Source organism: Mchenga conophoros, linkage group LG20 (assembly GCF_057382185.1).
Source record: "Mchenga conophoros isolate Kocher_MC1m ecotype Shallow Benthic linkage group LG20, M_conophoros_male_GT1.1, whole genome shotgun sequence".
Classification (NCBI taxonomy): domain Eukaryota; kingdom Metazoa; phylum Chordata; class Actinopteri; order Cichliformes; family Cichlidae; genus Mchenga; species Mchenga conophoros.
This window is the reverse complement of record NC_140545.1, coordinates 29,087,712-29,159,800: the sequence shown is the minus strand read 5'-3', so window position 1 is coordinate 29,159,800 and position 72,089 is coordinate 29,087,712. Positions and strand designations below refer to the sequence as shown.

Sequence of the window (72,089 nt, the reverse complement as noted above, 5' to 3'; positions counted from 1 at the left end):
TGGGTTGCAGGACAACAACGTAACGTCAAAAGACAAAGACACTGGTCTGAGGATTAAGTGAGGACACGACAAATTTAGTGGTTAAAAGGGTCGACTTGGGACATGTTTTTGTTGATTGTTTAAGACAAATGACTACTGAATGATAGGAAATTCCTTTTTAGGTTTCTAAACAGGATCTTAAGAATTTTAACACGTACCTGTGTTGTCCTGTCAACTTGAGGGGTTATGAGTTGATTATATGGTGAAAAAAAAAAAAAAAAAAACAAAAACAAAAAAGGGGGGAGACGAGATCTCGTTGTTTCTCCCCTCTCGGGATAACACAGCCAACACAGCACAGCCAACACAACATCATTTTCCTGTTCGCCTGTTTTGTTTTGTTTTTGTTTTTTCTGAGAGCCGAAGCTGACCTGGACTCCTACCCTCCCCTCTACCATCGTTGCCCTCTCCGCGACCATCTTTGACCCTTTGACCCCTGAAGGCCACAGCAGCTGGACTCACAACAACAACTTGAGGATGTCAACAGTGCTGCAAAAGAGTGATCTCATGCAGCAGAGACGGAGAGCACTAAACCTAAAGCCCGTTTCACTACACGGGGGAAATTCCCAGGCTGCGTCAGCTGACAGAGCTGTGACGAGACGCGCATTAAGCCCGGAGGAAAAGGGACGGTGAGCAGAAGGATGCTGACCTCTGAGAAGAGCCGAACAGCAGAGCTGCAGAAGGCCGTGGACCATACAGAAGCAAAAGGGTCAAGGTACAAGGAGAAGATGCAGGCAGCTGCAACAACGGATGAAAACAGACCCAAAGAGGAGGGGAGGACCCTAGGCCATGCGTCAGGCCGCTGGTTTACCTAAACTACAGAACAGGAAGGTGATGAACACAAACATATACCAACACACGAACACACACTTCTGCATGCGCCTACTTAGAATGAAGGGAAACACACACATGAACACTTATGCACTTGTTGAGGGAGTAAAAACTGATACATACCCATGCACTAAAATCAAAATGTTGATTTAATTTACTAAGAAGTGACACACAATGCTCCAGCTGCTGCAATGAAGAATGCTTTACTGACAAAGGCTCAATGCTGCACACAACAAAGTCAAATACAGAATTTGCTATAATAATAAGCCCAGAGGGCATTTGTGTGGTCTGGGGAGCAGAGTCCGGAGCGGTTTGGTTATGAAAATGATGCCCGTGCGAGATATCTGGGGCTTAAGGCCTCGACTTAATTGTTTACTCTACACTAAAAAGAAAAGAAAACACTCTGAGCAGTGGTGCAGAGTGAAAACGAGGAATTAACAGTGTGAGTTTTATTTCAGAGCGCCACGTCATTGTGATGGAGATTTAATAAAGGAGGAACACACGGACAAAGAAGAAGAGAAGGGGGGGCAGCCCTTGAACGCGATTGCCTGAGGCATTAAAGTTCTGTACTAAATTCTGGTTTCCAGTGTGAGAAAAGTCACGCAGTGCCAGTAGTAGAGCTAGGTTGAGTGATGATTCTAAATTACTGTAAGTAAATCATCGTACACCGTTCAAGTTTCATGATAACGGGGATCTAGACTTTGTTGAACCCTAGGCAATTTGAACAGGTAAAAGTCGAGTGACCAAGTAGCAGTTGAATAAAAGTCATTGAATAAGTGTTGAAATAAACTGGCAGAATTAAGAGAATTAAAACATTTCAAGAGCTCAACTTACTTAATGGTTCAATTTTGTTTCACGAACGCAAAACATATAGGTTTATGAATATGAAAAGGTTGAGGTGGTGTTGATTTGACTCTGTGTAGGTTTAGGTTGGTATTTTTATTGATGGGAAGAATATTCAGTGACAAGTCCTAAGACCCGGGCGTCTGCATTTTGTTTTTGTTATTTTTCATTTTATTTTGTTTTATATTTACTGATTTTTGTTTGTGAATCTTTTCTTTAAGCAGATCTGCACATCGGAAATTACAAGCATTACACGTCGGCGAGAAAATTGTTGTAAGTGAGTTTCTCCGCATTGAAATGGGTTCTGGAGGAAACACTTGTGGGGACAATTAGAAACGAGAGTCCCTGTTTAAAAAAGGATTCAGCGAGGTAATCCAAACTCAAGTTCTTGTTTCTTTTTGAGATGACGTCATTTTGCTGAGTGTGGAAACTAGATGCGACGACAGGTTTCACTATCAGCAAAGAACGGATGAATGGATGAAAGACTGGGAATAAAAACAAACGGACTGACTGGTAAAAGATGACAAGACTTGACCATGACTCAAGGTTAACCACCTCCACCTAGATAGGATAAAAGGGTGGATGAATTTATGTGGGTTTCTTTTACAGGAGTAGAAGGATGACAAAATATTCGAGGATGAGTGAACCTGTAAATGCCATTTTTGTGTCTTGTGTTGCTTACAGAGGTAACTGCGCAGCGTTACCATTTACATTTTCTTCCCTACAGGGTTACAGTTTTAATGTTTTTCTATTACAGGATTTCTGGGCGGATGTGTGAAGAAACGGTGTTTATGGGTTAGGAGTTGGGGATGCTATTACACTGTATTCTGGTGAGAGTGTTGGGGGAGACACACCCTGTCTTGAAAACTGTGATTCTTTTACAGGAAATGTTTTATAGCACCTATGGAATGAGGATGCCTGACTACGGTCAATGTGCTGCTAATGTTTGCTTTGCTTTGGTGAGAGGGGTGCAGTAGAAAACAGACAAGTGACATGAAAACAAGTAATAATAACAAATAACAAATTTGGGGACAGTTTGACCTAGAGCCCACTAACTGGCCATTAGGGGCTCTCTCTCTCTCTCTCTCTCTCTCTCTCTCTCTCTCTCTCTCGCTCTCTCTCTCTCTCTCTCTCTCTCTCTCTCTCTCTCTCTCTCTCTCTTGGAATAACATTGCCCAAAGGGTGAATAAAGCAAATTGTGGCAATAATAGTGATTTAATGATTGGAGAAACCTGAACATGATACTTGTCTGTTGAGCTGAATCGTTTATTACTCTTATGATTTTCCGGTGGGACTATGAAGATTTTTTGGTACAGATTGCAGGTTGTTGCTCTTTAACTCCTAGAACACGCCCTTGGCGAGGTGGGGGGAACTGGACCACCTTTCTCTGCCCCATCATCCTCTATTAGACGACATCCAAGCTAAGTAAACATGTCTTGGCCCTTTCCCCCTGAAATGACAGGCAGGCAAAGATGTTGCGTCTTTGTTTGCTTCCTGGCCCTGGGTCTCATTCCCATTGGCATAATCCTGATCTGTGAAGGGCCCCCGACACTTCTGACACCTTCAAGTTCAAAAGCTTCGCCCCCTTCTGACAGTCCCAATCTGACAAATGTAGCCCCTAGGGTCTTGCCCACCACTTCCTCTCCAGTTTTGCCCACGCCCGATCCATTTAGAAAGAAACGAGACACGGTTACCTCCTCGCCAACGGATGATGAAAACTCTGATCGTGAGGGTGACGAACATTATCGTCTTTCTCTTGTTTAAATGCTTCTAGAATGGTTGTTTCTCTGTGGTGTTTTGTATTAGGCTTGTTATTGATTGTTTCCCTCACCCACTTCCTCTTGAAGGATATATCTGGTTGAACTGTGTCTGGTCGGGTTGTGAGGGTTAAGCGATGTTCTCAGGGTCTCCGGACTTAAGCCTGAGCGAATGTGTACTCCCACCACTGGATATGAATTGTTTTATTCCACACCCCTTCCTCACGTTTTACCATATTCACTTCTGAATGTCCTTAGCAGTTACCGTTCTGAGTTTATTTTACGGTTGATTTATTCTTTCACATTTTCACGTTTATATCTCTCATTATTATAGTATACTTTGTACTCTCCACATTTTTATCATTACTTATGTTTTTTGGTTACTGGGTTACAGGAACTGTTAATTTTGTGTCACTACCCTGGTTGCACTAACTCGTTGTATCCGTGTGTGCAGGACAGCTGTTACTGCTTTCATCGGGAACCGAGACTGCTTGCAGCCGACCCCTGGGCAGGGTGGTGCCTGGACTCTTTTCTCCTCATCTGCAATGACAGATAAAGACAAATGATAAGACCCGAGGAGTTTTTCGAGCCAGGCTTCGACACGTCTCTGTGTTCCTTTGAATGTTACTTATTTTTGTTTGTTGACCCATTTAAGATGGGTCAAAAGGGGGATTTGAAGAAAATATAATCTGAATCAAACATTATTCAGCTTTAAATATTGTTCAGCTTTAAAGTTACTGTGCAACTGTGTAATAAAAATGTGCTCACGACTTTGGCCTTGAGAGCGATAAGAAGCGATCGCCTCATCCTGCAGGCGAAAGATATCTGCAAGCGAAGAGACTAGAACACCCAAGGCCGCTTTCCTTTTATGGAGTTGTTTTTCTGCTAATGCAGCACTTTCCTCACAACCCCCTCCTGTAAGTTTTAGAGAATATATACCCATCCTCACAGCAAATATTGGGAATCTCTTGATGTGAGCTGTTTTTGAGAGGTTGTCTCTGTCTCAATAAAAGTTCACTGATTCCCCCATCTGCTGCAGGTGTCCGGTTGTCTTCATTCTCCGCCAGCCTGGTTAAGTCAATTCCTCCTTAACATCTAAAAGAACCTATTTCATGAAGGAAGACGGGTTCACTTTGTGTTTAATATTATTCTATTGCTGTTGTTGTTTTTTTTATATCCTTCAACTACACGCCTTACACTCTTGTGAGCTCTGGTTACTAACAGCAGGTGTGAATGTTTGGAGTCCAAAACGCAGATAAAGATTAGAATAACAAGGTAATGTAAAATCAGTTTAATGCAGTTGACAGTAGCAGCTCAGATGGAAATCAGCCAATTGTGAGGAGAGCAGAGGACCAAAACTGTCAGAGTTGTGGGACAAGTGAAGAGAACACTGTTGGCATTATTGTTAGCATAAAAGATGGAAATTTAAATAAATGTTAAATTTTAAAATAGATCATTGCCTCCTGTGCCTAAATAAATATATGTACTGAATACCAGTAAAAAAAAAAAAAGGATACCCCAAAGACCATCACTTTTCAAAAATAATAATAATAATAAGTAATACAAATAATATGAAAGTTACTTACATGTCAAAGATGGTGCTTGTGATCTTGAAGAATCTAAACGTGATAAGGAAATGAAAGAAAGTGCATGAGAAAATACAAACATTTTTGTTTTTTCCCAGGATAATTCAATATAAAAGATTCTCTTACTAATGCACAAAATGAACAGTGTAATTAAAAGTTTGAAAGGCACTGCATGTGTTTATATGATAAACTGACTAATTCAAGCAGCAAACACTAGCAGTGCAAAAATGTATCTAACTAGCTGACAGACTTTAAAGTCACAGGAAGATATATCAAAATGGTGACTTATGCCAGAACAAATGACTTGACAGACATAAATCCTAAATTCCTTTAAGTAAAAAAGGAATTACTTTTTCATAAGTGGTCCCTAGTGGTTTTCAAATTATTACATGGCTTGTTAATTTTTTATTAAATTATTAAGAAGCCAGATGAGTTCAAAACATTTACAAATTACTATAAAGCACTATCCAAACTTCAAATCAAGTGGCAAAATCTCCAAATTAAAAGTACTCGCAAACTATAAAAATTTGATTATACTTAAAAATATGCAAAAACTAATTTAGTGGAATTTTTACCTGCTCAAGAATACATTAAACATGCAATATTTAATTGAAAAGAACAAAATTTGTGTACTTTTAGAAAGGATTATTAAATATTTGGGGATACTAGCCATAAAGAGGGTGTCGTACATTTACGGGCATCTAATTTCCTGGATTTAATGGTTTAAAGGTTTAATAGGTCTTTGAAGTTGATAATAAAATTGAGTCCATTATTAGCAAAAAGAATTTAAAAAAAAAAGAGCAAAAAAAATGCTTAATATATAATAATTGTTTTAAACTTAAGCTTTGTAATTGTAGCAGATTTCATTATGTCTGTAATTTTTTTATTTAGCCCCACAGTAGTTAAAGCCATAAATGGGAGTTAGATTTATTACTAGTATTTTACACAGCATTCAGCTATAGTAACATGTTCTGCATTTTCCTACTTCACCATCTGATCTGAACAGCTGCACTCTCTTAATTAATTAATGACCTAACATTTCTCAGTAACCAATAAACTAGATGGAACAGCACAGTATCTAAGAGAGAGATCAGACAGTGTTTGAGCTAAAGAATCTGTGTGTTTCTTTTGGGGGCTTTTTACACACTGATCCACCACCGTTTTCCTATAGTACAATGCATATCTGGTAACATTACCGTAAACGTGACCAGCAGGTTCACGTTCAGATCAGAAAACCGTTTCAGCTGCAGGCATCTACTCCTGTAATTTAAACAATCACCTTGCTACACTGCACATGAATATTACGTAACATGGTATGACTAGCTCATGTTCAGACATTTAAGATACTGTTCAGCCATTTTGTTTACTGGGTAGTGCATAATGGCCGAGTTAGCGGAGCAGGAATCCACTAAAGCCAAAAAAATAATATACATTTTTTAAATTAATTACAAAAACCTTATAGGAAAACTTAAGAAACAGTTGCAGAAGCACAGAAAAAAAACTGCCGTGTACGTTATAGTGTGTAAATTCAAAAACTGTATAGGGCTTTGGAGCGTGATGTCACGGGGGGTGGGCGTGGAAAGGATTTTGGCCCGATCCGCCATTTTGGGGGTCTAGCGCAAGTGAAAAGGGAGCGAAGTCACACACAACAGCCATGGTTCGTATTTGCTGTGTGGTCGGCTGCAATGTTCGATCACACGACCGGCAAGAGAATAAGGTTGAAAATGGTTTATCTTTTCATTCTTTCCCAACCTGGAAGCAACATGAGGCAGCTCGTGTATTGATGTTACCAAACGAAGGCGTCTAGCCTGGATAGCAGCTGTGAGACGAGCTGACGTGCAGTTCTCTTCCATCTCCAAATATCTGTTGGTGCTCCAGACATTTTCATTCCGGTAAGTTCTAAATATGTTCACATCACACTTTATAGCTGAATAATATCATCGTTGGTGGTCTCGGAAGTTATAGAAATTGCGATCAAACATAGAATGGAGTGACTTGATTGGTTGATGTAAAGACAATAAATGAAATGAGACAGGAAGGACACAAATTGGCATTAATAATTTACCCGATTATCAATGTGTTAACTTGCATGTACTTTACAATTATGGGCATATAATATGATAACGATATTTTAGCAGTTAAATGATAAATGTGTAACATTAATTATGGTGGGGGGTGAAAAATGGCTATTTCACTCGATGCACTCCAGCTGACTTACTTTGACGACGTACTCAGAGTTTGGTGGCTTGAAAATAGCCAAATCTTGCACCCAGCCATTTGTAAATTGGATGTGCGCCTCCAGTGACTTGTAATTACGAAACTGGTTCGCTGTGTAAGCGCTTACTCCACAAACAAGATACGTGAAGATATCGGGGTAGGACAGTGACGGTAAGTCGTCTGGGTCTTTACTCCACTGCCGTATTTCAAATGGGTCCAGATTTGCGATGCACTCTATTTTTTTTCAAGTACAGCTGCTTTTCTTTAAATGACTGTCCTTGCCCATGTCTAACCCATGTGAAAAACCCAAGTGGGTCCTACGTGTGTTTCCCATTTTGAAACAAGTGAAGTGTTTCCCATGTTTGACCCAGCCAGGACCTACTATATGTTTCCACTTGGTTTTGCCCATATGGCTTTCATGTGAGAAACCCAAGTGGGTCCCATATATACTAAACAATCTTGAGCCCACGTAAAATATATGCCCATATTAACTTAACATAACCCACCTGGGGCCCACATAGACATGTTTTCAGGGTTTGACTTGCATTTGCTCATGTGCGACCCATATAGTTTGACCAGGTGGGCCCCACGTGTGTCATCAGTGCTAAAAAAATGTATTGATTACCTAACTTTGCCCCACCTGGGGCCCACATAGACATGTTTTCAGGGTCTGACTTGCATTTGCCCATGTGCGACCCATTTAGTTTGACCAGGTGGGCCCCACCTGTGTCATCAATACTAAAACTAATATTGATTACCTAACTTTGCCCCACCTGGGGCACACAACAAAAGCCTATCCTTAAATGACTGTGTTTGCCCATGTCTATCCCAGGTGGAAAACCCAAGTGGGTCCTACATGTGTTTCCCATTTTGGACCAAGTTAAGTGTTTCCCATGTTTGACCCAGCTAGGACCTACTAAAAGTGCTCACTTGGGATGGCCCATATGGGTTTAATGTGAAGAACCCAAGTAGGCCCCATACAAAAAGCCCAGTTTGAGCCCATGCCCACATGGTACCCATCCAGCCCGAGCAAAAACCAGGTGGGGCCCATATATACATGTTGGCTGGGGACTGGCTTTCAGCTTTAGCTGTTTCAGCTGTTTTATTGAGTGTTATGTTTTTATTGTGTATTTCTGTGCATGTTTGTTGATATAGTGATCATAAATGTACATTTTCTTTATAGCCTGTACAGCAGGTATTTTAAATGAGCTTAAAAAAATAACCCTAGTCTTGACTATTTAACCCCAGGGAAAGGTGAGCTCTGGGCCAGAGTGCCATGTGAGTGGTTACAGCTAGTGAGCTGAGAGTTTGTGGTGTTTGCCGCTAGTGAGCTGTGTTATTGTGGTTTGCAGCTAGTGAGCTGCTCTTTCTTTTTGGCTTATGTTTTACTTTATTGACCAACGCCTGAGTTTTGTTTTTTTTCTTAAATGGTGATAGCGGCTCTTTTAGTTGAGCTACTTTAATAAAACTGTTTAATTTAACCCGTTTGCCTCCTTAACTCTTTTTCCTGACCCAGACACTTTTTGTTACTTCCCCCTCACCACCTAGACCCCTCAGGGGAACATAACAGTGATATAAAAACTAATATTTTTAAAAGCATGAATCAAAACCCAAGAAATGGTGATCAGCCTATCATATGACCCATTACGAGCCCCACACACACACACGCGCACGCTCAGGGAAATAGTTGTGCACACTCACAGCAAGGATCCTCACTGTGAGCAAAGACACAAAGTTCACCAAACTAAAATGCAATGTGACCACCATGAAAACAGTGTGTGTAAGGAAGAGGACTCCCTTACTGCATTTATTTATATTGTATTGTCTGTATAGCACTTTAGAGCACACCTTTCACTTTATTAAAAGCACCTTATCAAGCAATTTATGAGCATTGCACTTTAAGCATGGATTTGCACACTTCTTCCTCCTAGCGTTTTTCCCGCTCGGTTGCAGGGTCCGCTTTTCTGCAAAGTCGTCTCCACTTGGGTCGGTCAAGGGCGTCGGTCAGATCGGCTTCGATCTTCTTCACGTCGTCCTTGATTCGGTCCATCCATCTCCGCTTTGGTCTGCCTCTAGGTCGACGTCCTTGGGGGCTGAGCCGCAGTGCTGTTCTCACCACTGAGTTCTCATCGCTCCGTACCACATGTCCGTACCACGGACATGTGGTAAGCATGGATTTGCACACAAGAAGTTTAAATATTTGTTGACTATTTATTGGGAATTTTAGGGTCAGTTGGTGGCCTTGTTTCAGATCCTGCACAGCTGTTTCTCGTCAAGGAATGTGGTGGTTGTCTGTCAGGAGAGAAGAATGGTGATTGAGATTGTGATTAAGGTTTACCAATAAGGAAAACTAATGCAAATGTGTGTGTGAAATCTAGGGATAAAAGTGGTGCAAATAAGTGTTTGTAAGTTAATGATTACTCACCTTTCTTGCCTGTGTCTTCTTCAAGGTGTTTGGGCAAATGTTTCCCCTGGGGTCCAGACACCATTTAAAGGTTCCGGGAGAGACCATTGGTAAAGAGAGTGTGGTGAATCTTTTTGTGCTTGGGTTTCTGGGTTTTTATAATATTGGGGTTGGGGTAACATTAAAGTGTGAAATATTTATTAATATGTAAATGTGAAAATGTATTTATGTATTTATTTATTCTTATTGATATATTGTGTACTGTGGTGGAAGGTTGGGATTTAAGAATTTACCTGAGAGTGGAATAATGGTTAAGTCTGTGACAGCTGAACATATTTAAGGCTGCCAGTTGTCATTAGAGGGTGGATTTTTTTTTTGTGCTGTGAAGAAGCTCGACAAGTTAATTGTTTTAAGGAGAGCCATATAGCAAATAAATACTTTGTTCCACTACACTTGCCTTGGTCTGTCTCACTGTGTTTCCAGCCGCTAAGGGCTGCCCTGTTACAGTGTGTAAAATCCTTTTTTAAATGAAACTTCACTTCAACTTCAGAGAAGGCTGTTAACAACTTGTTAAATGTGTATTCTGCTGACATCTAACTATATTTTACTGCACAATCTCAGTGTTTACAGATGATCTAAAACACTAATGCCTGATGTACTCAACATTGGAATCTGTTAGAGAAAAAATTTAAATAAATAAATGAATTAAAATGTATTAAAACCTAACCTATCAGTGACCATCGACCTGCACCAGTTCAACATAGTCCATCACTGAACATTGAACTACAGCACTGATAAATTCAATTTATTTATTTATATAGCGCCAAATCACAACAACAGTCGCCTCAAGGCACTTTATATTGTACAGTGGATTCTACAATAACAAATACAGAGAAAAACCCAACAATCATATGACCCCCTTTGAGTGAGCACTTTGGCGACAGTAGGAAGGAAAAACTCCCTTTTAACAGGAAGAAACCGCCGGCAGAACCAGGCTCAGGGAGGGGCCGGGCCATCTGCTGCGACCGATTGGGATGAGCAAAGGATACCCAGTTTAACATATTCTAGTAAAGCTAATCATACTGAAGAATCTCAGCTTCAACAGCACATTGTTAAAAACATGTCCATACCTATGATGTGTGAGTTTCTGTCAGGTTTCCGGTTGATATCCTGTCTGCGTAGACGGTTGATCTCCTCCTCATACTGGATGATGGTTTTTTGAACCTCTGAGAAGATTTGTTCATAAACAGCAGTTAGTCTCTCCTTGATGAACTCTCTCAGATACTGTACTGAACTCATTGCTGCTTCAACTGAGACTGGGCGGATCAATACAAGCATCAATAGAAGTGACACAGATGTTAATATTGGTATCAGATCCACACTAACTTGACGGGATCAATACTTTAGCTTCTGTCTCTTCTCTAGGTTCAGTCCGCTTCTTCAGCAGCAGCTATGTCTGCAAACACACTGCTCCACTACCACAGTAGTGCTGTCCTCCTCCCTTCTTCTTTGGGGGTTGATGGCGTTTGACATATCAGCTTACAGATGCATTTATCCCACCTTCTGGACTGGAGTGTGAACAGGAGAATAGCAGGGAAGACAATTATATTCTTTCATCAGTCTTATAATTCAATACTACAATTTTCCATTTACGCCTAGATTTCTGGGTTTAATGTTTTCCATAACACGTTGTATGCCTGTATTAAAGAAGACAGCTATCATCATTTCCTTATTTGTTTGAGCTTTCCTGATTTCTGATTCCAAACATAATAAACTATCCATCATCCCTTTCTTTATGAAACCCATTCTGATCCCCAGAGAAGAGACTGTTAGTATCTAAAAATCAGGTTAATCTGTTTTCTTTTAGAAGTTGAGAAAGAAATTAATAGATTACCCACAAACTGAACATGGACAGGATTTACTACAGTAGTTGAAAAATCCACTGGAAAAGGCACACATGAGATTATAGGTTTCACCTCTCGTTCGCTCTTTCCCTCCGTGCTCTGTTTGTGCGCAGGCTCACACTGCACTCACCCTCCCCCGAGCTAAACATCCAATCACTGTTAGTATGCAAATGACCCTGCGTCAGGTTTCTCATTAGGCAGGGCTTTAGGGGTTATTTATTTGAATTAGACTAGCCAATCAAGATAAATTTTATGTTGTTGGTTGTAAAGATCTTGATGGACATTTGATTTTATTTTTTATTCTAGTTTTCAGTTTTATTTTTTAAGCTTTGCTGAATTTCCTTTTTTTTTTTTTTTTTTTTTAAACTTGGTGTTAAGGCCCCTGGTCTCGGAGGAAGTGGCCGGCCATCCTGTAAAGAAATCCAAGCGTGCCAGGACTCACAGACGATTGGCTGGCTGGGGACCCGTGCCTGCCCACTTGCATGTAGATTTTAATGTGCCAGTCCTCAAGACCATTGACTGCCTGGGGATTTGTGGTGCTCCAGGGACCAATGAAGCGACTAACTGTGTTCATTGTGGCAACAAAAGCCTGAGGATCCTTCACTCAGGGGAAGACTATGTTTTTGGACTGAGCAGGCAAGTTGTCCCTCTTGCCTCTGTCCTTGACCCCGCTTGCCTAACTCAGGTTAAGCGTGGGAGTTCTGCATGAGTAGCCTTGAGATGTGTTTCTGCCTGAGTGGCTAGTTTTCATTTGTATTTGAATGTGTGAGAGTTCTTTTGTGTTGTTTAATTAGTGATTCGCTGTAAGCTACACTAACAGTTTTCAGTTCTGTGTTTGTAATAAACCCTTTTCTTATATTGACCTCCCTTGTGATGGGCTCGTTTATGTTACCTTCCATGGCCCCAAGCCGGGTCGTAACACTTGGCCTAACCTTGTTAGTTTTGTTAATATTGGCATTGTGTTAATGTCATATTTGATATAAGCTACTCTGCATTTATTAAGGCTGTTGTGTGCTTAACATGTTTTAATCCTTTGTATCTTGTTTTCTTTAATCTAGGGCTGCTCGATTATGGCAAAAATGATAATCACGATTATTTTCACTGAAATTGAGATCACGATTATTTGACGATATTTATTTAACCCTTTAAGACCTACTATAGAACCAAGTCCACCAGAGCTTATATTATTTTATTTTTTTTACATGCTGTAGTGCCATTTGTGGGAGCATTTCAAGTTGCTATACATCAATACAACTGTTATAGCCCATATTTTAATAATATGTATGCATTAAGTCCATAGTAATTACATAAATTGCAAAAAAGTGCAATAAACTACAAAAAAAATTGAAAATCGCTTTTGTTTTGTTTACATATATTTCTACTTGGAGAAATTTAAGAGGTTTATCCCTCAAAACTTTAAATACAATAAAGTTGCAAAAAATAGTTTACAACAACAGGAAATTTATTTTGAGTGTCTTCATAGTTTTATTTTGGAGATACACCAATTTTTATATACTGCAGGAAAAACAAAAAACAATCCTATGATGCAAATTTGCAAAGAAAACAGCATGTGCATCATTTCACTGTGGGAAGTGTTACGAACAGCTGATAGGAACGGCAAAGCGTGTTTCTGGAATATTATGTTTTTGTTCCTGCAAGCACTTTTTATGCAATTTTTGCAAAGCTATATGTGGAACGAAACCGTGACCGAGGACAAGCTGATGGCATAAGATGTAAGTACAACTCCTCCGGTTTCATATGCAAAACAAATTATTGCGCTATAGCTTACACGGTCCAGGTTCTACAGGGATTTAAAAATAGTTACGCAAAACGGAGCGTGCTGCTCTGACCGGCTTTAAAGGGTTAACAATGACTTTAAAAAATAATATAAAATAGTGTGCAACACCACTGAAGTTTTTTTTTTTAAACTCTCTTTTCAACCAACGGCAGTCACTCTCCAAATAACTTCTGCTTAGCTTTCCGAGCTTCCCTCGGGTCCTCTTAATCAGCGGTCTCCAACCTTTTTTGCGCCACGGACCGGTTTATGCCCGACAATATTTTCACGGACCGGCCTTTAAGGTGTCGCGGATAAATGAGGGAGGGGCTAATAATCGGCTCAGTCATTTTTAATGATCGTTGAAAGCCCAGATCGTAATCGTGATTAAAATTCGATTAATTGAGCAGCCCTACTTTAATCTGAACAAGCACCTAAAAACAGACAGTGATCTCTGTCGGCCTCTCTCGGTTTCATTGCCACCATTCATTTTAAAGCTCCGTTTTTAAAACCTTACGATGTAACTCCAGCCCAGCCTATTGTTGTTCTGCTAACTGAAGTTTGGTCCTTTTACAGCATCCTGCCATGTGATTACATTTATCCCTTACCATCGGGAATCCTCACGTTAACTTTCACCAAGTGGAAAACAGTTAGCATTCATCTTCCAGCTTCACTGTGTTTATATTATGCTAAGCATAGCTGTGCAGCTAGCCACCAAGTAGCACATCATTATATACCAGCTAGCCCAACTTCAGTAACCCAACAAACATCACTGCCATTTAGTTTTCTCTCTTAATTTATGTCACAAGTGATAGCAGAGCTGTGTGTTTTAATTTTTCCAGAAATCCATCAGTCAGGGTTTGCTCACCACCATAAGCTCATGTGCCCCCTTTACATTTCTGTCTGCCCCCTCATGTATGCCTGTCTAGAACCGGCTCAGATAGCACTCTTAATCTCCCAACATGCTTATTTATTGGTGTTGTTGCTGAATCTGGTTCCACTCACCAAACGACGGCCATTCTGGATTTTATGATCACTTGAAATCCCTCTTCCCGTTATCTTATTTCACTTCTACATCATCTCTCCCGCCATCTACTTCTGCTCTCCTTTCACTTCCGTCACATCACTTTCCCGCCTGCTGTCCAGTCACAGCCTAACCGGCCAACCGCGCCCCTCCCCCTCCACTCCTGCTCTACTGTGAGTTGTTGTTGTGTGGCCAAGAGACTAAACAGACGCCTTTGTTTGTTTGTTTTTGGTTTACAAAACTTATCCGGTTGTTCAGTGATGACGCGACGAATCCTACTTCCGGGTCTAAAATAGTCTGCGTTTAATATGGCTTTTGTGTTGTTAACATGTTTAATGCTATGTATTTTCTTCTATTTGATCTCAAAAAGCTCCTAAAACAGTCAGTGATCCCTGTTGACCTCCCTCGGCTTTTATTACCACTAATCATTTATTTAACCCTTGTGTGGTGTTCGTATTTTTGTTACTCAGCCAGTGTTCATGGGTCTGGTGGACCCGCTAGAGCAGGGGTGCTCAATACGTCGATCGCGATCGACCAGTCGATCGCAAAGGTAGTATTGGTAGATCGCATGGCATTAAAAAAATAGATGCCAGCCTATCATCCATCCCGTCACTTGATTGATACAGGGAAGCCAGTCAGATGACAGCAGATTTTTTCTGACGCTTAGGTCGCTGCGCATGCGCAAACAGCGGCGCGAAGTGTAGTAAAACTGACAAGCTAGTCAGCGAGTTAACTCCAATTTTTAGCTCTCGGTTTTTTCTCTTAAACCTGGCCGTCAGCAGCTACTGTCCGGACTATGCATCCCTGGCTGATTCAATTCAGTGCAAGTCATCAGAGTAAACTCAGGTAATGACAAAAAATTTACATAGTTAATTGTGTTGTGAAATATTGGATATTGCGGTTATGCATGTATATACATTGTAGATATAAAGAATCCTCAATATATTTATAAATAAGTATATGTTTTGGATTTTTGTAGTGGGTAGATCATTTTGACTTGGTCATTTTATAAGTAGCTCACATGCAGAAAAAGTGTGAGCACCCCTGCGCTAGAGTTTTGGCTTTCCAAATTAACACTATCAAACAATTTTATGTTAAATTACTCAACAGATGTTTACTTCATCCCAATTACAAGACATATGAACAGCAAACATGGTTAATTTTTTCCCTTTACCTTTGTTAGATCACATTTATGAATTAATGTGCTTCTCGTTTTTCTTTTATATAAAATGTTATAAATAAATCAGTTATAATCAAGTGGAGTGAGTGGAAAGACACAACACATTTACACGTGAAAAAATAATTAATTGTTTAATTTTTCTTTTGAAAAAAACTGAACACGGGTCTCACAGACCCGAACACCATACAAGGGTTAAGCTCAGTTTTTAAAACCTTAGGATGTAACTACAGCCCAGCCCATGCAACAGTATATGAATGACTAACCTCGTATTGTGGATGGATTATCTCAGTTGTTCTCCTGGCTGAAGTTTGGTCCTTTTACAGCATCCTGCCATGCGATTACATTTGTTTCTGACCACCAAGAACACTCACGTTAACTTTTATCGAGTGGAAAAAAAGTTAGCTTGTTTATATTATGCTAACATAGCTGTGTCGCTAGCAGTCACGTAGCACATCATTATATACCAGCTAGCCCAACTTCAGTAACCCTACAAGCGTCACTGCTGTTTAGTTTTCTGTCTTCATTTATGCTGGAAGTGATAGCAGAGCTGTACGCTTTAATTTGTTTCCAAAACCCCGCAGTCAGGACATGCTATATTGTATTTAGATAGAAGCTAGCGAGCTAACTCCCTGCTAACTTCTAACTCCGTTAAATGTCATAAATTCCGTTTTCATGGATGCCTGGATGTTAAACTCAATTGTTACACCTGGTAGAGCAGAACGCTGATCATTTTATTAAAGATGAAAGACTTTAGACAGTTTTTCAACTCTCAGTAATGCCACAGTGATCGTTTGATATATGGACCTGCAGCGGAGTTTAGACCCAGACACGGCTAGTGACGTCAGACTGAACAACCGGATAGAGACAGTGTAAACAGGTCCGTACAACAAACCTGCGACATTACCCACAAACTGAAAGGTTAAGAAATACACTTTATTAACCTTGTTATTGATACAGTATTTATTACAGGTGCTCCATGCATTCTCCTGCTGTATATCATTAAGCAGGGCTGCCCGTTTGTCACCTATTCTGTTCGTAATTATTTTTATGGACAGAATTTCTGGGCGTAGCCAAGTGGCGGAAGACTTTCACTTGGGTGGTCTCAAAATCTCATCTCTGCTTTTCGTAGTTGATGTGGTTCTTTGGCTTCGTCGAGTGATGGCCTCCGGCTCGCACTGGAACAGTTCGCAGCCGAGTGTGAAGCGGTGGGAATGAGAATCAGCACCAAATCTGAGGCCATGATCCTCAACAGGTGGTGTGCCAAAAAGTGATTGTCTGCCAGAAAGTTGCTTATAAAGCTGCAGCGCCCAGATTACGCACGTTGACAGCTACTTCCGTGCGACTGATTATGAAAAAACAACAACATTTATGCATTTGTTATTAGACACAGGTATGCAGTTATGAAACTTTAACGTTTCTTGTAACCGAATTATGACGCTTGTCAGAAGTTTGCTTTCAGTGTGTAGCGCAGTCACGAATAACTACACGCATGAAATAATTAATGCCTACAGGTTTAGTATATATACTCTCGTTTATTATATTTGTTTTAGTATTTTATATTTCATATGCATTCATTTTGTTTTCTTTGTTCTTTTTAAACATACTGTAAGAAGTTTGTAAGAATAAATCATTCCCATTGCCATACACGGGAGGTAACTCTAAAGGTGGTGGAAATTACGGCGGCTGGCTCGAGTACATAATGTCAGTGGCACAGGAAGGGCGACAGTATTGAGTGACCTCAAAGTGATAGTGCAGTAATGCGCCGAAAAGGATGCCAGTTGCCGTTAAGCACCGAAGAAGAAGGGGGGAAAAACACTCGAGTTGGTATGAAGGAGCAAAAATGTCGCGATTAAGAAATATTTTTTCTTATTCTAAATTGAAAGAAAACATGTCCAAAAGAACTCAAAGACAGAGAAAACTTTCCGGAAGCTATATAGAAGGGTAAAATGGCCTGGGTTTAGGACCAAGTTCGTCTAGAGCCTCAAAACAAGAGTAATTCACTTTTTTTAAATAAAAAAAATGGCAACTTTGCTAAAGCTAAGTTTCGTCTTTGTGTTAATTATTTTTTTAATTATATTATAATTTAAAATTATTGTTTTTGATTGTCAAAAAGACTTCTGAATTATCAGTTGGTTTCTTTTTACTCAGTTCAACAAACTTCACTATTATTCATTAAAGTTCTGCATTCTACATTTATAAAATAACTTTTATCCTCAAAGTATGCAAGGTTTTATTGTTATTAATTATTATTTTGGGGGCGGGCGGGGGCTGAAAAACGCAACACTTTTGTACAAACACAAACACTGCAAGAAATCTACAGTGAGGGGAAAAAGTTTGACTGGAAGAACCTAACGCTAGAGTTGTAGAAATATCTTGGACTTCTACTATACATGGCTGTCATACGGCTACAGATATTTTGCTATGTATAACGTTAGTGTTTCTGAAAATCCTAAAAAAAACTATTTATTAACAAAATAAACTAAAAATAGACTTTATTATATGTTATAGTTTTAAAATTGGATAACAACTGACTTGAACATAATATGAAAAAATGTGTTTTCACCATGGGAACACTGGGAACATTGATTGCTTTAATAAAGTTATCTATATTTTTATTTTTGTACTTTCCATTTGTATTTAGATGGGGCGATGCATGGCAGATTCTCTGATGTTTCTCTGTTTCTACCTGTACTGATGCTAGCACGACTAAAACTAGCCAAGCAGCATTAAATATGTGAAGCAAGGCAGAAGGATATACTCATAAAATGAACAGAATCATGAGAATATAACACCACAACACTGCAAATGTAACAAAAATATGTCAGTATCAACTGGTATGTTATTTAAAATCTATATGAACACTCAACAGCTTATGCTCCGCGGCTGTTGAGTGACCCCTCATCTGGGACTCTCCTCAGCTCTTTCTGGGATAGTGGTGCGGCAGCCCCTCTTTTAGTCTTCCTTGGTCTCTTGTGTTCTGAGGGCCTCTGGATGTCTGGAGTTTTGATCTCCTCCATACCTGCTTCATGCCCTGGTGGACGGGGCTGTGGCCCCCCCACACCCTCTAACAGATCATTACATGGAACCTTTTAAATACAAGTGCGCTCATGCTCACAGGTGTACACATGGGTGCTCATACACACAAACTACACCCTTTTTGGCTCCTACCTTAAAGCACACTGTGCGCTGTCGATCTTACGTGCTGCACAGTAATGTTTAACATTTAGTATTTACTGTTATATTCCCATAGATCATCGTGATGTTGTTTATTCTATTGCTCTAGTCTTCTTCTGCTTCTTTTCTTTTTTCTTTCTCAACAGGTGATCCAGGAAAAGAAAAAGAGAAAAAAAAGGACACAAAGACAAAGGTGATGAAGCAGATTTTCATTGTCTTTTCTCTCTATCTCTTTTCTCCTTTTTCTTTCCCTCTCCTTCTGTTAACTTTCTTCTGAACTTTTCTTTTTGTTTTTCTTTCCCGTCCACGAGTCTGGCCTGATTACAATAACTTAGAATAAAAATAAGTAATAAAGATCAAATAAACTATGACAATCAAGTGGACCAGTATAGCAAAAGGCCCACTTGGGAAAGTAAATCTGTTGGGCATTTTTCTTGGCCTTCAGACAATAATTCTGATTGCTACAGTGCCAGACAGGACACACACACACACACACACACACACACAAAAAGACTATGACATTAGAGGTTTTGTGCTTTGAAGTGATTGGTTACATGTCAATGGAACAGCCTTTGAGCTTTAAGTTATCTCATGTGATGCCATCACAAGCTTTTCTTTTGATGTGTGTTGATTGGAAGTATTGCAAAATAGTTGATTATATAATTATATAATTATAAAATAATAATTGTCCAGAAATAGGCTTTTAAAGGCTTTTATTTTTTTTTAGTATATGCTGAATTAACAGTATAAGAGCCTCTCTACCAGAGTATCACTAAAATATAAAGCAAAATAAAACGTTTAAAGGAAAACATGAGGTTTAATAAATGCTTAGGGTTTCCCCCCCCAATTGAATGCTTTCTTTTAATGACATCGTTAACATTTCTCAACAAAAACACATGAAAGTATCACTGATAATTCAACAATAAAATCGCTTCATGTTGTGGCCATCACACAGTGTTTTCCAAAGTGATTCACGAGCTGAAAGTGCGCAGATTTAACGTATATAATCCTTTGTTAGGTTTATTATTTTCATTTCACACGTAAAACACATTTATAGATTCATCCACCACTCCACCACTGTTAGTTTTGGATGCGCTCGGCTCCAACCAATCAGACCAATTTATGCAGATGGCGCACTAATCCCGTAACTGCACACTACCCATAATCCTCAAACGCCGTTGCTATGGAAATGAAGATAACAACAGCTTGGTGCTACCCGTTATTCCTTTATTTACTCTAAAATAATAACCAGCGATAATACGAAAATAAACTGGCCCAGTGTTTAATTATGTAATTACAAATTGCAAATTTTATTTTTTTATTTTATTTTTTACAAATTGCAATATTTATCTACAGCGCGCCTTTAGTGACATGTCAACAGATCGTAAGCAAGGCGATTGGATGGTTTTTACTGCAATGCATCTTGGGAGTCGTAGTAAATGTATCTTTCAACTCACGGTCCTGCAGCGAATCTTTCGACTCGACACGAGGCAGATCCTAGCTAAGTAAGTTGTAATAAACTGTGGGTAATTTGCATGTTAAACTGATATTAAACTTGAAATGTTTTCACAGAGCAGTCTGTGTACCAAGAGAACTACTTCTGCAAAAGTTTATTTAATTTTTTTTGGTGATGTATTCTCATGTGTAAGACACTTGCTTGGCCACCCAGCTAATGTTAGTGCTGCTCGATTTTAGCAATGTATCTTTTCTGTAATCAATTCAGTTTTTTTTAACCCTATTCACGTAATTAACTCAATATTAACGACTTTAATCTCGTAATTGATTTTTTTTCTAAATATGGTGTAATACTGCCTCGTAATATAAGTTTTTTCTTTGGTCATAAATTATTTTTGTAATCATTTCACCAAAACAGACCTGAAATAATCCCTACATGTTCCATTTTCATTTGCAGAAATGACAAAGCCAAAAACCAAACCATGCCCTTCCTGTCAGGCTCCAAACACCTGCAACAGGAAGACATGCAGTGGATGTCTGGGCAGCCTGAACGTAAAGGAGGGATTGAAAAAAAACAAGAACAGTTTAAAAACAGTAACTGGGCTGCCTCTGTTAAAAACAACAGAAATGCGAGCAGGGTGGTTAATTCAGCCCAGTTGTCAGTAAGTTTAAAAGTTCTGATCTAATAAGTGGTTGGTCTGCTAGACAATTCTTTATTAATCACAGTTGTCAATGTTTTCTTGTATATCATGAAGTAAGAAACTAACAAGGCATGTATATACGCATAAAATATTAATTTATAAAAGAGCATAAATAAAAAAGTTATTCACATCAGAATAGCATCATCACACTAAAGACATCAAACTAGAAAAAACTTGTTAAAAACTATGAGGAGACGACAGGAACAGTCAAGCTAGGTCGCTTAATCCAGAGATGGAATCACTTCATCCTCTACCAGCTCTTCCAGGAGACACAGGAGCAGGAGGATCCACGGGCCTACAGGACGACCAGGAGTAGGTAAAACACATCGTTGTTGACCTGCATTCTTACTGGACACTGTCCCAGTCTTATCATTATGTTTGTTTATAAATGCAGAGTTTTCCTTCTGGTTTCTGAAACTGTGATTTGTGTTTGTGTTGCAGTTCTCTGGGCTCCCCTGGCGACTCTGTCATTAGAGAGCTGTTTTGTTCTGAAGTTGAGAACCGCAGCCCGTGTCTCTGTGGCATAGAAACAGTCTACTCCTCCCTCATGTTGCTGTTCAACATGCATTACCCTGACTCTCAAGGTGAGTCTGAGAGCACTGAGAGCATGGATATCTGTGACTGTGAATTACTCTGTCTTTGAAACTTGAACTATTAATGATTACATAATGGTTTGAATGAATTTAGTTTTTGAATGAGCAGAGGGAAATATCTGCTTGATTTGATGTATACACTGATATTCATTGTACTTTGACACTTCAGGAGAAAGAATAAAGGAGCACGACTTTGCTGAGATCCTGAAGAAAAGCATCTGCCTGCAGCAGAGATCTCACACATGGTGTGGAAACTGTGACAAGTATCAGCCCACAGTGAGTTACAGCTTTCATTCACTCATAATGACAATTCATTTATGGTTGATTGTTACCTGTTGTGCAGGGTAATCATTTCTTTGTGTTACACTGTAGGTGCAGACACGCAACATTCGACGTCTCCCAGATGTTTTGGTGATAAACTGTGAGGTGAACAGCAGCAAAGAGGCCGAATTCTGGAAGGTTCAGGCCGAGGTAAGCCACTGATTCACTGTGTTTAAATACAGTTAAAAGAAAGTAATGATTTATCTGTTCATTATTTACATGATTGCCCATGTTTCTGTTTTTATAGTACACCTTCAACAAATCCATGCAGAAGACAGATCAGGATCAGCGTCACGTGTGGATCCCCGCCACTCTCAAGATGTCCCTCAGCAAAAGTCAGAGACTGGAGATCAGCAGCTGGCCTGAGGGCGAGGAGGTGAGGACTTTAGATTTTCAGCTGATCTTTGCACTTGAAGAAATAACTGAGTAACTTTTCATTACTGAGTTAAAATTTCACTTCAAAATTAAATCCATATTTCCAGGAGCAATATTTTTAAAACATTATTACACTAATCTGAAGCATTGTAGATATTGAACTATAGGTTGGTTTTAGTGTTTTTGTTTCTGTAACACATGAATTTCTCAACTTTTGTGAAATGAAAAAGTTTATCTTACAATTATTTGCACTTTCTGTTACTAGTTAAGTGCTGCTGAACAGGCGGAGGGAGCTTCTCTGTATGACTTGGTGGTCACGGTGCCGCACATCCTGGACGCTGGCGCGGGTGGTAATATGGTCGCACACATCAAAGTGGGTGAGACCTACCATCAAAGAAAAGAGGTGAGTGACGCTTAGATAAGAAAATTTGACATCTGCTGACTACAAAAAGTTTCATTTTTAACATTCAAAATGATTTTATTATTTCAGGGAGTCTCTCGCCAGCAGTGGTACCTCTTCAATGACTTCCTCATTGAGCCGATTGAGCAGGTAAGGATCCTAGATAAGATTCCTGCTTGTTTATTCATGCTAACTTTAATGTGTGCAGTCATTTAAAAATGTTTCTCCTTTTGTTTGCAGACTGAGGCTGCACAGTTTGATGTGAGCTGGAAAGTGCCAGCCATCCTGTGTTACGCCAAGAGAAACTACCACACCAAATACGACCTCCGCAGTGAGTGTCAGCACAATCAGTCTGAAGTCAAATCCGACTTATATCGGACTGAGAAGCAGAGCAAGACAGACGCCACTTTCATCCCACTCACAGTCAGTGAGATGCCGCAGGCTGGTGACCTGGTGGGGCTGGACGCTGAGTTTGTAAAGCTCAGTGAGGTAAGTCTGGCTATGATACCATCATTAATTATAATATAGGATCAAAAACAATTTTAAATATTCCTAGTACATATTTTCAGTAGTTCAGCTAATCTGACTCAAGTATTTAAAACAAATTTGACCCCTGAATGTGTGCGTTTGCAGGAGGAAGCAGTGCTGCATAGCGACGGCACCAAATCGACCATCACGCCCAGTCAGATGTCTGTGGCCAGGATCACCTGTGTGAGGGGTCAGGGGCCCAACGAGGGGGTCCCCTTCATCGATGACTACATCTCCACTCAGGAGCAGGTGAGAAGCTGCAGAGAGAAAAGACCACGATGACCTGAAAGAATGAATATATAATGTTTCAAGGATCCACCCGCTAACTTGTCAATTTGTTCTTCCAGGTGGTCGACTATTTGACAAAATACTCTGGAATCGAACCTGGAGACCTGGATGCCACAGTATCCTCTAAGCACGTGACCACGCTGAAGTCGACCTACCTGAAGCTACGCTTCCTCATCGATGCAGGAGTTCGCTTCGTCGGCCACGGCCTGCAGAATGACTTTCGTGTCATTAATTTAGTGGTACGTTATTTCATCTGTTATATATTTCAAATTAGTTCATATAGTTTAGAGATGTTTTTTTATAGATGTGCTTTGATTTTAATGTTTTTTATTTTCTGTTTCTTAAGGTTCCCAAAGATCAAGTTATCGACACGAAATTCCTTGCTTGGTATTTTCTTGGTAAGTTAGTAGAAATAAAAAAAACAAAAATCTAATCCAAATATGAGTCTGTAATCGAATTAAATCACATTATTACAGTGAGAGGGATTAGGATTTAAATATGTAAACTGGATAATCCGCTCATATTACTGTCAGTATTAAGTTAAGTATTCAGTATTAAGTCAGTATAGTTCATGATGTTTTAGTTGTCATCAAACTCATCTTGGAATTAAATCTGAACAACAAAGTATTTAGAGGCTTTTTTGAGTTCATGCACTAAAGCGTACGTGTTAATTCCTCATATCCACACTGTAATCTGAAGCTGAACACTTTCATTTTAATCATTCCTGACCTTTTTTTTCATGTCCACAGGCCTCAACATCCAGGGAGAAACCCACGACAGCATGGAGGACTCATGCACGGCCCTGAAGCTTTACAGGAAGTACCTGGAGCTGTATCAGGAAGGAGGGAATCATTACGTGACGAAGGTGCTCTACGAAGTCTACGACAAAGGCTTCCAGCTGAACTGGAAAGTCCCTGATTCGGACATGAGATAGTCCGTCTGAGTGGACTGAATGCACTCTCCTTCCATCCACGGGTGCTGCTGTGCTTCCCTCTGTGATGGGACTGTGAGCAACACCATGACCTGAAGATGCTCGGGCTGCTTATTTTGTATCATATTTTATAGTTATTTGCTTTGAGTCAGTGACTCAGTTGTTTTTATCATATCTAAATGTAAGCTTTTTATATCAGAGAGGTTTACAGGGGGGAAAGTGATCATTCAGAATATGAATTTGAACCTTTTTTTTTTCTTTAAAAGAAAAAAACAAAATTGTTGCATGTAAATGAAGTCATCCTGAGCACTGTGTTACAATCCAATATTGTCAGTGTTTTGTTTAGGCGTGACTGTTATGTGTTTCCTGCTTTACTTTGAAGGTCTGTCTTATCTCAGTGTGTTCAGTTTACGCTTCCTTGTCTCGTCAGTTCTGATTTGCCCCAGCTGTGTTTCCCTCCTGTTGTCCATTCCCTGATAGCTCCCTCTATGTATTTAAGCCCTATATTTCAGTTTGTCATTGTTGCTGTTGTGGGCAGCACGGTGGCACGGTGGTTAGCACTGTTGCCGCACAGCAAGAAGGTCCTGAGTTCAATTACACCATCAGGCCGGGTCTTTCTGTGTGGAGTTTGCATGTTTTCCCTGTGTCTGCGTGGGTTCCCTCCGGGTACTCCGGTTTCCTCCCACCGTCCAAAGACTTGCAGTTTGTGGGGATAGGTTAATCGGATAATCCAAATTGCCACTAGGTGTGAATGTGAGTATGAATGGTTGTCTGTCCTTGTGTGTTAGCCCTGCGACAGACTGGCGACCTGTCCAGGGTGTACCCTGCCTCTCGCCCTATGACAGCTGGGATTGGCTCCAGCACCCCCCGCGACCCTGAAAAGGATAAGCGGTAGCGAATGGATGGATGGATTGTTGTGATCTCCCCCTGTGTTGTAAATAGTTTGTTGTATATAGATGTAAATAGTTGTCGATACTTTGTCTTACTTGGTAGCTGTAGGGGTGAGAAGCCATTTTTCTTTGGGAACCTTTTCTCCTGTTTTTGGTTAGGGAGGCAGGTAAGACACCTGTAATTTTCGTTTGGGGTTTTCTGTGAAGGTAAGCCAGCTGCATTTCATTTCTAGAGTTTTTGTTTGTTGTTTTGGCCATGCTCACCCTGACGCCTGCTACCTTTTGGGACTTGATAAATTGACAGGCTGTTGTGAAATCCGTGGTAGCTGTTTTTTGTTGGTTCGTCTTCCTTGAGAGCAGGGAGTGTGGGGGCATTTCTCCTTATTTTTATTTTTCTTCTGTTGCACGCCAGTTTTCCCTGGGCTGGGGTGTAACAACTGTAAAATGTTTGTTGTTTGATACCAGGAAGTGGAGAATGTGCATGAATCCATGCAAATCTTGATTAAAACAGATTCCAACCACAATGAATTTAGTTTGTTTGTTTCACCAGCTTCTGTGAAATCTGTTGCACTGTTCATTTTACAGCTGGATTTTTATTTTTATTTTTTTAGGTTTCTCAGAATTCAGATCGATTTTTAATTTTTCAAAAGCTGTTATTTCTCTTCTATAAATGACACATGTAACATTTTTGGGGGAAAAAAATGTCCTCAATATTTCACCTCGAGCTCTTTAAAAAGCCCTAACTGGTAAGGACTGTGCTTCAAGTGCAGCATTTACAGCCACCACCTTTGAAAAGTAGTAACTATACTTTAATAGATGTGTTTAATTTAACCCTGTCAAGGCAGGCGTTGCAGATTTGCAACAAGTAAAAGCTAAACAACCTGATTACCCCACATACATATTTTATGAGGGTTTTTTTTCCCCTCAGAAGTACCACTGGAGGTATTCTTTTGTACATTAGCAACAAAAACTTAATTTGAGCCTGAGAGGGTTAATAAATCTTTAAGTCACATTTGAACGATTTTTTTGATATAATGGTGCCCTCTGCTGGATGATCTGCATACTCTTACCGTTTCCACACAGTTGTTTTTAAAGGTTTATGTCATTATTTTCATTGTTTTTTTTTTTTGGCTTGTTTTGTTTTGGGAACCATAAAATTTTTCGAGCTCCTTGTCTGGTCTTACAACAACTCTACAAGTAAAACCAAACATACAGTTAGTAATGATCCAGGAGATATGTTAAAAAGATTTCCACGAAAGAATTTGTAAATCTACACAGTATAGTAATCCTGTTCAGCTGGATATGAGGAGGTCAGGGATGAATGTGTTGTGTAGTCTCAATAATGTTAAAGCAATAGTGTGATCACAAAACTGATAACTGGGAGGCTTAAAAACGAGCTCTCAGAAATATTGTAACATCGAGTAAGTAAATGCATGTATTTGGAAACATATACTTCTAAAAATACTTTTATTGCACCATGTTCATTCACTCATGAGCTGCTGTAACATGAATCAAATGGCTGAATTTCCAACTCAGCATGCAGTCAAGTTCTATAGTCTTGCTAATGACCTACTAGGTGTGTTACGCGTCGGGAGTGAGAACGGGTTGTGCAACAGGGACACATGGAAAAGTTGCAGGACGGCGGCCCTCGAGGACTGGAGTTTGAGACCCCTGCCGTATGGTGTTCATGCAGTTATCTACCCCACAGTGACAGCATGTCTGACTGCCTGTTCAGCATATGTAAAAATATATGATGAGTTTAAGCATGTGATGACAAACATGGTGTTTGTCATCACATGTCACATACATCTGGATGATCATTTGGAATAAACAAGAAACTAAAAACTTGTTGCTTCATCTTTTACCGTTATTATCATTATTATTATTATTGATCTTATTTTACATTTTTCATTGTTAGGCATTAGGTTTATTTTTTTTTCCTTCCAACTTCTTTTCCTCTTCCATGTTACTGTGTCAGCTTGTCAGCATCTATTTGGGGTTGGGAGCGGAACAGAAAGTAAGGAAATCCAAAGTGCCATTTAAACCAGGAGAGGTTCTTTTTCAGAAGAAGGGATTAATTCAAAAGAAATGAATTTACACAGGTGTTGTCGAGTTTGGCGGGCCACTCAAGCGGCCCTACTACGCACAAAAGAGAACAACAAACGCATCGCAGATCGGCACCGGACCCGTTCCCTGTGCAACTGTGACTGAGCAAGAAGAGTGGTGGAGAAAAGAGGAGCTGTTTGTGTGTGGAAACCCCCTCCCCTGGACTCTGGCCCCTTTCACTCCTGGACCCTGGAACCCTGGCCCTTTCCCCCAAACACCTTTGTATATATATTGCACTGTGGCAGATCACTGTAAATAAATTCACTCTTGTTCGAAAGGAGTTTGTGGTCTGCGCTTGAGTCTGTCCCTCTACTCCTCTTCAGTTCGCCTCAACATAAGCTCATCATATTCTATGATTTACTCTCAGGTGTTTGACGAGGTTAATGGTGCTGTCACAACACCTTACTGTCTTGCCACATGTATCGCAAACCGCGTCTTAGCTGTTTGTGGAGGTAAAATACATCCACACATGACTCCGTTTATGCTCAGCCATTGCTGTGAGTGTGCATGCCAGAGGCTGCTACACATTTATCCAGCCGTATTTCACAAATGACTAAGGCGTAAGAGGAAGTAGTTCCTTCCAATTTAGATGATCCAAATGATATAGTTTATTTCCACTGTTCCTGTTAATGAAACACTACAAATTTACCCCAAAGTACTAAAATATCGATATTTTAATATGAGAATCGATTCTAGAACATAAATTACTGGTATCGGAAGAATCGATATTTCAATATCGATCCGCACACCACTATTAGGAACTTCGTCTGTGTGTCATTCCAATTCAGGTTTTTATTATTTTATTTTATTTTATTTATTTATTTATTTATTTATTTGTTTGTTTTAGGAATTTGGATTTTAGGATACTTCAAACAAATCTGCCAGATTAACAGGGTGTGTGAAGCTGGAGTTTGACACAAGATTGGTATTTTTAAAAGATTTAAATCACCAAATTCTGAATAAAAGTTTAACAAATTCAGGACATAATTAGTAATAGAAAGTAATAGAAAGCTAGTTGTATACATTATTAATCAGGATCAAAATTAAGGCATGTCAAAGCTATCCAAAAACATACCACATTAAATGCACAAAAGGCGCACAGAAAGCATACTTAGTTAATCTTTGAGTAGCCAGTAAAGATTATGAAGGTGCTAATTAGAATAACAGTTATCTGTTCTGCAAAGAAAAAAATAAATATGGGTAAAATTAACATGAGTATGAGAAATTTCAGCATTAAGATCTACCTAATGTGCAACAGTTCCCTGACATCTGTTTCATCTTTACAACACATGGCTACTTCACAAAATGCACAAAATAAAAGATTACCAGAAATTATTGAATTACAAATGAATGAAATTGTTACAGCTCAATTAACAGTTTTCATGTGGATCTTTGTGGGACTGTGTGCCATGATACATACTGACACAGAATGAAACGGCAAGATTTTGAGTAGATGTCCCCAACACAAAAACGTTTTTTTTAAACAAAGGTAGTTTGTATTTCTGTGTATATTGCGAGTACAATGTTTTACTTATGTTTACATCAGACATCAAATCTACTCACTCTTTAGAATATAAGAACACTTAACTCTTTTCTTTAAAAACATCTATAGATTGATAAAAATCTATTAGTATAACTACAAATCTATGCTCTGTGCTGTGTTGATAATCATGCATGCAAATCAAAATCAAAGATGAAAACGATGACATAATTTTTTTTAAAGTTTGATTACAATTCCAAAATTTATTATGCCATTCAAAAATATTTTGGTGATCACACATATTTTTCTTTATTTGTTTTCCTTAAAAACCAAGCCAAATTCTTCTGGGATTAAATATTATATAAGCTATTAATAAAAACACAACAGATTAACTCACTGATACTATGGAAAAAAGGAACAAAGAAAAGCCTGACTTCTTGTTGGTTATCTGAATAACCACAGATTTCTGCATTCATTATGTGTTGCTAGCTGAATGTAAATCACTGGATGCACTGGATGTCATGTTGTAGCCATCTAAAAAAAACAGAGCAGTATAGTTAATCTGTGGCAAAAAATAATACACAGTAGACACTGAAGTAAGAAGTAAAATAATTGTATGAATAAATAAAATTAAAAAAATTAATTTGTGTTAATGTGCAACCCATCCAATTGTTTTCTGTGTTGGACTGCCTGATTAAGGTACAAGCACACCTAACAACACACAGCTTTTCCTGCATCTTTATGTTAATTTTTTAATTGTTATTTACCTCTTCCACGTCTCCAGTTCCTTAAAAATCGAAGTCCACTTGACGATGAGTTTCCAGCACTTGTGCTCTAAAATACAATACAAAAAACAAATCATGCAATATTTGAAAAAACAAAACAAAACAAAAAACAAGTTGGCTGAGATCCAAAAATAAGGAAAGAAAAAAGGAACACGAAAACTGTTCTTACCCCTGTCCCACTTCTGGACGGTCGTGCATATGATGATATTGCTGACCGCACCTGGTAAGTGAAATCTCAAATGTTACACTACAATGGAAGTTGCACAAGTTAGCTGTAAAAGTAAATTAATTCATGATGCCCAGCCAAACACTAAAAGGAATCTTTTTGTAAGTCTATGGTGATGTTTATCTTGCTTTTTTGTGTGCTTGTGTGGGATACGAACACATACATATAACTGTTATTTATTGAAGTGTGGGCCCACCTGCTGTTTGCTACTTTCACCATCAAGTCTGAATTAGTCATTTATATGGATTTACAGAGAAACCATGAAATGGCACTAAAAGGCAGAAGTTTGACTTGACAAGAGGATTTTAGTGTAGTATTATTACAATTCATATTCCTTTGTCAGTAAAGGTTTGTAGACATTAAGCACTTTGTTGGTTAAACCAAATTATATCATTTAACATTAATTTAAAGTAATTCAACAATAAGCACTTATTCATTAACTTGACTTAAAATTGAGCTGTACATACCTTACCATCCAGCAGTGTTCCAAACACCAAAATAAAGAAGCCCTTTTTTAAAAGACAGAGTAATGTCCGTTATCAAGGATTCAGTGATTAAAGATTCTGCTATTATGGTATAAAAAGGTAAAAAGTTTATTTGTACCTGTAGCGAATTGAAGAGTGCGAATGCAATATTGATTCCTATGTCTCTTGGATGCACCAGAAGTCCAGCTCCCAAACCCCAAGTTATTCCAAAAAATGGTGTAAGCACAGCCAAGCTCTTGACAATAACCAGTAAAACGCTCTTTTCACCTGCTTGTGCAGCAGTTGTTCCAACCCTTCTCCTTATAATTTTGTACAAAACCACAACCAGGATAATGAGATTTATCAGCACTATTGAAAGTGCAGGAATCACAAACGCCAGTAGAGCTTTGGACTCATCCCAGTTGAGCCAGCAGATTACATTTTCTCTGATATATTTGTTGTCTGGTGCAGTTGCAGCTATAGTTACTGTTGCTATGATTAGAGGAGCTCCGTAGCCTAGAGAAAATCCAATGGCCAGCATAGATGCTTTAGACAAACCCCCACCAAAGACATTAGTTGTACGGTAGAGCAGCAACAAAGCTGAGGCAAACATCCAGAAGAACAGAGCTAGGTAGAACAAATGGATAAAAAAGGTAGTTGCAGTGCATGCTGAGTGGTTTTTATGATTTGCATCTGAAATGGCTGCTCCAATTATAAACCAAATATCTGCAATCAGGAGGGACACAGCAATGTTAACTATGGAAACATGACGCAGGTAAGAGGTTTCATTCGTTCTTATTTTTCTCCATATGAGGCCTTCAATGATGAGACATATGACCAAGGAACCCATGGAAATGCCAACTCCGATGTAGGTTATATAGTCCAAAATTGGGCTAATTGGACTGTTTGGTGACATCAGGATAGAGAATGAGGTCAGGTGGTTGCAGTTGCAGGTGACAGTTCCAGTTTCATTTGTATTTACCACTTCACAGCCCTCATCGTCCCATCCTCCGAGACCATTAAGGAGACTGAAGTTCCAGAAGACACATTTTGGATCTCTCAGTGTATCATTTAAAATATCAAATGTCAAAGAGATATTATTGATTTGGCCACTGGACTGAACAAGTACAACCCTGCCACCGATGACCTTAATCGATGAATTGTCTATTTCTCTTGCAGGGAGTACATTATTGAGCGAGGCAAATGTTATCACTGTGATTAACTTATTTTTACCCTCATTCTGTGGTATTTCTATCACCACTGAAGAATTAAAATCACCAATGATAGGGTTTGTGTATATAGTTCTGTTCAAGATGATAAAAGGCGTGTCAATACCAGAATTATTGAAACTGGCAAGGTGTTTTGTTATTATTTCAAGAGACTGCAATAATGATGAACTAACACCGTCAGGGTTAGAGATGTTATACGAGATACTTTCATTGTTTTTGTTCAGAAAGTTCCATGAGTCCCTTGCCTGATCTGTGGTGAGAACACCTGCAGTTATCAGGATATCCTACAGTAAAAAAAAAAGTATTAGATTGAATAAACAAATACAAAATTTAAAAAAAGCATGTATTATTTAGAATACTCAAACTTCAGTAAACTAGCATGTACCTTCATTGAGTTTTCATTGATTGCGATATTGAATAATTCTGTTCTGTTGGCTACATTTCTGAGGATTTGAACAACAGCATCAATATTTTTAGGTGAGTTAACCACTTGCTCAGAATTCCCATTAGTAACATTGCTGAGCTGTTGCAAAAATGCTGGCAGTGTAGTGGCAGTCAAGACCTGCAAGAGTTGAAGAGAAAAAGTATTTAGTTTCACAATTTAACTCAATGTTTAAGTTAGAATGACAAATTTGGGCTTCCTATTTACTAATTCCTATCTCAAAGGTTTTTGTTTGTAGAAATCCTCACAGAATCTGGCTTACGTTTACTACAGTCTTTTAACCTTAATCTGCCTGCAGTTATAAACCGAACAGTGAATACCGTGTAGTGATGCGCGAATCATGAACGAATCGTTCAATACTCGAGAATCACTTTACTGACTCATGAATCATGATTCACAAGTCCAACTGACTCACTGACTCATCCCTGTTGCTGTTAGCAGCAATGTATCTAGCTTATAATTAAAATTGTGGAGAAAAACACAACATCCAGTATCGTAACAAAAAAACTTCTGCTCTGAACTGGAAGAAAAAACCCTGAGTAGAAGCTCACATCAAGAAAATAGCTCCTCGGTTCACAGTAGCATCGCTCTGCCTAAGCGAATCACTTAGGACTCGCTCACCCCCTCCCTCCTGGCTCACAGCTTCTTCTTCTTCTTGGTTGGCAACCAATGTTAAGGCGCATTACCGCCCCCTGGCTCACAGCTCAGTGGACATTTAGATGAGAAAATATATATTTAACACATTTAAGGAAAATACTAATAAAATAAAATAAAATAAATGTTTATTAAGCAACTTTGATAGGAAATTGCTTAATTTTAGAAATGTTTTTGCTCTTTTTTGCTCTATAAAATTGTTGTTTTCTTTTAGAATCATTCATCTTAGCAGTAGGATTTACATGAAAAGGGAAACAAATTAAGTTTGATTGAAAATGTACATTTTTTGCACTCTCTGGTCAACTGACACAGTGAATCAAATGACTAAAAAACCGATTCACTTTGGTAAGTGACTCATTAAAACTCGATTCAGTAAAAAGAATCGAATTTACCATCGCTAATACCGTGTTTCATTTGTGCTTTCCATGTCTTCTGATCACAAATTGTAAATAGTGCTGTAGTGGCAAAACAAAGAAACACTACTTACTTACTTTGTGGTTATTTATTGAAAAAGTGTTTTTTTGTGCATACTTTATAAACTTAAACTACCTGCTTACTTTGTGGTTATTTATTTGACAAGTTTTATTTTTATTAAATGGGTGACAAGTTTATTTTGTATTAACAGTTTGTCTGTCATCACAAATTGTATTAACAGTTTGTCTGTCATCACAAATGGTATAAAACTGTAAAACATGTATTGCACAAAGTTAAAGGGCTTGATAAGCATTGACTCATTGCAGCTTACTTTAATTTCTGTTGTGCGGGGTTTTTTGGTGCAGTGGTTATCCTTTTTTATCTTTTTTTTTCTTTTTAACTTTCTGAGGTTTGTACTATGAAGCAGAACTTTGTCTTATCCGGGTAACTTTGGGGTGAACCAGGGTTTTCTGTAGTGATGGGATTTCCGGCTCCTTTTAGAGAACCGGCTCTTTCAGCTCCCAAAACTCGAAAAGCACATACAAACTCCAAAGCACGTACAATTTAGGGGCATCTATTTGTACTTGTGGACAATATAAATTGGTTACTTTAAATTAGGGAATATTACATTTCCTACATTTTGTATTTGTATTTTACTTATTCTCAGACTATTAAACAACATCAAGGTTCCAGCTGAAAGAATAATAACTAAAACTGCGTTATGCAAATTTAAACATTTATTTAACTCTTTTTTTTCACCATTGGCACAGCACCTGCCCCAGCTCTGATGCTTTCGGAAGGAAGAGAAGACAAGCTTTATGGTGATATTTTAAGTATCATGTTAGCACAACGCATTCAGAAGGTACTGTTGTCTGAACACAGACAGAAAAATCAGCTTCTACTAGATACTAGTTAACATGTGCAGTTCACATCACTGTAATGCTTTAACCATTTTGGGCTAGAGAGAGAATTCAAATGTTCCTTGAAAGAGGAGAATTATATCTCTAATTTTATAGCTGAAACTTAGTTAACTTAGTAGTTGTGATGTTTGACGTTAGGGCAATTGAATCCAAATAATGGAAAGAATCCCTGTATATATTTAACTTACTTTGTAGTACATAGAGCCCTGGAACTTGAAACTAACACTAGAAAACTAAAGTCAACTAAAACTCAAGTATGTTCACCAAGAAATAAAAACACCACTTAATCCTAAGACCATGATCGTTTTGCTGTCTAACAGGATACCATCCATTTGGAAACTGGTTGAAGGAGCTGTAATAATTTGAGAGGTGGATTCATCTTCCATTATAGCCCAGAATAGAATCAACAGGATTGTGTTGAGAACCATTTATATTTTACATTACATTACATGGTCATTTCCATCATCAGCAAAATTGAAATGTAGAGTAGAAAAAATTAGTCATTTAAGAGCCTATCTTACCATTTGATATAATCTAGTTTTGAAATTTATAGTCACAGTTGTCAAGTAAAACACATAGCAAATTAACTTTAATTAAAAGAGTAACTTAAAGAGAGGTTTGTGTAATATTTTTGTGGCTTCACTTAGGTGAACTTTCTAAACTCTTTAAAATATGTAATATTGTGATTTATCTCTAAGGTACATTTTCCACAATACAAAGAACTAAAAAGAACATGGCAGTTTATATAAGTCACCTCAGATTGGTCAAGCAGCTCCTTAATGGGTTGCAGTATGCAGGTGTCTCGTATTTCAGTATATGTTATGATGTTGCACAATGCACTCTTTTCTCCTTCCTCATTGTTTGCACAGGGTATTCTGGCTCTGGAACCACTAACTGCCTTTCCAAATTCTTTATCATCACACATTTGAGGATCTAATAAAACAAAAACAAAAAAAAGACCTTATTAAATGTAGATAATTTTTAACCTGAATTTAATAAATTGCTTTATAATGTGTTAATACTCACTTCCTTTGTAAAATCTGAGTGTTATTGTTTCGTTGAATTCAGGATAGGTAGTTGATTGACAGGTAATTGTATCCTGCTCTTTGTCTGTACAGCTATCAGTTTTATATTGATAGGAAATGCTTTTTTTACCTTTGGATAAATCGCAGAAACAACAAAGTCAATATGAATAGCAATACAAGCTAAACATTCAGATCTGATGTAATATTAATCAGACTAGTTTTTAAAAAGTTTTGTCTCATATTAGTAAATAACGTAAGTATTGCAAGATGAGCAGAGAAATTATTTCCCAATAGCTGATTTGCATTTTGTTGATTCTTTGTTTCAGATTTACCGCTAATATTCACGTTTGTGAAATTAATATTGTAGTCATTGTTGACAGTGCAGCTTAGTGGCACATTTTGACCACTACAATTCAAAAATTTTTGAATTGGGTCCACTCTGATCAAGGGTTTCTCTTTGAGTGTGAAGGTTCCATTGGATCGTTGGCGATAAAATGATTCATCCTTTTCCCGTATGAGCCTGCATTCATAATTTCCTGGAATGAAAGTAAATTATTATATACATAAATAAAATAGTGTTGCCAAACAAAAATAATAATATATGGGTTGACAGTGTCACTTATTTCTGTATTATACAGTTGTAATATGGCTGGTTCTCCTATGCAGATTCAGTGTTTCCTACAAAAAAGCAATAATGTAGCTGATAACGAGTTTTTGCTCCATTTTGTTTCAAGAATACCATTCTCTGTCTAGCAACATTTTATTTTACTGTTATATTATTAAGAGCTCAGCAACCACTTATTTCCAAATTTAAATAGGATTTCTAATATGAATTAGTTGACATCTGTGTTCACAAATACCAAATTACTGGCACTTGTAATTTGGTATTTCTTTCTCTTGAGAAAGGCTTGTGCAACAGCAATGGTTTAACTATTTAAATCAAATGATTTCAGTCCTTCTGCACTAATATTGATTGCTCCATTGCAGTAACAACGTTTTCCTTAACCCTCTGGGGTTGCAGCAACCCAGCGACTCCATTTCAACTTGGGTCAGAAGTGCGGACTTCAAACTATATACCAGATTTTAAATTGTGTCGATAGGCCACGTAAAAGAGTTATGATAAAAGATACATGTGATGTTTTTTTCTGAACCAAACAAGTTTTACCCTTAAGCCAATCAGAATGTTGTAATTGCACTTGCTGAATCACTAAAAAATGCTGAGACTGCACTCGCATTTTAAATGTATATGATTTGTGAATTTCCCCATGGAATGCAGTTGTTTGCTTCTTACCACTGTCAGCACGAATGAACTGTGACACAGATAAGACTGAGTGACTGTTGTTTTTTGAAATGGTATGTACTTCATCTGCAACTATGACATTGCCATCACGTCTCCACTCTGCTCTCCAGTCAGTACGAAAGAGACCGAATGGTGGATGGCCACATGTTACAATGACTTTATCCTCCCAAAATCCACTACCTTCAATTTTAAAATCCAGAAAACGTGGCTCTATAAAAATGAACATAAATATAAAAAAATGATTAAACAATCATCTGATCTCATGTGTTTTTTGATATGACATTAAACATATATGTAAAATTGAATAAAATCACAAATGTAGACAAGTGCTTACCATCTGATATCATAGAGTAGATTTTTGCTAGCTGGTCAAAAATTCCATTGTTTAGTGTTTGGATGACTGTAGTAGCAGCAGTGACATTATATTCAGCGATGGTGCTTCCACTCCTATAATATGGAAAAGGATTGGAAACGCTAACATTTCTGGCATGTAATGTACATTTTCACTCTCACACCTACAGATAAGTCAATGATAGTTGAGTCATAGTTTTATATTTTCAGTCTACTAGCACTTGGAATCCAATCCCCTAAATAGCTTTGCACTATACTTAACTTAAAAAGAATTCTCCAAAAACCTCACATTTTTCTTCAATTTACGAGTTAGTAGTTTACCATTTGGTAAAATCAAGTTATTATTATTATTATTATTATTATTATTATTATTATTATTATTATTATTATGACCACAACATATTACTCAAATGACTGGAGAACTGGGCAGGTCTTTCAGGAACTGTACTAAACTGGTTCAAAACATACTTAGAAAACAGGAAATACTTTGTATCAATAGGTAACTTCACATCTGAGCAGACAAGTATCACATGTGGAGTTCCCCAAGGTTCCATCTTGGGACCCCTTCTGTTTAACATTTACATGCTCCCACTGGCACAGATTATAAAGAACAACAAAATAAACTACCACAGCTATGCAGATGACACACAAATATATATCACAATGTCGCCAGGAGACCGAGGCCCTGTACAGGCTCTTGGTAAATGCATTGAGGAAATTAATGACTGGTTGTGCCACAATTTTCTCCAGCTAAACAAAAACAAAACTGAGGTAATAGTCTTTGGCGCCAAAGAAAAACGATTACAGGTCACCAGAGAACTTCAATCTATACATCTAAAAACCACAAACCAGGCGAGAAATTTGGGTGTAGTTATGGATGCAGACCTAAACTTAGAAAAACACATTAAGACAATAACAAAATCAGCTTACTATCACCTCAAGAATATTTCAAGGATAAAAGATCTGATGTCTCAACAGGACCTGGAAAAACTAGTCCATGCATTCATCTTTAGTAGGCTTGATTACTGTAACAGCATCTTTACAGGTCTACCTAAAAAATCCGTCAGACAGCTCATTCAGAACTCTGCTGCTCGAGTCCTCACTAAGACCAAAAAAGTGGACCACATCAGTCCAGCTCTGAGGTCTTTACACTGGCTGCCTGTCCGTGAGAGGATAGACTTTAAAGTTCTGATGCTGGTCTATAAAGCTCTGAATGGTTTAGGACCAAAATACATCAGTGACCTCCTGACCCAGTATGAACCTTCCAGATCCCTCAGGTCATCTGGATCTGGTCTTTTATCAGTTCCCAGAGTCAGAACCAGACACGGAGAAGCTGCATTCAGCTTTTATTCTCCTTATATCTGGAACAAACTCCCAGAAAGCCTCAGATCAGCTGAAACACTCAGTTTATTTAAATCCAGGTTGAAGACTCACCTATTCTCAGCTGCATTTTAATAAAGCACCAAATCCACACTTTGATTGATTGATTGATTGATTGAATCTTTATTTTGAACATGTTGAAAAAGTATAAAAAAAATAGAATTAAAAGAGACAAATGAACAAAGCAAACAAAAGGAAAACGAGCAACCACAACTCCAAATAACGTCCATGTTCAAAAAGGAGCAGGAAGAAGCATAAGCTTATTTAATCCCACCCCTTTTCCACTATCTAGTATCAATAGACTACAGAAATACCTCCTTGCAATTACATTATATGTTATGTGTAATTTTTATTTTTTATTTTTTAAATATATACACATATATGTTTCTATCTATCCATACATACGTATATACACACATACGCACATATACACATTTTCAATAACCCCATTAACACCTCAAGGATACACAGCCTACAATTATATATATATATATATATATATATATATATATATATATATATATATATATATATATATATATACCCATACCAACAAACCCGTGCATGCGCACACACATGAAAATATTAGACAAGAACACCCTATCAAATCTCTACCTTTTCCCTGTACCCTGTAAAAACCGTATCCTTAAACCGCTTTTAAACTGCGCCATGCTTGGACATTGCTTCATATCTTTACTTAGTCTGTTCCACAGCTTCACTCCACTCACAGAGATGCAAAATTTTTTTAATGTTGTACGGATACGAGGATGTTTTAAATTTAATTCCCCCCTCAAATTGTATCCCCGTTCCCTTTTAGAAAACATTTTTAGAATATTGTCAGGAAGCAGGTTATTTATTGCTTTATATATAATTTGTGCTGTGAGAAAATGAACCAGATCTGTGAATTTTAGAATTTTTGATTTTAAGAATAGTGGATTTGTATGATCTCTGTAACCAGTTTTATGGATTATCCTTATGGCCCTTTTTTGTAATATAAAGATTGATGATAGCGAACATTTGTAAGTATTGCTCCAAACCTCTGCACAGTAATTCAAATACGGTGCAATCAGGGAACAATAGAGAATGTGGAGTGATTTGTGGTCCAGAATGTGTTTTACTTTACTCAAGATTGAGACACTTCTTGAAATTTTGTTATGTATATGATTTATATGAGATTTCCAGTTTAATTTATCATCTATAATCACACCAAGAAACTTATGTTCAAGTACTCTTTCAATTTCCACACCATCTACATGAATCTGCACTTGTGCATTTCTAAGGGAATTCCCAAATAAGATAATTTTAGTTTTACTTAGATTTAGCGATAGTTTGTTCCTGTTAAACCATTTTTTAATTTTGCACATTTCTGAAGTAATTGTATCCAGCAGCTCCTTTAGATTCCCCCCAGAACAAAAAATATTTGTGTCATCTGCAAATAATACAAATTTTAATATATCAGATGCCTTACAAATATCATTTATATAAATAATAAATAATTTTGGACCCAGTACAGAGCCTTGTGGAACACCACAAGCAATGTCCAAGCATGATGAGGAATGGACACCCAGCTTCACAAATTGTTTCCGGTCACTTAAATAATTTTTCACCCATTGCAGTACAACCCCCCTAATCCCATACCGTTCCAGTTTATTAATTAATATGTCATGACTGATTGTGTCGAATGCTTTCTTGAGATCCAGAAATACTCCAGCTGCATACTGTTTCTGATCTATAGCATTCGTAATCTCCTCAATTCATTCGATTAATGCCAGAGATGTTGATCTTTTTGATCTGAATCCATATTGACTGTCAGAGAGTAATTTATATTTATCTAAGAATTTGTCTAATCGTTTATTAAACAGGTTTTCTAGGATTTTGGAGAATTGTGGTAGTAAAGAAACAGGCCTGTAATTTGTGAAGTGGCGTCTATCCCCGGTTTTATACAGCGGCACAACTTTAGCTATTTTCATTTTGTTTGGCACTTTTCCCGTCTGAAATGATAAGTTGCAAATATATGTTAGAGGTCCTACAATTCCTTCAATGACCTTCTTGACGATTTTCATGTCAATATCATTACAATCAGTAGATGTTTTATATTTACACATGTGTACAATGTCAATTATTTCTTTTTCCTCCACTGATGTGAGGAACATTGAGTTAGGGTTCCTATCAATCAGGTTTTCACTACATTCTACTGATGGCAGTGACTCAGGAATTTGTTCTGCCAGTTTTGGTCCAATATTTACAAAATAATGATTAAAGCTGTTGACCTTATCAGCAGTGTTTTCCATAATATTGCCATTATCGATAAAGTATTGTGGATAACTTTGTTGTCCAGAATTATTTTTAATGATACCGTTTAAAACATCCCATATTCCTTTCATATTATGTTTATTGTTGTTCAATATTTTACTATAATACTCCTTTCTACATACACGTATAATATTGGTCAACTTATTTTTGTATTTTTAATATTTATTTTCAGCATCTTTTGTTCTTGGTTTTAGGTATTCCCTATAGAGTGTATTTTTCTTTTTACATGCATTTTGTAAACCCTTAGTGAGCCATGGTCTATCTGAATATTTGTGCTTTCTGTTGTATTTTATTGTTGGACAGTTTTTATCGTACAACTCCATGAATATTCTTAAAAATATGCCATATGCAATATCAATATCAGCTTCTTTGTACACATTGTCCCAGTCCTGATTTAATAGATCGTTCTTAAATGCAGTCATAGTTTCTTCTGTCCTTACACGTCTGTATCTCAGTTGTTCTTCATGCTGATTTTTCTTATAATTAGTGTCATAAACTGCAAAAACTGGTAGGTGATCACTGATGTCATTAATTAATAATCCGCTCACAATGTTGTTTTCCATATTGTTAGTGAAAATATTGTCAAGTAAGGTGGCACAATGTGGTGTAATTCTGCTAGGCCTGGTTATTTTAGGATGTAAACTCAAACTGTACATAGTGTTTAGGAATTCGTCGGTCATTTTATGCTTTTTTGGATTCAACAGGTCAATATTAAAATCACCAACTTTTTGATTTGTTTTAGAGAATATTTCCTCTATGAAGTCATTAAATACTTGAATACTAGAGCCAGGTGTTCTATATATACAGCTAATTATTACATTTTTTTCTTTTTCCTTATAAATTTCAATTGTTATACATTCTAGTAAATTATCAATTACAGTTGTCATACTTTCTACCACCTTGTAGTTTAGGTTTTTATCCACATACACAGCTACTCCCCCTCCACTCTTGTTCCTTCTATTTACAAAATTCACTTCATATCCCTCCAGTCCAAAGTCCATTCCTTTCTCCGCATTGATCCATGTTTCAGAAATGGCAATAATTCCAAATGGATTTGCCAACTCATTTAGATATTCCTTTATATTGTTGAAGTTGGCATACAGACTTCTGCTATTAAAATGGATTATTGATAATTTATTTTCCGTGTTGATGGTGTGCTTAAACTGTTCATCAGTGAAGTAGCAGCAGTTACAGCTGATGTTGTAGAAGAAAACTTTTAAGCTTAAATTTCAAAACTTACATTTAACTACTGATTTTATCTATTGTTCTGATTTTATCTGTTTTGATTTTATATACTGTTTTGTTTGTTTGTTAATTAGTTTGTTTGTTTGCTTGTTTTAATCAATTTTAAATCATGCTTTTTATTTGTTTTTGTTTCTAATGTCTCTGTAAAGCACTTTGAATCACATTGTTGTTGAATTGTGCTATACAGATAAACTTGCCTTGCCTTGCCTTGCCTTATTATTAATAATAACAATAATAATAATAATAATAATAATAATAATAATAATAATAATAATAATACATTTTATTTATAGGTGCCTTTAAGACCCCCAAGGTCACCTTACAATAATACAACAATACAATATAATAAAGTATAGCAAAACAAAATTTAAACATAAGGTAAAAAAAAAACAAGCATGAAAGTATATAAACAAGTATAAAAGGGTATGGAGTTCTGAATAGATGGGTTTTGAGACGTGTTTTAAAAGTACAGAGAGAGTTTGTAGTTTGAAGAGCTGGTGGAAGTGCATCTAAAGTCTTGGGGCAGAGCAACTAAAAGTCCTGTTAGAGAATTGTGCATCAATATGGTTGTCATTGTGCAAGATGATTAGATCTTTAGCAAGGTGATTAGATCTTTAGCAAGGTGATTAGATCTTTAGCAAGAATGCTCAGCTCTGTTTTCTAAACACTGGTTCGTTAAAATGTTACGCCATATATGGGGTGACTGAGGATATTGGTGACATCACATGCTCACACATCGCAGACACACACGTCCCATGTTCACAGGTGGGTGTCTTATCTGTCGCATGATTAATGAGATGTTTGTGTAAATACTGATGTTAATAAAAGGACTGTGAGAGGGGTCCCAGAGTTTGGAGTTGGCTGAGATCAGATGAAGAGCTCAGGCTCCCCTTGCAGCAAGTAAAAGACAAAAAGCACTGTGGTCGTACACAAATGATTGGTCTCTGAGCCAGCGGCGTTTAAGTGTTAGACCCAACAGGTCTGTAGTCACGCATACATATGGAGAAGATCAGATAAATATGGAGGAGCGAGGTTATGAAGCTCTTTGAAAGTAAGAAGCAGGATCTTGAAATTGACACAGAGGTGAATTGGAAGGAAATGGAGCTGTTTAAGGAAGGAAAGGAAATTGGATCGATACTTTGCTTTTATCGTTCAAGTTGAATATGTAGACCTATTTTCCTTTGGAAAAAATAAACCTCAACCATGCACAATGAAAAATGTCTGAACCTTTTTGTGTGCTCTACAGACAGAAACACTGACATATACCAGGTCGCCAAAAACCCAGTTTCAAAACACATGTAGATCACAGTGATCACAATCACAGTGATATAGTGGTGATTAAAATGTGTTCAGAGATTTCATCTCATAAGTCACGGCACACTACCCTTTCCCCAGTTAGCTGCCTGATTGCCTTTGTAGTGTGGCAGAGCACTTCTGTGAATGAGTGAAAGTGTGAATGTTGAATGTTTTTGTTGAAATATCCAGGCAAGTATATACATGTAAAATGAAAAGATATACGTGTTCAAATAGCGTCAATTAACACACAACTTCAGGTTTTTTAATTTCTATGTGATTATTCTTATAACTAAACAATGAGAACAAGTAGTCTGATGTCCTGTAATCATTATGAAGCTATAATTTGAAATACAATAACACATTAAGTTTTTGAACAAAGTATTGGTATTGGTTGAAAAGGAGACTCTGGGTTGCTGCATCTTGTTGCTGTTTCATCTTAAATTGAATTCAAATTCAAATTCAAATTCAAATTGGTCATGCGATTTTGACGTGCCGGCGTGTCCGTCGACCCCAGTGGGTTAAATAATTTTTTGAATAATAATTTTGAAAAATATTTCTTCATGTCATTATGCAGGCCGCAAGTAGGGGTGACATGGGCTGCAAGATTGAGACCCAGGCATTAGATCCTCTTAATGCATTTTTGTTTGGGTTTCCACTGGCGTGGAATTACCAAAAATAGAGAGGGCATTGCCTAACATATGAAACAGGAAAAGACCGCTGTGTAATTCCTTTATTTGTAACTGTATTCTGAATATCATCATTTTAAATGGTAACTGTAATGGAATACAGTTACTCATATTCTGTATTTCAAATACGTAACGCTGGTACATGTATTCCGTTACTCCCCAGCACTGCTTAGTTGCAACAAGTGGTTATTTGAGTTGCTGTTTCCCTCCTATCTGCTCAAAGCAGTTAGGGCACTTTCCTCTGAGCTTTGATATTAGCAATGCATTTTTAAAATTCATTCATTTATTTATTTATTACAGAGAACTGTCGCTCACTAGATACACAATATTGCCAAAGGTTTTCACTCCCCCACTTAAATCTTGGGCGCAAGCATTTCCCTACATGTTGAACTGTGTATGTGACAAATAAAATCTGAATTTGAACTCTAGCATTTGTGAAAAAATGGGTCATTCTCAGTGAATTCTACAATGGTACAGCTGTGAACCTTTCTTAGTACTGAATATTCTAGAGACAATTATTAGTGGCAAACAATCAGTGGGGATTTTATGTGATGGGTAATATAAAATAGTGCTCAGATGTTGCCAAGTTTCAGCAGAGTCAATTGTTACAGCCAATGACTTGTCAGATACTTAGACAAATCTGTCTAATCTTCATGTGGCCTCCAGGTTAGCTCAAGAATAATGTGTAGAGAGCTTCATGGAATGGGTTTCCATGGCCAAGCCTTACATCATCAATTGCAATGCAAAGTGTAGGATGTGGTGGTGTAAAGCATGCTGCCAGTAGACTCAAGAGCACTGGAGTGATTAATAACGCTTCTCTGTATACGATCTTGCTCTGGTGGTTGCCAGAAAAACTGTATACGACTGACTGTTGAAGAGACTGAAATCCTCAAAGCCTCATCCGCCTGAGTCGGTCTAAATAAGGTGCTGAATCTTTAGCCGAATAATTATTGGTAAAGTATGGAGTTCTGGAATATATAAAATTTGTTTGCGCTATGGTTATTTTCTTAAAATTCAGGATTATAAATGTAACAAAATAAGTGGAAGTAATTATTCTGTAATGATTCTGAATGAATGAAGTGCAATAGTATCATGAATAGGAGGTGTTTTTGTACAAAGGTCACGATGAACAGTAAAAAAAAGGATTTAAGCATGGTGCAACTGGTGTCATTTGGGTCAAAAGTGATTTCAACAGGACTAGGGAAAGGGGAGAGTAAAGTTTGTGAAAGCGTATAAAGTGATGTTTCTCTTAATAAAGAACTGCTCTCCGGATTTTGTCACAAGCAGATGAACCATTTAGAGAGCAAACTCTTCCTCAAAATGTTCCATCTGCTTTGTTTTTAAAGTGAGGAGCACTGAAGGATTAAGCATGGCAAAGCAAATGCCAATCTCCATTTAAAGTCTAATATTGTGGACAATCCTTTTTTTTCTTTTAACTCTTTGTGAAGCATCAAAAGTAAAACTAGGGTATGAATATCACATCTCATAATGCTTCTTACAGGTTGTTCTAGCTCTTAAAATTAACAGATCTCTGGGACCTATTTTCCTGGGCACTAAAGTTTAACCTTGCTATTCACCAAGTCCATAGATGACTCAGGAAAACTGATTTTATAGATGTGGCAGTTGAATGTGCCTACCTTTACGATTGCTCCTGGGTTGCCTCATCTGGATTTACGTGAATTTCCTCACCACCAGCTTAGGCTACGTCTTCACTAATCTGGATAAATTTGAAAACGGTGTTTATGTCTAGAAACACTCCGCGTCCACACTATCATTTTCAGTTGTTTTCATCCACACTGAAAAAGCTACGTTCCTGTACTGCGTATGCATGAAACGTCTGCCGTTTATTTACTTTACGGCTCTTTGAAATGTTGCGGCAAAATGTCGAGGAAAAGTGCTGAGTTTTATCTGAAGGTTTCTGGAGCATGTAGAAACTTATATTATTCTTTACAGTTTTTTCTGAATGCTTAAACCCTAACTGTGATTCCTGTAGCACAATCTCTAAAACTATTCAGACTTACAGCAAAACCACTCACTGAGTTTGCAAAACTAAAAGCACAAAAACTGCTTTGCACTCAGTTTGCAATTTTGTAACACACACTTTGCAAAACTGTAGGCACAATTAACTACACAACACTCAATTACCAAATTTCCAACACACTCCTAGCAAAAGTATACACATGTATGGCTATCATTAACACTAATTTGCCAACTGTCTGGCACACTTTCACATGTGAAAACTTTTTTAGATAATTAGTTCACTTTGCAATCAGCCTAAGCACTATAATACAGGTAAGCTGTGTGTGCGGAGTACAATGGAGGGAGCAGAAAGAGTGAGAAGTAAAGGAGGCCGAGGAAGAGGACGTGGAGGTGAAGAAGTAGGATGAAGAGGATGACAAGGACAAGGAGGAGCAAGAGGAAGACGAGGAGGGGGGAGAGGAAGGGTAGGAAGAGTAAGAAATAGAATTGCTGATGACATCAGAGCTACAATAGTGGACCATGTAATCAACCGTGGAATGACCCTGAGGGTAGCTGGCCAACGGGTCCAGCCTAACTCGAGCCGCTACACTGTAGCAAGCACCATAAGGACATCTTGAAATGAGAATCGGTTAGTACAGTCACTTCGCACAAAGATTTGTAGCACTGCCATATGCCAATGAGAAACACACCAATACCATTGACGTAAAAATACTGAAATTGTTACTTTACAGTATCAGAATCAGAATCAGAATACTTTATTGATCCCTGGGGGAAATTATTTTTTTGCTAGATGACCAGATTGCTAGATGACCAGATGCTGGGGGCAGAGGAAGCATGTTCACTGCAGACCAAGTAACCCATATAGTCATTATGGCGATTGCAAATAATCCTATACTTGGAAATAAACACTTGTGTTTGTTTTGATGTGTTTGAATAAACACCAGTACTTGAAGTTTGGATCCCTCTATGCTTATGGATCTATGACAGAAGTATGAGCTCAAACTGACATAGCCTACCTTGTGCACAGAGAAAGCAAAAGCCAGATGTGTTTTGTATTCATACCATCAGTGTGCAGTTGGCGCATTGTGTGCTTAGTAGATGATGGCTTGTGTGTACTGTTTGATACGGAAACACCATTTTTACGAAGGTGTGAAGAGTTAATCTAGCTGTGTTTGCTTTTGCAAGAGAACTACAATGTTTTGATTATTGGGTGACAGGTTTTCTTATTTGTGTGAAGAGTTTTGCAAAATTAGCCAATAGTTACAAAAAATGTGCTTAAGCAATCAGAAAAAACTGTAATAGGGCTGTCAAAATTGAGAGCAAACAAACAACTGCTGTACAATGCCGTCCACCATCTTAGTTGAATCGGTCACATGACTGCATCATATGACTAAAATGCGTCATCGCTTTCAAAAGCCTCCGTTTTTGCAGCCCACACTGCGACGCATAAACGGCGTTTTTAAATGTATCCACCTTGGAGAGCGTTTTCAAAAAGCTCAGTTTACCTTGACCAAAAACACCGTCTCAGTGTGGACGGAAGGCCAAAACGGAGAGAAAAATATGCATTTTTAAATGAAAAGTGTGGACTTGGCCTTAGATCAGTTTCTGATAACCTATTAGCATAATATCCCTAGGATCAGTAACACACAGATCCGGTCGAGACTTCCTGTACAGGGGTAACTGGTACCTAACTGAATATATTGTGCCAAGTGTAGATAGGATTTTGGTGTGAGGTAGTTTTATTTAGAAGGAAGGCTTAGACCCTTAGTTCTAGTAAAAGGAACTCTTAATGCTTCAGCATACCAAGACATTTTATGCAATTTCATGATCCCAACTTAGTAGAAATAGTTTCAGGATGACCCCTTACTTTTCCAACATGTTGTACGCCAGTGCAAAAAGCAAGGTCTATAAAGACATGGATGAACAAGTCTAGTGTGGAAATATTTGACAGGCTTGCATCGAGTCCTGACTTCAACCTGATAGAACACCTTTGGGATGAATTAGAGCGGAGACTTTGAGCCAAACCTCCTTTTCCAGTTTCAGTGTCTGATCTCAAAAATGTGCTGCAGAAAGAATGGTCCAAAATGACCATAAACAAACTCCTAAGCATTGTGGAAAGTATTCCCAGAAGATCTGAAGCTATTATAGCTGTAAAGAGTTGGTCGATATTATATTAAGAGGGAAATATCACTCAAGATCATATGTGTGTGAAGGCAGAATACTTTTGGCAATATAGTGAATATATATATATTTTTTTTCAAACCATTATCTGTAAACCCTGGAGCTAGTTGTGCAGGAAGATGTGAGTAGATCAGCATTTTCTTAATTCTTAGACAAATCTGTCTTGCCCCAATAACCATGCCACGTTCAAAGTTACATAAATTACTTTTCTTTCCCATTCTGATGCTAGGCTCTTATAGACTAGAGAATGACAGACTAAGTGGACTGGGTTTACAGTTTTTTACAGACACTAGGACACATTTCTCAATACTTAGGTCACTTTTGCAAAACTCCTCACACAGTGAGCACAACAGAAGTCTATGTGGGCTAAACTGAGGATCAGTTATCATTGTTTTGGCACAAAATGCATTCAATGACTACATCTCTCAAATTTCATGAATTATTTTCTCACTCAGACACAACAACTGCCAAAAATCTTTGTACGTACAGGACATTTTGCATGTACTTACATACTGTTTTCAAAACTGTTAAACTTATGGCCAAAACAATAACATAATGCAAAACTGAATAAGACAGCAAAATTCAACAGCAATATTTTATTGAAACATATTTTACAGTTTTTTCTGAATGCTTAAACCCTAACTGTGATTCCTGTAGCACAATCTCTAAAACTATTCAGACTTATAGCAAAACCACTCACTGAGTTTGCAAAACTAAAAGCACAAAAACTGCTTTGCACTCAGTTTGCAATTTTGTAACACACACTTTGCAAAACTGTAGGCACAATTCACTGCACAACACTCAATTACCAAATTTCCAACACACTCCTAGCAAAAGTATACACATGTATGGCTATCATTAACACTAATTTGCCAACTGTCTGGCACACTTTCACATGTGAAAACTTTTTTAGATAATTAGTTCACTTTGCAATCAGCCTAAGCACTATAATACAGGTAAGCTGTGTGTGCGGAGTACAATGGAGGGAGCAGAAAGAGTGAGAAGTAGAGGAAGCCGAGGAAGAGGACGTGGAGGTGAAGAAGTAGGATGAAGAGAATGACAAGGACAAGGAGGAGCAAGAGGAAGATGAGGAGGGGGGAGAGGAAGATGAGGAGGGGGGAGAGGAAGGGTAGGAAGAGTAAGAAATAGAATTGCTGATGACATCAGAGCTACAATAGTGGACCATGTAATCAACCGTGGAATGACCCTGAGGGTAGCTGGCCAACGGGTCCAGCCTAACTCGAGCCGCTACACTGTAGCAAGCACCATAAGGACATCTTGAAATGAGAATCGGTTAGTACAGTCACTTCGCACAAAGATTTGTAGCACTGCCATATGCCAATGAGAAACACACCAATACCATTGATGTAAAAATACTGAAATTGTTACTTTACAGAATTGCTAGATGACCAGATGCTGGGGCAGAGGAAGCATGTTCACTGCAGACCAAGTAACCCATATAGTCATTATGGCGATTGCAAATAATCCTATACTTGGAAATAAACACTTGTGTTTGTTTTGATGTGTTTGAATAAACACCAGGGGCCTGTTCTTCGTACCGCGCTAAGTGAGTTAGCTGGATGAGATTGTTGACGATTTCGCGTGATCCTGGATCGTTCGGTTCCCCGAAGCCCATCCGGGACTTGCTGTCATAGCAACAGAGCCGTAAGCGTAAACCTGCTGGGGAGCAGGTTTACTTTATGTAAACAGGATTAGATCGCGGCCACGCAGGTATGTCCGCGTCATTCATACGAAAGCAACAGCGATATTCCACCACTGTTTCACCATAAATAAATAACATCAATGTAACTAAAGATAATGCAGCACTTGATCCTTTTATTGATTTCACACAGATACATACAGGTCATTCCCTAAAAAAGGGAAATGTACTATTAACATTCTATTACATGTATGTGATTATTACAGATGTAATTCATATTTCAGAGTAGTAATTGTAAATTACTTCGTGTAATCAAGATGAGAGACCACGGCTATAAAAGCGAAGGTGGATTTGGGAAGTCTGTCGCAGTTATATCCTGTCCGTTTACGCGAGCAGCCCATTGCGGAAGGTGCAAGATTGATAAGGAGAGTCCTCAGAATTCAGCGTATATTGCGGGACAGACAGGATCCTTTAGCTCAGCGCGACAGTGTGCTCATAGAGAGATATCGATTTTCCCGTGAGGGTATTATTCACTTAACCAACTTGTTGACGAGGGGGTGCAGGACCACCACCTGTCTTTTTTTTTGCTCTGCCCTTTTCTTGGTTGCTGTTATAAACAAACAGATCATTCCAGGGTCTCTTTCCAAGAGACTAAAAGCAATATAAGTGATAAATATTACCATTCTGTAGAATATTCTTATATTTCACTTTTACTTGTTCCCATGTTCTAGTGGGTCCTGTTGTGGCTCTCATGTGAAAGGGGATATAATATAACATATTATAATATAATATAATGTAATATAATATTGGATAATATGGTGTGATATGATAAATCTACCCTACCGCCTACTGGTGTTGGCCAGAGGGGCCGATGGCGCAATATGGCAGCCTGGCTTCTGTCAGTCTGCCCCAGGGCAGCTGTGGCTACAACCGTAGCTTGCCTCCACCAGTGTGTGAATGTGAGAGTGAATGAATAGTGGCATTGTAAAGCGCTTTGGGTGCCTTGAAAAGCGCTATATAAATCCACTCCATTATTATTGTTATTATTGAATTACTTACGAGTTTGATTTGTCAGCAACTTTCTGCCAGCCCTCTCTCCTTGCTTTTGCAGCCTTTGCAGTGTTCTCTTGCGTTTTAATTAAACTCTGAAACTCCTGAAATCCCTCACTCAAGAGTTCTTGCTCTGCTGCCGAAAAATACCGAGCGCGCTCCTTCGACATTTTCGCCGACCAATCAAAGGGTTGCCGATCAATGTTTCTACTATCGATGCGTAGCCCCTGTTGGGCCACCCAGTGATCTCACATTACTTCATCCAGCTATACTAATCGTCAACAACAGGTGTGTTCGGGGAACCGGAATAGCGAGCTCAGAGTTAGCGCGATGATTTGGTCTTGGATGTTTCATTTGATCTTGGATGTAGTAAGCGACGTACGAAGCACAGGGCCCAGTACTTGAAGTTTGGATCCCTCCATGCTTATGGATCTATGACAGAAGTATGAGCTCAAACTGACATAGCCTACCTTGTGCACAGAGAAAGCAAAAGCCAGATGTGTTTTGTATTCATACCATCAATGTGCAGTTGGCGCATTGTGTGCTTAGTAGATGATGGCTTGTGTGTACTGTTTGATACGGAAACACCATTTTTACGAAGGTGTGAAGAGTTAATCTAGCTGTGTTTGCTTTTGCAAGAGAACTACAATGTTTTGATTATTGGGTGACAGGTTTTCTTATTTGTGTGAAGAGTTTTGCAAAATTAGCCAATAGTTACAAAAAATGTGCTTAAGCAATCAGAAAAAACTGTAAATCTAAAAATGCAGTTTAACCAGCCACAGCTGATTCTCATTGTAGATGAACATCTACACAGGTGTTACTCCTTCAATTTTTCAACTCCTTCAATTCTGGCATGCCAGAAGATTCTTTCCTAGGTGTATTGCCCTAGATGACATAAGATGTGATGTGGATGGGAACCTGTGGCCAAATGGAGAAGACCGAGTAGATTAGCATTACTATTGTATGTGTATCAGTGGATGGTGTGTATACAAATTCTTGTATTTTGGGATTACTTAGTGCAAAAAACTAAAAATACATAAACAAATATTGACGAATTCTGCATGATGTCTAATTCATTCCAGTAACATATATTGAAATTATAAACAGAGATGTGTCCTTGTTTTACACAAGAAAACACTGTGTAATGCTACATGTTGTTAGTGTTTTTTAGGTCATTGTTTTGTGGGTGACAAAGTGTGTTTGTCGGCTGTCAACCTTTGCTAGTGTTCTGGAAGAATGAATTTATTTGAGACCTGAATAAAGTGTTTTGGTAGTTGTAGTGCATTTTGAATGTGAAATGAACTGCTGTGCCAAGCTGAAGGTCAGTTAGGAGAATTGTGTGAAGAGTTTTGCAAAAGTGACCTAAGTATTGAGAAATGTGTCCTAGCGGCTGTAAAAAACTGTAAGTCAAGTTCTTGGCCTGTATTAGAGTCTCAGTCTGCCTCTGTATAAGGTGATGATTATACAGATGTTATACTAGATGTTTTTGCCAGTATGGTGTGTGTGTAAGTGATTCATGGGTAGTGGAACTTTAGGTTGTAGTTATCCCTTTTTTGTAGGGCATTTATGTTAAGAAGCTTCAAGGTAGCCACATAATGATATTTTCTTTTGACTTGCAGTGTTGACACAGAGGAGAAACTTTTCAAAGACTGTAACAACTGTAAAAAAACAAACAAACAAAAAAACCTAAACAAAGAAACAATTGTTAGGATTGGTATATTAAAAAAGATAATGTGACTTACCGGAATTTAATTAATTGTGCTGTGATATTGTTCTTCTGTGCTTCTGCTCGAATCTGTTTGAGATAGTGACATTGCCAAACATGAATTAAACCACCTGAATTGAGTAGTTTGAGATTATGTGAAAATTGAATGACACAAAGATGGGGCTAATTGAGACTTACAGCAGTGCTAACATTTCCGAAAAAATCACTGTTTGGATTATTGTATGTGTCACTAAATTCCACATTTATGGTCAATTGATCTGTTGTAACAGAAGCAGTAGTTGGTGTTATTGTAGTAGTTGTGTTTGCTGTTGTTGTTGTAGTTGACATCGCTGTGGTTGTAGTAGTTGGCACTCTTGTAGTACTCGAAACCCGTGTTGTTGTTGTGTCTGTCATTGGTGTGGTTGTATTTGGCATCAGAATTGTTGTATTGGTTAGAATTGGTGTTGGTGCAGTTGTTGGTAATGGTTTTGTTGTAGTAGGATCTGGTGTAGTTGTGTTTGGAATCAGTGTTGTTGTGTTTAGCATTGGTGTTGTTGTAGTAGGATCTGGTGTTGTTGTGTTTAGCATTGGTGTTGTTATAGTAGGGTCTGGTGTTGTTGTGTTTAGCATTGGTGTTGTTGTAGTAGGATCTGGTGTTGTTGTGTTTAGCATTGGTGTTGTTATAGTAGGGTCTGGTGTTGTTGTGTTTAGCATTGGTGTTGTAGTAGTAGGATCTGGTGTTGTTGTGTTTGGCATTGGTGTTGTAGTTGTAGGATCTGGTGTTGTTGTGTTTGGCATTGGTGTTGTAGTTGTAGGATCTGGTGTTGTTGTGTTTGGCATTGGTGTTGTAGTTGTAGGATCTGGTGTTGTTGTGTTTGGCATTGGTGTTGTAGTTGTAGGATCTGGTGTTGTTGTGTTTAGCATTGGTGTTGTAGTAGTAGGATCTGGTGTTGTTGTGTTTGGCATTGGTGTTGTAGTTGTAGGATCTGGTGTTGTTGTGTTTAGCATTGGTGGACAGGGAATGATATCTGTGGAGAAACATTCAAGAATTCCTTATATTGTTTTAGTGACACGGAGAACACTCATGACGCAAACTTGATGAATTTAAAGTGAATAAAAAAAATACATCTTGTTATAAAAACGACAAGGTCCTTACTTGTGACTGGTTCACAGAATTCTCCATCAGGAGGAAATCCCTTTATGCAATCACAGGTTTGTGAGGTAACATTACTGCATGCGCCGTACTCATCACACTTGCCACATGACCAAGCAAACTGGTCTTCACACTGACACTGGAGTCCTCCAGTGGAGTTTGGATAGCACCCTTTTCAAGACATTTAAAAGAATAACAAAACACAGTTCACAAGTCATACAGCACCATATGAACAGCATTAAATGTGTTGGAGTGTTGGAAGTCAAATAAGATCAGGTCCTTACATGTGGTGAAGTTCAAGTCTTTCAGTGTTAAAGACCCAGTGATGATTTTGGGGAAGGAGAAATTTCTCAGAATATTTCTGAGCACAACACTGAAATTCTGGGGCACACTAGATGCTGGGATGTGCAGTTCAAGGTCTATATCAAAGTCCACTGGTGCTGTGAAGGAGAAAAGGGGAAAATCCATCACATACAACTGTTGCAATGATGGGAAACTATATTTACGTGAAAATGTAAAACTGACCCAAGTTCGACTCATGCATGTTACAGATTTTCAAATACCTTTATCATTTAAGAATGCATTACTTATTAAAGTATGTTACTTGTCCAGGTTTATCCATTACCAACACATGGGTTTAGGTCAATGCCTAAAAAGCTACTTGGTAAGTTTTAGAAAATTAGCAGCGGCTGAGCTAAAGCACAACAGTAGCCATATCTTTTGAAAGTGTTTTCTTTGTTGCCAAATTGATGGCCTCCATGTTTTTCTCTCTAAATAAAATATTGTATACACTTTCCATTGTAAAAATAATTTCTTACATATTGATAATTAATAACACACCCAAAATACAAATGAAACATAACAAGATCATTTGTGTCTTTGAACAGAAACAATCAGATAATTCTGTAGTGATGACTTCACAAACTGCCATGAGACTGGGATTCTCAGTTCGTCTGGTGTTTCTTCAAATACAATTTTTTATGTTTTAAGAGTTTACACTATATCTCAGGCATACAAAGAAACAATAGAGGTGATATTTAGAACATCCTGTACAGTATTCTTTTAAAGAATAAGAATGTATAAATGTGTGTCACATTTAAAGAATTTGCAAATAATGAACGCAGTGTTAGATCTGTCAATGTTTCTTTAATACAGTGTGTATAGAATGAATTGAACTGTGCTTCCACAAATGAATAACAAAGATGTTTGTCATACCAGGAGGTGGTGTTGGGCAAGGAGCGACGCCTGTGGAAAAACATTATATGTTTAATTATTTCAATTTCAAGCCAGAAACTAAACACCATGACTTTGGTTATGTCATAGAAATGTCAGCAAGGATAATGAATGCAGTGTTAGATGTGTTAATGTTTCTTTAATACAGTGAGTATAGAATTAATTGCAGTGTGTTTCCACAGAGCAATTCATATCTAATGTCTAATCACTCTCATAACACAATGTTAGGTAATCAGACAGTTGAAAAGTTCATTCATTTATTTGATAAAGGCAGTAGTCTGTTCATCCAACAGCTAGATGATATCAGTTCTTACTTGTGATTGGTTGACAGAACTCCCCACTCAGAGGAAATCCCTTTATGCAATTACAGGTTTGTGAGGTGACATTACTGCATGTGCTGTACTCATCACACTTGCCACATGACCAAGCAAACTGGTCTTCACACTGACACTGGAGTCCTCCAGTGGAGTTTGGATAGCACCCTTTTCAAGACATTTAAAAGAATAACAAAACACAGTTCACAAGTCATACAGCACCATATGAACAGCATTAAATGTGTTGGAGTGTTGGAAGTCAAATAAGATCAGGTCCTTACATGTGGTGAAGTTCAAGTCTTTCAGTGTTAAAGACCCAGTGATGATTTTGGGGAAGGAGAAATTTCTCAGAATATTTCTGAGCACAACACTGAAATTCTGGGGCACACTAGATGCTGGGATGTGCAGTTCAAGGTCTATATCAAAGTCCACTGGTGCTGTGAAGGAGAAAAGGGGAAATCCATCACATACAACTGTTGCAATGATGGGAAACTATATTTACGTGAAAATGTAAAACTGACCCAAGTTCAACTCATGCATGTTACAGATTTTCAAATACCTTTATCATTTAAGAATGCATTACTTATTAAAGTATGTTACTTGTCCAGGTTTATCCATTACCAACTCATGGGTTTAGGTCAATGCCTAAAAAGCTACTTGGTAAGTTTTAGAAAATTAGCAGCGGCTGAGCTAAAGCACAACAGTAGCCATATCTTTTGAAAGTGTTTTCTTTGTTGCCAAATTGATGGCCTCCACGTTTTTCTCTCTAAATAACATATTGTATACACTTTCCATTGTAAAAATAATTTCTTACATATTGATATTTGATAACACACCCAAAATACAAATTAAACATAACAAGATCATTTGTGTCTTTGAACACAAACAATCAGATAATTTAATACAGTGTGTATAGAATGAATTGAACTGTGCTTCCACAAATGAATAACAAAGATGTTTGTCATACCAGGAGGTGGTGTTGGGCAAGGAGCGACACCTGTGGAAAAACATTACATGTTTAATTATTTAAATTTCAAGCCAGAAACTAAACACCATGACTTTGGTTATGTCATAGAAATGTCAGCAAGGATAATGAATGCAGTGTTAGGTGTGTTAATGTTTCTTTAATACAGTGAGTATAGAATTAATTGCAGTGTGTTTCCACAGAGCAATTCATATCTAATGTCTAATCACTCTCATAACACAATGTTAGGTAATCAGACAGTTGAAAAGTTCATTCATCTATTTGATAAAGGAAGTAGTCTGTTCATCCAACAGCTAGACAATTGCAGTTCTTACTTGTGATTGGTTGCCAGAACTCCCCACTCAGAGGAAGTCCATAACTTTTGGTTATGTCATAGCAATGTCAGTAAGGATTTTGAACGCAATGTTAGATCTGTTAATGTTTCTTTAATATGCTTCTAAAATGCATCTATTTCTTCAGCTGCAAGTTTCTTACTTGCGTTTGGTTCACAGAACTCTCCATCAGGAGGAACCCCTTTGATGCATCCACAGGCTTGTGAGGTGACATTACTGCATGCACCGTATAGGCCACACTTTTCACATGACCAACCAAAGTGGTCCTCACACTGACACTGCATTCCTCCGGTGGAGTTTGGATAGCACCCTGTTAAAGTCATTCAAAACAATGACAAAACACACCTCATAAACCATGCACCAGAGTATGAACACATTTAAATCTGTCCGAGTACAAAATTCTTACATGTGGTGAAGTTCAAGTCTTCTATTATTAAAGACTGAGTGATGGTTTTGGGGAATGACAAATTTCCCACATAGTTTCTGAACAGATCAATGAAATTTGGGGGCAGGCTGGATACTGGCAAGAGCAAGTTAAAGTCTATATCATACTCCACTGGCACTGTAGAGGAGACAAAAAACAAGCACCCCATTTATTTAAGATGTTTCTACTTCTGTTGCAACTTTATATATATAATATACATGTGAAATACATATATCACATGTATATTAAATTACATGTGATATATCATTTAGTGATATAGCTGTTGGTGTAGCTAGTGTTGACACTAAGAAAACATTTCTCAAACATTTCATAAATTTTAAATATCTCTCGTAAACAAGAAAATTGCGACTACAGCAACTGAACCTTTGAAACAAATTTCATACAAATGGTCAGAGGGCCCGGTGGCGCCAGTGTCCGGCAGCCTCGCCTCTGTCAGTGCGCCCCAGGGTGGCTGTGGCTACAATGTAGCTGCCATCACCAGTGTGTGAATGGGTGGATGACTGGATATGTAAAGCGCTTTGGGGTCCTTAGGGACTAGTAAAGCGCTATATAAATATAGGCCATTTACCATTTTTATACAAAGTTATGGCTTTAGGATAGAATTCAAATCAACATCCTTTACACTTTAAAAAAAATTACATTATTAAATCCTTTCACAGAACACAGACGTAGAAACCTCAGTCTAACTACATATGCTGGATAAATGTACTTACATTTACATTACATACTTACTTACCTATCACATGTGATACATGTTTGCCTAGTCCTACCTGGGTTGCTGGTTTTTAACTGGCAATATTGCCCATCTGCTGGAAGTCCATTAATGCATCCACACGTATCACCAACGATGGCATCACAGGCCTCATAGTCAATGCATTTGTTATATGACCAAGCAAAGCTCTCCTCACATGTGCACTGGTATCCAGTTATGTTTGCAGTTATGTTTGGTGAACACACTGAGAAGAACACAACACAATGGTTCAATGTGACACTTTGAGTGAATAAGATTGGCAAGCAATGGAGATGCAACATAAATGGATGTTTTACCTGTTGTTGTATTAATGCTTGTAATCTCACCAGTGGCGTTGATCAATAAAGGAAAACTGAGAGTGTTCAGTATCGACTGGAATTGTTCCAGATTTGAGACGCTTATAACAGCTTGGAACTCATACTCAGTGGAATTTGATGAAGCTAAAGGTAAAAAAAAAAGAAAAAAAAAGAAAAACCCAAACAAACCATAAAGCAATGATAACACTGATAATCTGGACTTGGTCAGATACTGTTATTGCTATTCAGTTCTGCTTGTTCATTGAATATCCTCCCTCGTCTAGTTTTTCAAAGCACTTTGCAAAGCATGTTTTTTTTTAATAAATACAATTATTATATAATTATATTATTAGTCAACAAACATGTGTTACGTTGTAGTAACACTGCTAAAATTTTACTCACTTTCTCTTTTTTGTCTTAGATGAATGCTGGATTCTTCTGCACTCATTAACTCCTGGAAGAAAATCCAGGAGGAAAATGATTTGTTTCACTGTATTTTTTCATCATTATACATTCATTCATTTTTATTCTTACCTCAAAGAAGCCGTTTAGAAACTCTCTGTGTCTCTCATACTTAAGACAGTTCCATATGACTAGGAGAATAACGATGCATAACGAGACCTTTCGTAATGTCATCCTAACTAAAGAGAAAAGAACACAAGTCCTTTTAATAAAATCAGTCATTATTCACGGTGTCATGCTGCTGGCATTCCTTCTGTAAATGGGAGCCAACAGGAAGGCAAAAGGTTTTCTGCCTTCCAGATAATGTGCTGCTCAACTTGTTTAAATGTATTTGGATCATACCAGCCTGTCAATGTTTATTTGTTAGCATGCAAACAGAGTTTTAAAAATGTTTAACTTCAAACATTGTCAAAGTCAACAACTTGTAATACTAAGCAAAAAAACAAAAAAACAAAAAACTGATGGTCTATATACAGTATGAGAATTTTCGAGTGCCAATAATCTTTCCTGTTCTTAGATAAGAAAATAGTAACTGATGTTTTAATTTTCTTATCACAGTTGTGTCACGGTATTGGGTCGTGTGAGTTTTCCTTGTATTTTGATATTCATTGTTTCTTTCTTTGGTATTAGCTTCTAGGTTTCTTTAGTCCTTGTTTAGTACGGGCGATCGTGGCTTAAGAGTTGGGAGTTCGCCTTGTAATCGGAAGGTTGCCGGTTCCAGCCCCGGCTTGGACAGTCTCGGTCGTTGTGTCCTTGGGCAAGACACTTCACCCGTTGCCTACTGGTGGTGGTCAGAGGGCCCGGTGGCGCCAGTGTCCGGCAGCCTCGCCTCTTTCAGTGCGCCCCAGGGTGGCTGTGGCTACAATGTAGCTTGCCATCACCAGTGTGTGAATGTGTGTGTGAATGGGTGGATGACTGGATATGTAAAGCGCTTTGGGGTCCTTAGGGACTAGTAAAGCGCTATATAAATACAGGCCATTTTAGTAGATCCATTTATGTAGTCATCCCTGTGTTAAGTATTCCCTGTTGGCTCGTGTCCCCATGGCTCCTATTTTACTTTGAAAGGTCTTGTGTTTCTTTGTACTACGTGTTTAGTCTTACTCTCCCCTTTAATGTCATTATGTTTCATTCTAGTCAGCTGTGTCCTCATGTGTCTCCACTTCCCCTGATCACCTCATGTATGTATTTTTGAGTGCCTACTTGGTAAATCCTTTTGTAAATAGCTTTTCTGTTTCCGTGAATACTCATGGTCTTCAAAGAGTTCAATGTAGGAGGTCAAACAACTTGAACAGCACAACCTCCAAAACAACTCCAGTACTATCGCAAATCTGATTTTGTTTGTAAAAATGCACTAATTTTTTATTTTATTTTATTTCTTTCAGGACCAATGGATTGGTGAATGAGTGAGAAGCTGTGGTTTGCTGCATTTGTTTTTCCTATAAACTGTAGGGGGAAAAAAGATAAACTGGCTTTGTTGTACAGGTGATTTAAATTATAGCTTACTTTCATTATCCATCTGGACAAACACACTTGGGGCCACCATGGAAACTGAAGACAAAAATAGCTGTGTCCCAGGTTGGTAACCCAAGTGGGCCCCAAGTATCAGACCTGCTTCTATCCATCTGGGCCCCATACTCATTTGTTGTCTGGGGCTGATTTGGGACCCATCATTAACCCATCTGGGAAAACACATTTGGGGACATCATGGAAACTGAGGACAAAAGTAGCTGGGTGCCAGGTGGGTAGCCCAAGTGGGCCCCAACCATCAGACCCGCTTCTACCCATCTGGGCCCCATACTCATTTGTTGGCTGGGCTTGATTTGGGGCTTATCTCGGACCCAGCATAAACCCATCTACGAAAACACATTTGGGGCCACCATGGAAACTGAGGACAAAATTAGCTGGACCCTAGTTGGGTTTCCCAAGTGGGCCCCAAATATTAGCCCTGCTGCTCCCTATTTGGGCCCCACATATGTGTGTTGACTGGGAGGCAACCGCCTGTGTTGCCTGGGAGGCAACCGCCTGTGTTGCCCGTATCAAAAACCGCTACTGCATCTGATGATTAACAGGTGTGCCAGGTTCAGTGACTCACTGCCCCGCCTACCTATACAAAAAGGGAGGCACCAAAAAACACATACAGACAAAAACACTACATAACCAGAACCCAACTCCTAACAGTGCAAGCCTTTTACCTCAAACTTAGTCACTGCTCGGTGACATTCGTCTATCCTGGCCTGAAAGGAGACACTACCTGTAGACTGCAGCGAGAACTGCCAGCATCTGAGCCAGCCAGACTCTGACCATGATGAGAGAGGCTCTCTCTCATCATGGTCACCTAAATGCAACACACAGTAATGGCAGGTTTTGTAATAAGGCAGATCGCGCTAACATAATATGCACTGTTAGTTGATTATTTACCTGCCGCATTAACGGGAGAGGACGTGCAATGTCACCGCTGCTGCTGGGTTGAGATTCACGAGTCCGGGGCGGAATTAACCGTCTCGAGGCAGGCGTTGCCGATTTGCAACAGTTAAAAACTAACAATCTGATTACCCCACATACATATTTTATGAGTTTGTTTTACTCAGAAGTACCACTGCAGGACTTGGTTGTGCATTAGCAACAAAAAACTTAATTTGAGCCTGAAAGGGTTAAAAACATGACATTCATTTAAGGTCATCGCGAGCAAATGCTTTTGCATATTCATAGTGTTTCCTCCCTTAAATGAAATATCTACTTTGCAAGTATTGCAAGTTGCCCAGTTCTCATAAAGTATAACAAAACATTTGAGCGTTTGAGCTGCTTAGGCGCCGTGTTTCCTGACAGGTAAATGACGCTCCGCAACGTGGTGACATCATTCGTGGTAACTGGAATCGATAAGGGAATCATTTGCAAAAATGGCAAACAATTTCAAGGAATTGAAACAGTGGGAACCGGTTCTCAACAAGAACCGGGTTTCGATACCCATCCCTAATTATGTCAGACTTTGAAACAAAGACACTGTGTTGTGCAATACATACTAAGTGCATTAAAATAAAGTTTATATGTACAGCAGTGGTAAAGAATTTAAACACTCACTTTTGACTTTAGCAGCACAGTGTGAGTAGAATTTCGTTAAGTTAGAGAAATGACACAGACATAAAAACGTAACAATGAGATTAGTCTAAGTTTAGGTGAAGATGGCGTTTGGTTTGCTGAAATGTGCCCATGTTTATTAGTTGTTCTGGATCATGAACCCGATAAATGTTTCACAGTTTTTAGCAGCATTATACCCCAAGAGTTCAACCTTACTAATAAGATTTTTGTCTTATAATTTATTTTAAAAGGAAACTAATAAGTTAATGCGCATGTGTACCCCTGAGACTGTCTCAGATCTGTTATTGATGTTATTGATGTTTGTTCCTGAATTGAAAAGTGTATTATCTCCAGTCATCCATCCATTAATCCATCCGTCTTCCTCAACATACCCTATTCAGGGTAGCAGGAGTTGTAAGCTTGTCTCAGCTGTCATACGATAACAGATAGCAAACATTCAAAATATTTAATTTATTGCTGTTTGCTTGCAAAGTTAATTATTTGTTTGTTTTTAGCAGTATTGAATAGCAGTATGCTATTCAATACTGCTTATTGAATAGCAGTAAATGCAAAATAGCTAGATATTAGATATGTCGGTAAACATTCTAGGATACTTTTTTAAAATTGGTCTGAAGATATGAGGAATAATAATACAATATAAAAGACACTGAGTAATGGAAATTCTACATTAAGTTGATTACCTTTTGCCGTTGTTGCCGTCTGTAAAGACTTGTCAGGAGAGCATAATCATTTTGCAGCACACCTTCACATACAGACTACAGCATCAAATGAGAAACCAACTTCCTTGATTGCTTTTTCTGAGTCACAAACCTGTCTGTCTGGTTTCTTTGAGAGAAATGTAGATCATACACTTGATAAACTTCAATGTGTTGATGATTGTCCTTGTTGAGGCAGACAGTGCTTCATGGTCTTCGTTCAGTACCTCAAATTGGCTGACTGGTGTTTACAAACAGAAAACCAAACAGGGGTGCCAAAGCTGAAAATTTCTCTCATAATATGCATGAATTTAGCTCCTGGATCCAGAAACATATCTGCTTTATTTTATTAGTTTGTGATATTTTCTTAGGATGTCATGCAGGTTTTTTTTTTTAATCATTATTTGTCATTCAATTTGATGAAAAATTTCATATTTTATTGTTCATTGGTAAAAAGCAAATAAATGGGCTTTCCAGTTGTATGAAATTTATTGCCAAGAACCATTGTTGCAGAAAAGAAACAATGAGCCAAACATGGTTTATGTTTTGTGGTAAGTTTATGTGAATTATTATGTATTGTGTATTATTATACATATTACCAGTGCTATAAAAGTTCCAAAGTTGTGGTACTCATCTGATAGTTATTTGTTTAGATATCTGTGTAACTAACATCATAAAGTGGATGAAGTGAACTTCTGATGTGTTCCTGTAAATACACAGAATGTATTCCCTTGTCTGTTTTCCTTTTTTCATGTTAATTGGACTCTGTGGGTATAATCTCACTTTATTCAGATCATTAAATGGCCATTAATTGGTTTGTTTTTTTAGTTTTCTTATTGCTGGAAAAGAGTGAGGCCCCATGTTGAACACCTCAGATGATCTGGGGAAGGAGAATATATTTGTGTTTTGTTGTTTGGTAACATATTAACTCAGGGCCCAGCAACACTATATAATCACACCTTTAATTGAAGGCTTTTGAGACATAATTAACACATGAGTTTGCATTTGCGATATCACATATTAAACTATTTATTTTAAATCATGTTGTATATTACTAGTGCTGTTATTTATAATAATTTTAGGAAAAAATAGAAATGAAGCAAAAATGTAATATTACAAGAAAATAATAAAAAAAAAGAAAATCTCAAAACTGTAGGTTGTGATTATTACATGTTTTGTTTCATTCAGTTCATTAGTGAAGTCAGCTACATGTTACAGTACCATACTATACTAAGTTGCAGTAAAACTAAGGTCCCCGAACCCAAAAACTGTACGAACCTGATTAAAACCTGTTTGCAAAATTACAAAATGAAATCAAATCTGGTGACTTTTTCTGGTGTTATTGGAGACTTATTTATGACAACTTTTGACGTGAAAGTATGTATTGCTCTTCTCAACAAGCAGCGGGTGCTGCCGTGGGCACCTCGCCCGTGCCAAAGCGCTCACGGGCAGAGGATAGTCCTCCCCCAGCTGCTATCAGGGCAGGAAATGTTCCCACCTATGCGTCCAAACTGCAAATGATCATGCATGAGTGAAACCTCTGCTCCCGCAATGACTGTAACGCAATCAATTCTTCTTTTACTGTTATGTTGTTTTGTGGCTCACAAGGTTTAAAACTACTTAAACACACACACGCACTCTCTCGGGATAACTTTGTCGGAGATAAAATGCCGGGTTGCTAGCGAAGCTCCAAATGCTATCCAGACCACCGACAGGTCCCGCATGCCACAGCCGCTCTATCACGTGATGCATACTGCTCCGACGTGCTAACGTTCTGAGGTGAGTTATGGTGTGTTGCAAGTTTTGTGAGGTGCTTTCGTGATATTTAATGGATCGGATTACATTTTTTATTTTTCTCCGATATCCGATCCAGTAATTTAGGTCAGTATCGGACCGATACCGATACGTAATATCGGATCGGTCCATCTCTAATACACACACACACACACACACACACACACACACACGCACAAAGTAACTCCACCAGAGTGCCTATTTCGGGTCACTTTTGCCGGTCCAAGCCCAGATAAAGGAGCAGGGTTAGAATTGGGACATTAAAAAAAACAATAATCGCTAAAAGAAATTTAATTTGTAGTTCTAAATAAATTCTAAATGCATTTAGGACGTTTTTTTACTCACTTTATGTCTCTTCTATTTTTTCTCTCCTACAACGTGGGTTACAATTGCATTAGCATGACCAATTATGCAAATTAGGCGATTATGCTATAGCGACTTCTAGAGATTTTTAGGATAGCCAATAGTGATTTTCCTTACTGAGGAGTTGGCAACACTGGCCAGGGGCTGCGACACATTTATACAGCCATATTTTGCATATGACTATGAAAGGCCCCTGGCCAGGAAGTAGTTCCTTCCAATTTAGACGATCCGAATGATACAGTTTCTTTCCACTGTGTTCCTGTTAATAAAAAACTACAAATTTTTCCCAAAGTACTAAAATATCAATATTTTAATATGAGAATCGATTCTAGAACATAAATTACTGGTATCGGAAGAATTGATATTTCAACATCGATCCGCACACCACTAATAGCGACACTGCTCAGTGGCTAGTAGATCTAAGAGCAGACTAGAGCAAACTCTCTGAATAGTATCCAATAACCATCGCAGTGGCAGACATCCAAGACAGAGTCGCCAATATTGTATGAAGAGTTGGACAGAACCATTCCCTGACATGATTCGCACTTACAAGCTAAAGAGGCACCAGTGTCTGGTGGCACAAATGAACCTGCTGGTAAGGGAGAAGACACATCCAGAGTGGCTAACCAAATGCCGGACAGTCCTGGTCTCCAAGGATCGCCAGAAGGCATTGGTCCCATCCAACTACCAGCCATCTACTGGCCAATAACCTGCCTTAGTATGGAAGCCCTTGTCAAGCAACATAGTGACTATGAATAACAGGCACATGGCTCAATACATGAAACGGGCACAGAAAGGAATTGACAGAAACATCAGAGGGGCAGAACACCTGCTACTAGTAGATAGATCAAACTGACAAACTGTAGTCTGGATTCACTACAAGAAAACCTATGACTCAGTAACTCAAACATGGATCAAGAAATCCCTGGAACAATACAAGAGCACACCTTCACATACAGACTACAGCACCACATGAGAAAATAAACTTCCTTCATTGCTTTGTGTGAGTCACACACCTGTCTGTCTGGTTTCGCTGAGACGAATGTAGGTTGATACATTTGTTGAATGTGTAAAAAACTATGTTGATTGTCCTTGTTAAGGCAGACAGTGCCTCATGGTCCTTGTTCAGTATCTCAAACTGGCTGACAGGTGTTTACTGTGTGGCCAGTCTGTTTGTCTATTCACAAAGTGCTTTGTGCACCTCTGTTACAGAATATCAAAATCAAAAACACGCCTGCAGTGTCATACTAATGGTTGGTGTCAGTAAGATTAATTTAGAAACTCTTGCCAGTGGTGCTAAAATAAATAAAGATCTGCAAGGCTAACTTTACAGGGAGTGCAGAATTATTAGGCAAATGAGTATTTTGTCCACATCATCCTCTTCATGCATGTTGTCTTACTCCAAGCTGTATAGGCTCGGAAGCCTACTACCAAGGTTTTATGGACTGATGAAATGAGAGTGAGTCTTGATGGGCCAGATGGATGGGCCCGTGGCTGGATTGGTAAAGGGCAGAGAGCTCCAGTCCGACTCAGACGCCAGCAAGGTGGAGGTGGAGTACTGGTTTGGGCTGGTATCATCAAAGATGAGCTTGTGGGGCCTTTTTGGGTTGAGGATGGAGTCAAGCTCAACTCCCAGTCCTACTGCCAGTTTCTGGAAGACACCTTCTTCAAGCAGTGGTACAGGAAGAAGTCTGCATCCTTCAAGAAAAACGTGATTTTCATGCAGGACAATGCTCCATCACACGCGTCCAAGTACTCCACAGCGTGGCTGGCAAGAAAGGGTATAAAAGAAGAAAAACTAATGACATGGCCACCTTGTTCACCTGATCTGAACCCCATTGAGAACCTGTGGTCCATCATCAAATGTGAGATTTACAAGGAGGGAAAACAGTACACCTCTCTGAACAGTGTCTGGGAGGCTGTGGTTGCTGCTGCACGCAATGTTGATGGTGAACAGATCAAAACACTGACAGGATCCATGGATGGTTGTTGTTAAATAATAGAATTATTCCTCAAAAATACAACTTGCCTAATAATTCTGCACTCCCTGTATAGTGCTTTTATCTGAGCTCAATCTGTGCTCTCACCTTAGCTAATACTGTAACACGATCTAATCTGTTATTTACAAATTGGCTGATAACATATGTTTAGAAAGTACACTATTCTTTTAGACAGCTCATGAAATGAGGCATCCAAAAACAAACAGAAAACCAAACAGGGCTGTCAGGAACTAAATTCATAATATGCATGCATTTAGCTCCTGGATCCAGAAACATATTTGCTTCATTTTTTAAAATTTGTGATATTTGCTTCAGATGTCATGCAGTTTTGTTTTGTTTTTTAATCATTATTTGTCATTCAATTTGTTTGATGAAAATTTTCATTCTAGAAGCTAACCTCATGACATTAAGGAGTGAATGTGATATCAAACAAGTGATACACAACCACGAGCACTTATAGCAATGATATCGGAGTGTAATTGTATGGTATCAATGAGAGGGAAAGTAGTCACAACAAAGGGCATTGTGCTATTGGAAGGCAAATCCAATCACAAAGGCAAATCATGAAAAGGCTGCTAGGAAAGCTGCAACATACCTGCAGAGGGTCCGGCAAGTCCTGAGGAGTCAGCTGAATGGAAAGAATACAATTAACACCTACGTCCTGCCGGTTATCAGATACCCTGCTTAGATAATAAGATGACCAAAGAAAGAGGTAGAAGCCACTATCACCAAAATAAGAAAGCTTTTTACCGTGCATGGAAGTTTTTACCCCAAATCCAGTACCCTGAGATTGTATGCTAAGGAAGGTGACTGAGAACTAGTGAGTGTCAGAACCACTATCCAGGATGAAACAACGTGGTGGAGGGTGAAGGCAACAGTGGGGCAACAGTGATCCCTGGTAGTCAGAGCACTTGGGACAGTGACCCATGGCTGGGCGAGTTGCTCCAAAAGATCGCAGGAACAACGTCCAAGATCTCTGTCCCAAAGAGCGCAGTCCTAGGAACAGCAAAGATCCTGTGCAGGACCCTCAAGCTCCCAAGCCTTTGGTAGAAGATCCAGGCTTAAAGGATAAAGACCACCTGCATGGCGAGTGGCGAGAACTTTTTAAAATATATATAGAGAGAGATTTACAAACCTTTGTCACTCACTAGTGGGTAATTTTCCTCAACAAATAAATGAAAAAGTAAATTTCCTTATTTGTTAATGAATTTTACTGTGATCTAATTTTAGACTTTTTTTTTTTTAACTTTTGGGGTTTGAGCCATCATAGGTGACAATTGTAACCCTAACTCTACCCTAATTCTATATTTCGAACGGCACAATCGACTCTTTAAAAGTGTGATTGTTTTTGATATGTAACTGTTAAATTTATTATTTTCTTTGTTGCCTGATTACCAACAATTTAATAAAAATATTATTTTTTTTAAACAAGAGACTTAGTGAAAGATAGGGGCGACTGGGTTTTCTGTTCGACAAAGAGGGTTACCTAGATCTCTGAGACAGTCACCTGAGTAGTGAAGCTGCATGCTGGCAAGTTATCTTCAACAAACTCTGAGTTTCTCTCTGACTCCTCCTGTCCTGCTACAGCTGATCCAGCTGACTGACTTGGTTTCATTTCCTCATTCACACAGCCTTTGATAAAATATTACTCTGCAGAAATTCCCATCTTTGCAAACATAATAATCTGGTTAGATGTTAGTTTCTTGTTATATTTAACATGACAACTTTTATTATTGGTCACTGGATAGCACTGATTTATTATCAACTCAACCCCACCCATCCCATATATGTCTTAACTTTAGCAATTACAGTTTAAAAAAATCTTTAGGATATGGGGCTCTGATTATTATGTTTTCAACACACCCTTTTTCCACAGGAAATTTTACAAACATTTACATCTGAATTCAAGTGTTATGACTGAATGTTAAATTGAAATATTTACTAATATAAAATTGATATTAAATCTAAATATTTCTTAAATCTAAATACACTGGCACTGATTAGTGATCAGTTATTTAGATATTTCTTTAAGCAACACTGAATTGTGCCCTAACCCTAGCCCTAGTTGATGGTTGGTCTGTTTTCATTCAGCACTTCCTGTACCAAAATAGTACGTAAGGAAGGTGACAAATCAAACTTAATGTAATTGATATTTGGAGAGACAAATTTCCTGATGATATATCTTTTACCTGGAGTAACTGTTCTGGTTCAAGGAAATCACGTATTGATTTCTGGTTAATATCAAGTAGTCTATCAAAGGACAGTGTTACGGTCAATATCCTTACAACTCCACTTACGGATCATAGAGCAATATATATTAATCTGCAACTCTTTCCTACTATTGCAATTAATAGATCCTCCTATTGGAAATTAAATAGCTCGCTTCTGAGCCATACAATTGTAAAATCTGAAATTACACGACTGTTAAAACACTTTATACACAAGGCTAATATTGAGAATTCCTATAGCACAAACTGGGAAATTTTTAAATTTGAGACAAGTAAAATGTTGAGACAGTATGGGGCAAAAATAGCTAAGTCAAGGGCAGCAGAAGAAGAAAATCTAATTGTTCAAATTTCCGCAATATATCAACTCCCACCAGACGAGGTCTCGGAGGAGGATAGATTACATCTTAGGTCCTTTCAATCTAAACTGGATGAGATTTACCGCCAGAAAGCTGAAGGAGCTTTTGTTCGTTCAAGAAAAAGGTGGATACAGGAGGGAGAGCAGAATTCTGCTTATTTTTTCCGCTTAGAAAAACATAGATCTAAAACCAATACTATTCATAAATTGAATATAAATGGTACGGTCAGTGATGATGCAAAAATTATCTCTCAATTTTGTTGTAATTTCTACTCAAAGTTGTATGAATCCAATTATAACGCAAAGGTTGCTACCCAATTCATTGACTCTGTAAACAATGTTGAAATGATTAAAAGTGCTGATAGGCTTTTTTGTGACAGTCCAATTACTGAAAAAGAGATATTGACATCTATTGAATTTCTTAAAAACAACAAATCTCCGGGCACAGATGGGCTGGTGGCTGAATTCTATAAATCATTTTCTTGTCAGCTTGCACCCTTTTTGTTGCAGGTTTATAATGAAAGTATTAAAAGGGGCACTCTTCCTCCCAGCCTTACTCAGGGACTTATTACTTTAATTCCCAAACCTAAGAAGGACCTACTTTTTATAGACAACTGGAGACCAATAAGCCTCCTAAATAATTGTTGTGATATTTTGATACCATGGTAGCATTTACAGGATATTGTTTTATAGTGATATTATACAGGAAAACTGTTACTCAATAAGGCCCATTTACTAGTTGTTTTTCTCTTTCTCTGTAACCTAAGAATTAATGTGTAAGAATCACAGGTTGGTACCTCAAGGTCGAAAATACCACAGAGACCACTTCCTTACTCCCATCCTCCCTTCTTTATCTCCTAGAAAGGAGCTTGTTAACAGGAAGAAACCTCTGGCAGATTCAGGCTAAGGGAGGGGCGGGGCCATCTGCTGATTATTTAACACCTTGTATGTGAAGAGCAGGATTCTGAATTCTGGATTTAACAGGGAGCCAATGAAGGGAAGCCAATATAGGAGAAATCTGCTCTCTCTTTCTAGTCCCTGTCAGTACTCTTGCTGCACCATTTTGTATTAACTGAAGGCTTTTCAGGGAGTTTTCAGGACATCCTGATAATAATGAATTATACTCGTCCAACCTAGAAGTAATAAATATATGAACTAGTTGTTCAGCGTCACTCTGAGACAGGATATTAGTAGTAGTCCTAATTATTTAATATGTGCATTGAAGGACATGTCTTGGTCAAAAATGACTCCAAGGTTCCTCACAGTGTTACTGGAGGCCAAGGTAATGCCATCCAGAGTAAGAATCTGGTTAGATACCATATTTCTAGGCTTTTCAGGGCCGAGTACAATAACCTCAGTTTTATCTGAATTAAGAAGCAGAAAGTTAGCAGCCATCCAGGTCTTTATGTCTTTAAGACATTCCTGCAGTTTAACTAATTGGTGTGTGTTATCTGGCTTCATGGACAGATGGAGTTGGGTGCCATCTGCATAGCAGTGAAAATGTATGCTATGTCTTCTAATGATACTGCCTAAGGGAAGCATGTCAATCAATCAATCAATCAATCAATCAATCAATCAATCAATCAATCAATTAATCAAGGCTTTATTCGTAACGTGCAGGTTGCCCTGCAGTGAAATAGGACCCCCCCCATTTTGAGAAACTCACGCCTCTTCCCATCGTTTCAATTCCAGCGGGCATCCTTGTGGGGGTTTGAACAGCCGGTTCCGCTTTCTTAATTCTTTGATAAGCCAGGGCCAAGCCAGCTCCAATCAGCAAGAACCCTGTTACCATGGTTCCGAATAGGTAGATATCTTCAGCACTCAGGCTCACCCAAGCCCAAACTCCTCTTTGAGAAAGGGGTGTAAATTGCATTTAGGCACCAGTTGATCAAATCCATAATTCCTCTTTTAGGTTTTAGAGAACAGACTGTGAGAGAGTGTTCCAGGGAAAAGTAATATAAAAAACACGAGACTAGACAAGGACATAAGAGGCTAAGCAGGGAAGCTAAGGGAGAGGAGGAGAGGAGAAAAGTGCGACCACCTTCGTCAAGAGCAAGAGCAGAAAAAAAAGTACAATGTAAACAGAATTGGTCCTAGCACTGAACCCTGTGGAACTCCATAATTAACCTCAGCGTGTGAAGAGGACTCTCCATTTACATGTATCATATCTATCTGTTAGATAGATATGATACAAACCACTGCAGCACAGTACCTGTAATACCTACAGCGTGCTCTAATCGCTCTAATAAGATATTATGGTCGACAGTATTAAACGCTGCAATTGAGGTCTAGCAGGACAAGCACAGAGATGAGTCCACTGTCAGAGGCCATAAGAAGATCATTTGTAACCTTCACTAAAGCTGTTTCTGTGCTGTGATGAGCTCTGAAACCTGACTGAAACTTTCAATTAAGCCATTCCTCTGCAGATGATCTGTTAGCTGCTTGACAACTACTCTTTCAAGGTTTTTTTTAAATGAAAGGAAGGTTGGAGATTGGCCTATAATTAGCCAAGACAGTTGGGTCTAGAGATGGCTTTTTAGGTAAAGGTTTAACTACAGCCAGCTTGAAGGCCTGTGGTACATAGCTGATTATTAGAGATAGGTTGATCATATATAAGATTGAAGCATTAATTAATGGCAGAACTACTTTGAGCAGATTTGTAGGAATGGGGAAGATTCTAAATGAATATCAATGGTACTGAAAGTAGCTGTAGATAATGTGACATCTGTGGGATGATTATTGGTAATTTTTTCTTTAATGATTAAAATTTTATTTTTGAAGAAGTTCATGAAGTCATTACTAGTTAACGTTAAAGGGATGGTTGGCTCAACAGAGCTCTGACTTTTTGTCAGCCTGGCTACAGTGCTGAAGAGAAACCTAGGGTTGTTCTTATTTTCTTTAATCAGTGATGAATAGTAAGATGTTCTAGCTTTATAGAGGGCTTTCTTATAAAGCAAAAAACTATTTCTCCAGGCTAAATGATGATCTTCTAAATTTGTGACACGCCATTTCCTCTCCAGCTCTGCTTTAGGCTACATGTTTGAGAATTATACCACGGAGTCAAGTAATTCTTATGAGGTTCTACTTTTCACCGAAGCTACAGTATCGTATAGTATCGTACGTAGTGAGGAGGTGAAATTATTAACAAGATAATCGACCTCTGTTGGAGTAGCGTTCAGATAGCTGCTCTGCTCTGTGTTGGTACAGGGCATTGAAGATGATAACAGTGGGTGGATTATATTCTTAAACTTAGTTACAGCACTTTCAGAAAGACATCTACTTTGATAAAGTCTACTCTCCACCGCTGTGTAATCAATTATTGTAAATGTAAATGTTATCAGGAAATGATCAGACAGGAGAGGGTTTTCAGGAAACACTGTTAAATGTTCAGTTTCTATGCCATATGTTAAAACAAGATCTAGAGTGTGATAAAAGTGGTGGGTGGGTTCTTTTACATTTTGAGAGAAACCAATTGAGTCTAAT

General features: G+C 38.2%; 2 protein-coding genes and 1 long non-coding RNA gene across 3 annotated transcripts in view; 2 read left to right on the top strand and 1 right to left on the bottom strand.

Annotated features, from left to right (window-relative positions):
- The window catches only part of LOC146551044 (uncharacterized), a 7,669-nt gene extending 3,173 nt beyond the window's left edge, over window positions 1-4,496 (top strand). Inside the window, exon 2 of the long non-coding RNA XR_014890102.1 lies at window positions 1-4,496. This exon is cut by the window's left edge and continues 2,672 nt beyond it. This is a non-coding gene — a long non-coding RNA (uncharacterized LOC146551044).
- A 16,051-nt stretch (window positions 4,497-20,547) lies between these two features.
- LOC146551043 (PAN2-PAN3 deadenylation complex catalytic subunit PAN2-like) lies at window positions 20,548-24,424 on the top strand. The gene is made up of 12 exons (XM_085259716.1): window positions 20,548-21,198; window positions 21,328-21,470; window positions 21,649-21,755; window positions 21,852-21,950; window positions 22,048-22,176; window positions 22,441-22,578; window positions 22,666-22,725; window positions 22,816-23,064; window positions 23,209-23,352; window positions 23,451-23,630; window positions 23,738-23,789; window positions 24,141-24,424. Exons 1-12 carry the CDS (start codon window positions 21,119-21,121, stop codon window positions 24,323-24,325), a joined length of 1,566 nt encoding a protein of 521 aa, XP_085115842.1. The 5' UTR covers window positions 20,548-21,118; the 3' UTR covers window positions 24,326-24,424.
- A 3,215-nt stretch (window positions 24,425-27,639) lies between these two features.
- On the bottom strand, window positions 27,640-58,297 carry LOC146551042 (uncharacterized). Its single transcript, XM_085259934.1, has 25 exons — window positions 58,148-58,297; window positions 58,016-58,067; window positions 57,614-57,757; window positions 57,337-57,522; window positions 56,528-56,683; window positions 56,264-56,431; window positions 55,772-55,801; window positions 55,086-55,241; window positions 54,805-54,972; window positions 54,473-54,502; window positions 53,542-53,697; window positions 53,261-53,428; window positions 52,303-53,132; window positions 52,142-52,194; window positions 36,592-36,704; window positions 36,249-36,467; window positions 35,290-35,493; window positions 34,959-35,087; window positions 34,687-34,865; window positions 31,888-32,064; window positions 30,413-31,786; window positions 30,277-30,318; window positions 29,753-29,803; window positions 29,566-29,632; window positions 27,640-29,332 (listed from the first exon to the last, which is right to left on the bottom strand). Exons 1-25 carry the CDS (start codon window positions 58,295-58,297, stop codon window positions 29,274-29,276), a joined length of 5,061 nt encoding a protein of 1,686 aa, XP_085116060.1. The 3' UTR covers window positions 27,640-29,273.
- Between the last annotated feature and the right edge of the window lie 13,792 nt (window positions 58,298-72,089).

Bases quoted from the DNA above. Each gene is read 5' to 3' on its own strand.
- LOC146551042 (XM_085259934.1), bottom strand. From the start codon at position 58,297: ATGACTGATTTTATTAAAAGGACTTGTGTTCTTTTCTCTTTAGTTAGG. The intron at 56,432-56,527 runs GTAAGAATTTTG...TGACTTTAACAG, and splicing joins AGACTTGAACTTCACCACAT to GGTGCTATCCAAACTCCACC. The intron at 53,698-54,472 runs GTATGACAAACA...TCTCCTTCACAG, and splicing joins TTGCCCAACACCACCTCCTG to CACCAGTGGACTTTGATATA.
- LOC146551043 (XM_085259716.1), top strand. From the start codon at position 21,119: ATGGAATCACTTCATCCTCTACCAGCTCTTCCAGGAGACACAGGAGCA. The intron at 21,199-21,327 runs GTAGGTAAAACA...TTTGTGTTGCAG, and splicing joins GGCCTACAGGACGACCAGGA to TTCTCTGGGCTCCCCTGGCG. The intron at 23,353-23,450 runs GTGAGAAGCTGC...TTGTTCTTCCAG, and splicing joins ACATCTCCACTCAGGAGCAG to GTGGTCGACTATTTGACAAA.